This window comes from Aotus nancymaae, unplaced genomic scaffold (assembly GCF_030222135.1).
Source record: "Aotus nancymaae isolate 86718 unplaced genomic scaffold, 86718_ANA_hifiasm-v0.15.2.pri h1tg000011l, whole genome shotgun sequence".
Taxonomy (NCBI): Eukaryota; Metazoa; Chordata; class Mammalia; order Primates; family Aotidae; genus Aotus; species Aotus nancymaae.
In genome coordinates this window covers 66895169-66967257 of record NW_026988422.1, presented here as the reverse complement: position 1 = coordinate 66967257, position 72089 = coordinate 66895169, and the positions used below count along the sequence as shown (strand labels likewise).

Genomic DNA, 72089 nt, shown 5'->3' with positions numbered 1-72089 from the left:
GATAGTATGATTGTTTATATGAAACTGTTTTAAATCTACAGAAGAATTTTAAAATTATTAAAATAGTTAAGCAAAGTGCCTAAATAGAAATTATATGTTAAAATCTATTCCACTATTATCAACTACAGACAGAATGTGACACTTAAAATATATACCAATTACAGTAATAAACACATTGAGTACATATGTGCTTCCTCTCGGTCATATCTATCTATAGAAATATATACAGAACATGCATGCACCATATAACCTTTAAATTTTAAAGGTGTACTATATAATATCGATGCATATGTATAGCTAAGCCTAATAACATATTTGAGTTTAAAGAGAAAATTATAAATCTTTATTTAACAACATTAAAGATAATCTAAATTGAGTTAGGCATGGTGGCTCATGCCTGTAATCCCAGCACTTTAGGGGGCCAAGGAGGGTGGATCATTTGTGGTCAGAAGTTCAAGACCAGCATGGTCAACATGGTGAAACCCCGTCTCTACTAAAAATACAAAAATTCGCCAGGCTGTAGTGGCGTGTGCATTTGTAATCCTAGCTACTCAGGAGGCTGAAGCAGGAGAATCGCTTGAGCCTGAGAGGTGGAGGTTGCAATGAGCCAAGATTCCACACCTGCACTCTAGTCTGAGTGACAGAGTGAGATCCTGTCTCAAAAAAAAAAAAAATCTAAATTACTGTTGAGCCAGACAGGTGAAAAATAATAAATAAATAATTTTATCCACAATTATAAAGTGACCATTCTATCCCACATTTTCAACTTTTTGTTATATTTAAAATCTCTACATGATTTAGAGAAGAATATTTGAGAAAAATTTACTGTAATTGCTAGTTGGCTAAAACAGCCATTCCCAATCCTCTTCTCTTTTATTCATCTCACATTGTAGGCTAAGGTGAAGAACTGCCATTCTCTAATCCTACATGGCTAAGGAGGGCCACGTGACCACAGCCTACTCAATGAGGTAGAAAGAAGTCTGTTCTGCTGCTTGAGAGGACGGTTTTCTTTCTAGTTAAAGAGACAGAGCTTAGGAAGGAGAAAGCCTTTTTGACCTGTCTTTTGCTTCCTGCCTTCAGACCCAGTGAAAAAATGTGACACTAGAATTATAGTAGTCACTCTGTGAACACAGACCAAAAGATGAGGTGAACAACGAACACAGGCTGGTGATGCTGAAACTGGAGGAAGACAGTTGTCCTCAGTGGCATTTTCGAGCTGATGATCCAGCCTCGAACTATGTCCTTCCAGTGTTCCTAAGTAAGATCATAGATGTTGCTGCTTACTTTCATTGTGAATCTGGAAATCTCTTACTTACAGAAATGCACTATAAAATGAGCATATGTGAAACATTATAGAGAAAGAAATGAATCAACTAACAATAAAAATACTGAAAAACGAGAAAATTGTGATAAAGGTAAAAAAAAAAAACAGCTTCTTCACAGCTATGTATTCTTTTTCTTTTTAAAAAAAAAATTGGTACATATGTTACTGTGATAAATTTTACATTTGTTTTGTAGTAGAATATTTTCTTGAGACCAAATATTTCATAATAGTTAAATATATGAAATGGAAATAATGGTTTTGCTATTACCCAGCGTCCTAGAATTTCTAGAACTCAGAGAGGCACAATTAACCACTCCCGCCTCTGGCCTCCATTCAACATCACACACACACACAATGGATGAGGGATTTCAGAATAAAACAAGTAGAGGTTTGAATTCCAGCATTGGAATTTGATAGCCATTGATCATGAATAATATCACTTAATTCCACTCAGCTTCAATTTTATCATCTAAAAGTGGCATCATTCATCTAACCTTAGATATTTATTTTAGGGGTTAAATGAGATGATGTGTGTAGTGTACCAAGCATGTGCCAGACACGTTGGAAAAGCTTTCAAAGAAATTTCCTTTCACTGTCTCCCTTAATTTTAAAAATTTGATCATTTCTATCATTTAGCAATTTTCTAAATAGGAAAGAACAAACTAAATCACATCTTAAACTCCCTTGCCTCATGGGAAGGAAAGTAGAGATATAGATTCCTGATGAAATGTTCTATAAATGTAAACACCCAACCAGGAGTGTGTTACTATGGGTTAGCACATGCATTTTAGAAACTAGAAAAACTCTCTACAATGAATGTTCTCTGAGTGACTTTTCAATAGGATCTGCTTATATGTGAAGATGCAGAAGTGAAATTGTCACTGACACACAGAGACGCGCATCTTTGTTTGCAGCCTATTCCCCTGCCAAGTTTCAACAAAAGCCCCTGCAAAAATAAGAGCAAAGATATCCCTTGAGCTGTCACAAAATGGGGAGTTCTGTTTTGGGACCAGTAATAAAAAACAAACCCCTTCCCTAATTGCATGAATCCATCAATTTTCATTCAAGATGCTCTTATCAATGAACTGACTGATAATATTATACTTTACTCTCAAAGATGGAAAAAGTTAAGCAGAAATAAAAATAAATATTTAAGCCCAGGACACAGACACAAGAAAAGTGAGAGAAACATGTATTTTACTTAAAAGAGCTGACGGTATCCAAACACATATACATAGTTGCTTTTTTAAAACTTGCAAGTTACAGAGGATTCGAATGTCTCTTTAAAATCAAACTTCAAAATAGGCAATGGTGGTGCAGCTGTCCATAGCCTCACTCACTTAGCATACGTAGCATGGCACAGCACAGCACAGCACAGCCAGCACAGCACAGCACAGCACAGCACAGCACAGCATAGCTTAGCAGCGGTTTTCAGTTTTAAAACCTTTGAATTTTAAAATGTTTTTATTTTCCTGTACCCACATACTTATAGTTTAAAAAGGAAGCACGGGCTTAGGTAATTTTATTTTGCTATCTGCATCTTTTTTTGCTAAATTCTGACAAAGATTGATCAAACTTCAGTCAGACTGCTGAAGCTTGCCCTCTCCCTATCTGTGCATATCCTTGTGAAATACAGTTTTAGCAAAAACTGTGCTAAGTTCTTTTAGCCAGAATCTCCAATCTTCCATAAGTGATCATGCTAGATACTTAATCAAATTCCTCATTCTCCAGTATTCCCCAAGTGATATCTGGTCACCCTGGCCCATCTTCAGCAAAATCCTGTTAGTTTGATTAAGCCAGCGTAATCCTTTGCCTTGATGTTTCCTCTTAGTAATTTCCTGTGTACTGATCACCACTCTGTTCCTTGGCTACCAATTTCCACATGTCTATGCTGTATTTAGAGCTGGGGCCACTTCTGTACAGAGATCTCTTTTCCCCTTTTGCAATAGTTCTGAATAACATCTGTTTTTACCACTTTTACTACTATCCAGCTCTGAATTTCTTTGACAGTTATGTACTAATATTATCTGATATAGTAATATTAAATTGCTTCTTGATAACAAAATGTGATCCATTGAGAAAACAGTTTTATTAGGTTTGACAGAATTACTATAAGTAATTTTTCTTGTTGTTATAACAATGTATAATTTTATTAAATAATGATCATTTCAAATAGTTCCTAACTTCATTTTCATTTCATTGCACTTGGAGTAAACTGAGATTCATCCTCTACATACACACTCCCCTCCTCTCCTGCCTCAGTTGTGAACATGATTTGGAAACAATAGGCAATAGCTAATTTTTGGCAGAATGGGAGTCACAGCTGAATGGCTTAGGCATGCAAGGTGATTTTTAGGGCCACTGGGAAGAAAATGAGAGATGTATGAACTGAAAAGGGAGAACTTTGAGTTGCTTAATGAAGAATTTTCTGAGATTTCAGTCGAAATGGCAAGTTGTAAAACGTATGTCTCATCTCCTTACTAAAATGCTCATGATTTATTAACGAGTTAGAACACTTGATTGATTGTTGTGATTTGTGGAACAGCAGTATTCTGCTTTAAAATGGATTACTATTAAAACAACAATTGCCCTGAGAGTTTCTGCTACTCTTAGTTCAGCTCTTCAAAGTAACAAGCTATTTTCTTTCAAAGCTTAACTATGCCGTATGGATAATTTTTAAATTTTCATTAGTTGTTTTATGATTTTTTTTCTTTTTGTAGTCAGTCAGTAGAGGGGTTAGAGGAAGACTGAAATATTTTAAGTACAAATTACGTTACAGGATCCCTAGACCCTTAATGTATTATAAAAAGAGGAATGTTTCCCAGGAGCAAAAGAAAACAAACTAAAAACTAACCATGTCTTAAACAAGTAAAGGCTTTATTTTTCTCACCATGCAAGAATTCTAGAGGTAGTAACCGAAGGTTAGTTTAAATACCAAAAGATGTTTGTTAGAAAATAAATTATTTTCCTCATTTGAGCTCTACCATCCCTAGCACATGGCTTTTATTACCCTGATTTCAAGATGAATCTTTCATTTCTATATTTGGGGCAGGAAGAAGAGCAATAGGCCAAAGGTATACCCAATTCAACATATTTCATAAACAAAACATTCTCAGAAGCCTTCCCCAGACTTTGACATACATCTCACCAGCCAAAATCCAAAAACAGGTCCACAGCTAGATACAAGGGAATCTGGGAAGGAGAGTGGTTTGATTTAGTCAATAAAGAAGAGAAAGTAAGTTAATTCTTAATAAATTCCTATATGCATATAAATATCTCCTATTCTGTCCTTCTAGAGAACCCTGACTAATTCAGTTGTCATACATCAGTTACAGGTATAAAAATGCTGCATTAAAATATAAAGCATACTAAAAGAACAGGTGTTTTACGTTACATGTAAACAATAAAAACATGAATAACATGAGTGATTAGGAGAAAAAAACACACGAAAAATAAATAAAGCGTCACTTTCTACATTAATTGTATTATAAAATTGTTATTGAAAAATTGTATAGAGTGTTTAACTCAAGTTTTTCTTAAAGCTTTTCTCTATTATCCTTCTCAATTGGTCCACAGATGGTTCAAAATCTCACTATTATCATATCTACTTGATGTACCATAAAGTTTCAGAGAAGAGGGGTCATCAACTTCTGCTAATATGATTGAAGTCCTAAAAATACAGTTTACTTGTTTCCATATATTCCTACGATAGGACAGCTAATTCAGGTAATTCACTAACAAAGCTAATATAAAAGTTAAGTGTAATTTGAAAAAGAAAGGTTAAGCATGTTAGCAGATAACAGAGCTTTGTATCCTTAAATCCAGTCAAGTTGATGCACAGTATTTACCATCCCAAGTCCACCGTTTGTCAATTTGAACCCATACACATCTCCTGAGATCATACATTGTCTTCAATAAAGAAAATAATACGGTCAAAATTATGCCTAACATAATACAAGTATCCTTCATACAATCGGAAGTGCACCAATCCCCAACCCAAATACTATTACATAAAGTTAACAACACTTAAATGCTAATGTGAAGTCAATAAACCTTATGTCACATGATAAAGCAAAAGAGAATAAAATGAAGATATTTTCTTGGTGTATACAAGCACAAACATGTTTTTAAGAAAATCAGAAAATACTCATGATAGTTACAGTCTTTGTGTCTGCAGCTGTTCACATGGTCGTAGCTGGTATTGATGACTCCCTTCTTCTACTACCCATCTGTATTCCCTTTGCCTTCAGCAAGCATCTCGGAAGGTCATGCTTTCCTGGTGGAGTGACCCAAACCTTCATTCCTGAGGGGTCCGGACTACTTGTACTCCTGCCTGAATCAGGCTTTTGTAGTTTTCCATTGACCTTACCCACAGGCCATAGTGATAGTCTAATGGATACCCTAATGGATCTCCTGTATTCCATGCATACTCTTCCTTAGCTCCATTATGGAGTAGTAGACTGATTTCATCTTGATAGGCCGTCAATCACCCCAGCACACTGTAACTCTCTTCTTATTAGGAGGAGTCCAAAGTGTCTTTGTGGCAATCTTAAATTCCAGCTAATGGAATCAATGTAAATCTGCATTAGGGTTCTAGAGGGACAGAAGTAATTGTGTATGTGTGTGTGTGTGTGTGTATATATATCTCCATATATATAGTAATTGGATATATACAAATAGTAATTGGATATATATATATGGATATATATATAGTAATTGGATATATATGGATATATATGGATATAATTGGATATGTATATCCATATATATATCATGGTGTATATATATCCATATATATATATCATGGTGTGTATATATATATTTATATCATATGTGGATATAAATATATATATATACACCATATATATCCATATATATAAATATAAATATATATATCCATATATATATATCATGGTGTATATATATCCAATTACTATATATATCATTATATTAAATTATATATTAATATAATTATATATTAAATATATAAATAAATATATTTAATATATATTTAATATATGATTATATATATTTAATATATGTATTAAATATATAATACATATCATATATATCATATATATTATATATTTTAATATATAATTGTATTTTATACATAATTGTATTATGTATTTTATATATAATGTATTAAATATATACATATATATAAATAAATATATTATATATTTAATATGTAATGTATATATTAATATACATATTAATATATATTAAATGTATATATATACATTTATATTTATAAATATGTATAATGTATATATTAAAATACATATATATTTAATATATAATGTATATATAATATAAAATCATATTTATATATCAATATATAGAAATATCATGATATATATATTTTATATATATTATAATTTAATATATAATTACTATATCTATATCATGATATATATCCATATAGATATCCAATTATATCCATATATATATCCAATTACTATGTGTGTGTGTGTGTGTGTGTGTGTGTGTAAAGAGGAGTTTCTGAAGTATTAATTTACACCATTACAAGGTCCCACAATAGGCTGTCTGCAAGGCTGAGGAGCAAGGAGGGCCAGTCTGAGTCCCAGAATTGAAGAACTTGGAGTCCAATGTTTGAGGGTGGGAAGCATCCAGCATGGGAGAAAGATGTAGGCTGGGCAGCCTCCCTTTTCACGTTTTTCTGCCTGCTTTATATTCACTGGCAGCTGATTGGATTATGTCCATCAGATTAAAGGTGGGTCTGCCTTCCTCAGCCCACTGACTAATATGTTAATCTCTTTTGGCAACACCCTCACACATGTACCCAGGATTAATACTTTGTATCCTTCAATCCAGTCAAGTCAATGCTCAGTATTAACCATCACAACTCAGATTAATGTTTTCATTTTAACTTTACACTTAGGTTATCTAAATATCATTATTATTTGTTGTTTTTGCTTTAAGCACACAAAAAGACAGAAAGAGGGATGCAGAGAGAGAGAGAAAAACAGACATAGACAGGGAATTTTACAAATGTGATATAGGTGATAATATGTGATATATGATATCATATATTATTTTTGTAACATAAAGTAGGGATAAATTTTGGAACACACATAATCTAGAATACCTAATGGCAACAATGAAAGAAAGAGATGATGTGGTTTTATTTTCAATTTCATCAGATGATTAGCTTCTCACATTTGTCCTAATTTAGGTCTAGAGACAGATTAGTACAGAAAGAGTAATGCTCTAATTGAAAACTAATGCCCTAGTTTTACAATCCAGTTTCTCACTGATTTCGCCACCTAGACAAAGTGTCATCTCTGGCATATTATCTTTCTTTGTAAAGCTTCTCAAACCACTTAGACTCACTTTGCCAGTTGAAAACATTCCTCTTCTGCTTGAAAAAAATCATGATGAACTTCAAAACCAGAAATTTAATGCATCCAAAATGGCGTATAATTTGTAGCATGTATTTGAAATAAAAGCAGATTTTTCAAATTGATGTAATAGTTAAATAAATTATGATCATTTCCTTTTCTTAGGTTTTATTTTATAAAAAATAATGTATCAAAAATCATTGATTATACATAAAACATTTACATAAACTCATCTTAAACGCCTGCTGAGACAGTATGTCTCTCCAAAATATTCAACAAATGTATGAAAAAAATTATTGAATAAAAAATGCATTTCTTATTACCCTGTGAAATACTTTTCAAGTACATTGTTATGGCAATGTGGCAACTTTGCTACCAAGAATTATACAAGATGTTATTTATTCCATTTTTCCCCTTGCTTCTAGGATGGTATCCTAAAAATATGAATTGAGCAATATCAAAGAGAGAAATCACTCATAAGTTTCATTTTCCTCTAGGATAAAATTGTAAATCCTGCTCTTGGAACATATATATTGTCTGAGCTTACTTCTATCACACTCACCTGCTTCTTCTCAATGTTTATTTTGTGTAAACTTATAATAAAATAAACATTCACATCCAAATTTAAATTTATTTTCATGTCATCAAGTAGTTTTACTATGTTTACCATAATTTAGTTCTGAAAAGGTATTCCATATTCTAAAGTCAGGTCAAGAGTTCAAACATGCTCCCTTTCATCAGAGTCACATGTTTGGGACACATAAACAGTTGAAATCCCTAAATATATTTTTAGCAAGATTTATAGTCAAAATAGAAATCATCTTCAATTTTCCTACAAAGCCTATAATGGAACCATGTAATGTGTGTAAACAAATTTTTCTATATATGCATATGCAAATACACATGTACAAACATATGTATACATACTTTACAAAAAGTAGCGTCTATTTTCATTTTCCCTTCTATAAAATTTTGATGATAACCATGAGATAGATTTTACCATGTTTAAAAACATTTCTACTTCACTTCTCCCCATATTCTGCCCTTCTGAACTTTAAAGCAGGACTCTTTGAGGTCATCTACACTATTGCCTAATCCTGTCTTATTTCCTTCTCTTGAAATACCATTCACAATTAGTTTTTCTCCTTTTCTTTATCAGATAGGTTTTTTTTTTTACTGTAAGATAAAATTTATTTTCAAGACAAACTTTTGAAAGATTTAAAAATCTTTACTAGGCCATTATTTCTCTTTCTAAATAGATTCATAGTAGTTTATTTACTTATTCTACTGATAATCTGTAAATCATAAATATATTTCCTGATCCTTAATTCTATGTAGTTATCATTATTGAACTTCTTTCTACTCAAAAGTCTAACTAGATGAAAATATATGATTAGTATATGTTCTTTCAAGGACATTAAAACATTTCCACACAGATGGATAGGTAGATAGATAGATTTCAGATTTCTTCTGGACTAATCATCTAAAGGTCCTAAGTAAGTGAAATAAACCTTCTGGTTATATAATCATTAGCAAAACCACAGCACTTTAAATATATCATCTAAGAGGACAATTCTCTCCATTAAACTATGCTTTCAATACATTTTGTACTAATTTTTATGAGATATGCTATCTAATACCTCAATGTATAAATCCATTTAAGTATTCTATTTTCAAACTTCTTTAAAATATGTGGTAAGTGAAAAACACTATGCTGAATTTGAAATACTTCCCAAGCTTTAATATGCAGATTTCCTCACTTATTATTTTCTTAAAATTTCACATTAGATTAACGTTGCCTGTGGCAATGTTCATTCTATTAAAAACTAGCAAAGTAATAACTGGAAATCCAGAGACCCTGGTAACAAAGTTACTTAGAAACTATGGGAAAACTAAATCAAGTATCAAAGGAAAGAATAAAGATAATGTTAGCATTTAAAATTTCTTCAAAGATGTAATAAAATGTATTTTTTGTCTAAAAGCTCAGACTTCATTACTTCTAACAGAACTCCCATTCATATCACAGATCCAAGACTATGTGAGACCAACTCAAATCAATACTTTTTAAATTTAATTTTTAATGCCATTCAGATAGATCTCATTATGATGATATGAAGGAAGAGAGAGAGAGAGAGAGAGAGAAAGAAAGAGAAAGAGAGAAATTGGCCATCACTTTAAAACATTACTGACTTTGAAGAAAAGAGAAAATGCTTTTTATCATGTACAAGCATCCTGCTAATTATGTCAATTTTTGCTACCAAACTTATTCTTAGAACTGCCAAGTTTTAAATATTTCTCTTATGGTTTTTATCAAATTATCTTTCAGTGACCTAAAAATAAAAATTTCAAATGAGCTCATCTTTGTTTTAAATTCACCATGTTTGCAATGATTATATAATACAAATATTAATTATACAATGCCAATTACATAATACAAATATTGATTAAATTTTAAAATATATACTATGTATGAATCATAAGCAGGCACTAAAGCAAGATAAATGCAGCAAAAGATTCAAATATCTGTATGATAAACACCAAATAGTCTTTATCTCTTTAATGGATCTATATTCGATATTAGGAATTGGTCTTCTATTCTTGCCTAACTGCTAAGGTATAATCACTTGACTGGAACTATTCATTTTTTCTGATTTCTTTGTGACTTTGCTTAGTACAAAATAAAATCTCAATTTATTAAGAAGGAGATTTACAGTACTTTATCAGTTTAAAGATTCAATTTTCCCCTACATATTAACAACTCTGTTATTGGTATATGTCTTATAAGTAATGCTATTGCCATAATTTTACTGGCTAAGGTTTGGATTGTTTGCTTTTCTTTCTTTTTTTCATTCTTAGTGGTACATATAATAACGGTGCATCCTTTGACTGATTGGCAGAATCTTACATTTGATGAAACACAGTGCTGTCTTTAATTCAAACAACATAATGTTGGATCAAGAATACAATATATATCCCAGAAAGAAAATCATGTGTCGGCTAATAACATGGTTAAGATATTTCTTACCACATATTCTTTCTATCTCCAATACCATATCAGAACATACTAGCTCTAGGTGCTAGTATGGCCAGATATGGAAAATAAGTTACTGACATATATATGATTTGTAGAAGTACCCAACCCACCACCATACAGAAATGGTTCTTTTTAATGTTAACTACAACATCTTATCAGATCCAGTAGTCAATTATCTTCCTTTGATTTACTCAACTTCACATTACAGTTTGTTAGTTAACCACAAAATTCTTGAAATATTTTTCATATATGATCCAATATGCTCCTGGTTTTCTTCCCATGTCATCACTCTCTTTTTTCTCAGTCTCCTTTGAGGGATAGAGTTAAGTTTCACAGTGCCTAACTCAGTGCTCCTTCTTATCCCTCTTCTCTGCCACTTCTTCCTGCCTTACCAAGATGATCTTTAACCAAGACTCTAAACATACAGGTATAAATAAAGAACTAAATACAGATACAGATGTAGCGATAGATAATATAACTCTAGTCTTGGACATTTTTACTCAGATTCCTTTTGGACCCAAGAATTATTAACAGCATTACTTTAAAACTATATAGATGTTTATTATTTTTTTAACTGAATATTAATTTTATATTAAAATTTATAGTTATTTTCTTTTATCTTATACACTATACTTATTGTTATACTTAGCACAGTGGCTGCACTCATGAATTATAAACATGTGACCATTAACTTATCTATAAATTATACATTTAGAATAATTGAGATTAATTAATTCATTTTCCAAAGTCACCATATATTTTCCAAAAATAAGATTTTTTTTATCTTCCCTGCTTTTTAAAATTTTAATTCAGTTAATGTTTTCCCGATAAGGAAGTTCAAGATAATGGTGAATAGTGGTGGTCACTCAACGTGCAATTATTTAATCTGATGTATAGAGAGCCTATTTTCAAAGATTTATCATCAAGAGTGATGTTTGTTGTAGGTATTTGATAGATATCCTTTACTTGTTTAGGGAAATCTCCTTCTACTTCTTCATAGGTCAAAAAAGAAAAATTTTAGTGTGAGTGTCTTAAAACTTTTTAAATTCACTATCAGTTTTGATTCTGTGTTGAATTGTCTTAATATATTGTTTCATTCAAAAAGCAATGTAAACACTGCTAGAAAATTGTTTTTAACTTCTCAATTAATCTGTTTATATTTTACTTAGAATTCTCATGTCTTTTTTGTTTAGTAATATTGGTGTTTAATTTCCTTTCTGTATAGTATCTTTGCCTGGTTTTCATATCAGGGTTACATTTGGTTCTCGGACATATACAGATCAGAAACATCATCTTTTGCATCCTCTAGAAGTTCAAGTTTAGATACCAGAAATGCTAAAAGAACAAAATCATAATGATGTTTTTAAAATAAGGAAATAAAGAAGCAGTAGACCAGAAAATTTGAAGACAATCAAGAAAATATGATAAAAGAACCCCAAATCTACTGCAACAATCTCCAGAAGAAAAATTGATTATTTCCAAGATGGTTCAGAAGAAGGTACAAACTTAAAAGAAAAAAAAAACCCTCTTAGAGGCATTAGTAGATGGTGGGTTTCAGGTAATCAATGATCATACTGCAATTATAACAGGTAGGTGGTTAGCTTCTAAAAAAAAATTCATAACTCAACAGGAACCCTCATTTATTGCTAATTGGAAATAGAAGTTATACAGCCACTTTAAAGACAGTTTAGCAGTTTCTTAAAAACATAACATACTTTTAATATATAACCCATCAATAACATTCCTCTCTGTTATCCAACCACACAAAATCATGAATTCAAAGGTTTATTTATAATTGTCAAAGCTAGAAGCACAAAAATATCCTTCAGTAGGCCAGTGGTTTTATAAACTGTGATTCAGTATACAATAAAATATTATTTGACCATATAAATAAATGAGTTAAACTACCAATATGTAAAAACACATAAAGCAACCATAAATACATATTACTAAGTGAAAGAAGCCAGTCAAAAAATACTATATGTTGTATGATACCAATTATATGACTTAATGGATAATGTTGAACTGTATAGACAATAAAATGATTAGTGAATACTAGAGACTTAGGCAGCATGAAAAGGGTTGAATAGGTGAAGCACACAGAATTTTTTTTAGAATGATGAAACTGCTCTGTATGATACTGTAATTGCCAATACATGAAATAATGCATGTGGCCAATGCCAGTTGACCTTTAAAGCACAAACTTTAATGCATGCAAATTGAAAAAAAAATAATTTAGGAAGTTGAGGGAATTCAAAGATGGAATCTAGAATACAACAAATCAATCTAATTGTATTACAGATATATAAAAGAGCCTCACTGAACTGTGTCAGGTAAAATGTCAACGTTGACAATGAGTAGAGTCTTAAAATCTAATGGCAAAGCAAACGGTGCATAAGGACTATACTCTAGGTGAAACCTGGATACTGTATAGGTTGTTCATCTAATAGATTTTGAGAAAGGTCTTGGTTTACAAGCAATTGTAATGATGTGTGTCATTCATTTGTACTTTTGCTCCTTGTAGTTACCAAAGAGTGTCCAATGAACAAACTGAAAGTAGAGAATTGATTTACTAGAACATTAGTTTGAAAATAAAATTTGTAGAAAACAGCAAGAAAGTGTTTTAAATGTGATGGAATAAATTCATTATTTCCCATTACTAAGATGTTAACAAAATTCAAAATCACAATCAAGAAATTGAACAAATGTACATTTTAATGTGATTAACATCAAAAGCCAAAAGAACGAGAAAACAGGAATATTTAAAAATTTTAAATATTCCTCTTTGTTACATCTGATGAGTGGGACTAAGTGTAGGGTCAAGAAAGGATTGTTTTAATTTTGGCTTATTTATACCATATGTTTCAATAACTTTATTTGAAAACTATACTCATATGAGAAACAATAAGAAAAGTCTCTTGAGTAGTCATGCTAAAAAGGAAACCAAAAATTATATTTTGATTATTTCTAAAGCAGTATAAAGAGAATACATCTCAAATACGTGGGAAGTCACCAACACATAATTAAGTTTAGTTCATAGTATTGAAATATTTACCTGCAAACCAACAAACATTGAATATACTTAAAATTTATTCAACCCAAATATATTGCAAAAATATCAAAATCAACCACAAGAAACACAAGATGTTGGGAAGAATAATTATAAAAGAATGACTGTAGAATAAAACATTACTACTGTTAAATATGATACATGTATTCAAGAACTGGTTCAATGAAAGCATAAAAATAAATAAAATGTTGCAATGGTTTAAATGAAGACCATTTAGAATAATATATAAAATATATGATACACAGCTATAGAGAAATAAATAAAAACACATCAATAAAATCAACATTTGAGAAAATATAAATTATTAAATTTTATTCTAGAGATGACTACAAATAAAAAATTAAATGTTATGTTAAAATAACATAGAAATAAAAATATTACAATATTTTATTTATTTATTTTTTGGAGACAGAGCCTCACTCTATTGCCCAGGCTGGAATGCAGTGGCATGATCTTGGCTCACTTCAACCTCTCCCTCCTGGGTTCAAGCAATTTTCCTGCCTCAGCCTCCAGAGTAGGTGGGATTACAGGTGTGCGTTACCACGCCTGGTCAGTTTTTGAACTTTTAGTAGTGACAGGGTTTCACCATGTTGGCCAGGGTGGTCTCAGACTCCTGACCTCAGGTGATCTGCCTGCCACAGCCTTCCAAAGTGCTGGAATTAGTGGCATGAGCCACCACGTCCAGCCCCAAATGCATATTTTAAAAAGATATTTTTACTAATTATACCTATATTTTGACAAAAGAAAGTTAACAGATACTACATAATTGCATGATAATTTAGTTAAACACCTTACAAAAGGAAACTGTTGAACCCATTTGGAGTATTCTTCTGAATACTTGCATGTTATGGGAAAAATCATGAAAATATCTAACTCTACATATTTGTGCATTAATACAAGTAGAAAAATATAACATCTTACATAACAAAAATAAAAATTATTTTTCATCTCTCAAAGAGCAGTTTAAATGTATTTTATTTTTAGCAAATCATCAATACATTAATAAAGATGTTAATTAAAAGTAAGTGTTTAATTGAATCTGAATATTTTATGTTTATAGATTCATGGCTCTTTTTGTTCTTACTGATTTGTGGACTACAGGATTTTAAAGATGGTCAATATTTCAATAATTAAAATAATGTTCCATAAGTCACAGTCTCAAAGGGAATGGTTAGCTGTGATGTTACTTTTACTTAATGGGGCCCTTCTTGGATGGATTGAAGAGGAACACAATATTATGAAATTAGAAAACACTTTAAAGTCAAATGAATCTGGCTTTGACTTCCACCTCTGTTTCTTTATAGTTGAGGGACACTAAAACAAATCATTTAGTCTGTGAGCTTCAATTTCCTAAGCTGAAAATGCTGAAAATTTTCTTCTGACTCATGGATTTTAATCAAGTATATAATATGGGTTGTATAGTGCCTGACATGTATTATCATAAATGATAGCTGTTGACTATAATACACACATTAATCATTCATGGATTAATTCACTTAACACATATAATTGAAGCAAAATGCAGTTCAGCTTTTCTGCTATACCTATGCCCATAATAGTAAGTGAAAACTGACTTGAACTCTGTCCTGATGAAGTATATACGGTATATAAAATGATATTATTAACAATGTTTTAGAAAATATCCTAAATATTATTCTCACCATATCCCAAATGGTAGATAATATTATGATCTCTGCTTTATAAAATAGGCACTTGAAGCATAGAAGGTTAACTTAACCACAGTAACATGATCTAGTAAGTAGTAGTGTAAGTTTTTCATTGTCTGAGATAACATCTGGCGTTCTTTGTTCTAACTCCAAGAAAATTAAGGATCGTGACGGACCCAAAGATGAAATTGGAGCAAAAGTTTAATAAGCTAAAGAGGAAAAGTTGGCTGGGTGCACAGGCTCACGCCTGTAATCCCAGCACTGTGGGAGGCTGAGACGGGCAGATCACGAGGTCAAGGGATCGAGGCCATCCTGGCCAACGTGTTGAAACCCCGTCTCTACTAAAAATACAAAAATTAGCTGGGCATGGTGGTATGCGTCTGTAGTTCCAGCTATTCAGGAGGCTGAGGCAGGAAAATCGCTTGAACCCGGGAGGCAGAGATTGCAGTGAGGTGAGATCATGCCACTGCACTCCAGCCTGGCAACAGAGCAAGTCTCTGTCTCAAAAAAAAAGAGGGAGGAGGAGGTGGAGGAGAAGGAGGAGGAGGAGGAGGAGAAAGAAGAAGAAGGAGGAAGAAGAAGGAAGAAGAAGAAGAAAGAAGAAAGAAGAAAGAAAGAAGAAAGAAGAAAGAAGAAAGAAGAAAAAAGAAAGAAGAAAAAAGAAAAAGGCCGGGTGCAGTGGCTCACGCCTGTAATCCCAGCATTTTGGGAGGCCGAGGCGGGCGGATCACTTGAGGCCAGGAGTTTGAGACAAGCTTGGCCAACATGGTTAAACTCCGTCCTACTGAAAATACCAAACAAACAAAAAAAATAGCTGAGCATGGTGGCGGGCACCTGTAATCCCAGCTACTTGGGAGGCTGACACAGGAGAACTGATTGAACCCCGGAGGCAGAGGTTGCGATGAGCCAAGATTGTGCCACTGCACTCCAGTCTGGGTGACAAGCGAGACACTGTCTCCAAAATACAAAAAATTAGCTGGGCACGGTGGCACGTGCCTGTAATCCCAGCAACTCAGGAAGCTGAGGCAGGAGAATTGCCTGAACCCAGGAGGCGGAGGTTGCGGTGAGCCGAGATCGCACCATTGCACTCCAGCCTGGGTAACAAGAGTGAAACTCTGTCTCAAAAAAGAAGAAAATGAAAGCTCTCTGCCAGCAGAGAGGGTGTATCGAATGGGAGTACACACTATGGGGACTGTTTTATGTTTTATGGACTGGCAAGGGGAAAGAATGTGCTTAGTCTGCAGGCTGTCTTAGTCAACGCCTGACTTAGCTTGCCTGTGGATCTTGGCTCAGGACCAATTAGGAGCTGAAATAATGATTCACAGATGCTGCTTAGCTTGGCCTAGGCCCTAGCAGGAACTGAAGTGAAAGGCTGGCCTGGGATTTTGGCCTCAGACCCATCAGAAGCTGAAGTGATGATTCATAGAAGCTGGAGGTATAGTCCTAATAAAGGAAAGTACAGTGCCCACCAGAACCTACTAGAGCCCACCATGCCCATACTCACAAAAAAAGAAGAAACTTTTCCTGGAAACCTGCAGACTATGCAAAGGACAAAGGCATTTCTGTGCCAGTCCTTGTTCCCTTATCTGAGTGAGCTGAGGGTTTTGTGCAAGTTTTTTTCCAAATGAGCTGAAGGTATTTTTTTAATCTGTGCAGCCATGGGCATGTTTCTAGGCACAATACCCTGTGCTATTTCCCTTATCGGTGCCTGCAGCCTGAATTTTTTCCCAGGCTGCTATTTATGTTGTGTGGGAATTAGGCACTGACCCACGGGCCGAGGAGTATTCCATGACCCTCTTCCCTTGCTATCTACCTAAGGCAAGCTAATTCCTTTCAGTAGAGCCAAGATTCAAACATGGCGCCTTGTTCCAAGGCCCAAGATCCTAACTGCAATGATGTATCATTGATCGGAGAGGTACACAAATACACTCCAAATTATATCTGTAAGATTTCAGTAACTGCGTTTAGCATCTGATTAGGAAAACAGTATGGTCATGGAAAGTTGCCACAGGATATGAAGATTTGCTGAGATAGGAATGAAGATCACTAATTCTTCCATCATACATACATAAAAACCTTGCATCTACAAGGTAAATTAATTTTTGTTTTCTTCAGAAGGAGAATCTGAAGTCTAGCACATTTGGATATGGTGGGCTACCATGCTCTTATTTATCAAAATCTCCTGGGGATATTTAGACATCCTACTTTCATCAACTCAACTGATTCATAACTTAAACATATACAAAGAAGACAAGAGTTCCAAATTTTATCATCATTTAGAGACTATATATCTTGAGAACTAACATAGGGAAAGAACCTAACTTTAAAAAAACGAACAAATAATTCAAAATATAGAATCAGAATTGTGAACCATTAATGCCATATATTAGTTTAATGTCAGTTTTTTCATAATGTGCATCAACATTAAATTGTCCTAATGTCCTCCTTTATTCCATCTTATCCATGCGTGCACCCATTTTACCTCTTTTCCTCCTGCTTGTGAAGAAAAAATATAATTCTCACTGTTCAGGATAAATTTAACCTGCCAGCATTCATCTCATTTGACCCACTTCTTTTTAAACTAGATTTATATTTTATTCTTCTCTCTTCCTTGGGATCTTAAGTTCTCTTCCACTTCTTTCTAAACTATGATCAAGTAATGTTTTCTCTCCTTCTACTCAAAAATAAAACAAGATAAAAGTTTAGCATCTTATTTCCTTCTGTCTTCCTTTAAATTTAGTTTGTATGCTTTCCATTATCTTATTATGTCTATTTCTAACTCACTCTATATGAATGTGTTGTGTTTGTGTGTGTTTAATAATGATCATCTAAATGGGTTTAAGTGGCTTATTTGTATATCTTTGGAGAAATGTACATTCAAGTATTTTGCTCATATTTAAAGTTTTTAATTGTTTGTTGTTGCATTGTAGGAGTTCTTTATGTATAGTGGATATAAACCCCATATTAGACATACTTTAACCTATTTTCTCCTATTACATAAGTTGCCTTTTCACTGTCTTGATTTGTCCTTTGACAGTAAATATTTAATTTCGATGTGGTCCATTTTATTTCTCTTTGCTTGTTCTGTGCTGTTGATGTTATATTCAAAAAATCATTGCCGAATCCTATGTCATGAAACTTTCCCACTGTGTTTTCTTCTAAGAGTCTTATAGTTTTAGCTACTACATTTAAATCTTTGATCTATTTTGGAAAAATGTTTTTTAAATAATCAATTTGTTTTTCATTTTCCTTATTGTTTCTGGACTTTCAACTTAGTTAAGTTTTCCTAATTCCTAGGATTTAGTAGGATTCAGCCATATTTTTATATTATTATTATTATGATTTTCATTTTTTTGGCTTGAATATTTGATATTTGGTATTTCTGCTATTGTGTGTTGTGAGGAATCAATCCTATTCTATTATTTTCCAAGTGGCTATCTAGTTATCATAACACCAACTTTTAAATATTTATATTTTCTCACTGAATTAAGATAATGTCTTTAATAAATATAAAGCAGCCATATAATATTTGGTCTAGTTGTTGATGTCAGGAAATTGCATCCTTATATATTATGTCTCCCAAAACATAAACTAATAATTATTTTAATTGCATTATCCTCTTAATGTAGAAAACAAAAATTAACTTAAAATTAAGTTATAAACTATTGTTAGGATAATACTGTTTTATAATTGTCCATGTATTTATCTTTATTGGGACACGCATATCTTTATATGGTTTCCAATTATTATGTAGTGTCTTTTATTTCACCTTACACACTGCTTCCATTATTGCTTGCAGAGCTGGTCTAGTGATAACAAACTCTGCCCCCTTTTGTTTACCTTGTAGTGTCTTAATTTTTTTCTCATTTTTGAAGGACAGGTTAGGCAGATATAAGATTCCAGATTCTTGCTGTGTTTCTTTTAACAATTTGTACATATTGGCCCACTACCTTCTCATCATCAAAGTTTTTGATAAGACATCTGCTAATCATTTTATTAAAGATCCCTTGTTTGTGACAAATTGGTTCCTCCTTGCTGCTTTTAAGCCTCTTTGTTTTGGACTTTAAACAATTTGATTCTAATATGTCTTGATGTGAATCTTTTTTTAGGTTCTTTCTGCTTCGAGTTCTTTGATGTTCTTGCATGTGTACATGCATGTCTTTCATCAAATTTGTAAAGTTTTCAGCTATTGTTTCTTTAAATATTATATCTATTCCTGTATCTTTCATTTCTTTTACTGAGACTCTTATCATGCATATCTTGGTCACATGTTGATGGCCCACAGCTCGCTTAGGCTGTGATCATTTTTAAATAATACCTTTTCTTTCTATTAGTACAATTCGGTATTGCCCATTGTCCTATTTTCAAGCTTACTGATGTTTTCTTCTGTCTACTCAAATCTGTCTTTGAATCCCTCTAGAAATTTCTTATTTTAGGTATTTTATCTTTTAATATTGATTTTTTTGTAAGGTTTTCTACCTTTTAATTAATATTTCCATTTTGCTCATACATCATTTTCTTGACTTTCTCCACATTTTCCTTTTGTACTTTGAGGAATTGCTTTAAAGTCTTTGTCTAGTAGGTTTTTCATCTGGTACATTGTTTAGAAACTATCTCTTTTTTTTTCCTTTACTTGTGCCCAACATTCCTCTTTCTTCGTATGCTTTGTGAGTCTTTTTTGTAAACTGGACATCTGAAGCTGTGGTAACTGTGGAAATCAGATTCTTATCCTTCACCAAAGTTTTCTGCTTTATGTTATTATTTTAGGGTGAGGGATGGTTGTAGGTTATCTCTCTGCCAAGGATTAGCTTGAGATAAAAAGTTAACACCTTTTCAAATATTCTGTAAGCTTTTGCTTTCACCTGGGTATGTGTGGTTATTTTCTAATTTTACCCGTATATGTAGTTATTATTGAATTTTCTAATCTTTAACAACTGACTCCAAAAATGAAAAAAAAGGGAAAAAAATTAAAAAAGCAAAAATGAGGGTTCTGTCCCTTTATATTTTCTGGGAAATCCTTTCAGCTGAAGTTGGAGCAGCTTGCAATAAAAGGAGAAGTACAATTTCAATAGTTCCCAACTTATTTGTGTACACTTCAGTACTGAAAAGCAGCAATCAAAAATCAGAGCATAGATCCCCAATACTTGGTAAATAGGATTTTTTATATGTGTCCTGCCCCACAACAAAATTTCTACAGGATTTCCAGAAACATGTGTAGAGGGTCAGTGCTAAGAGCTGAAATGAACCTCACTTTATAGTTCGAGTCTTCTTTAGAAAATTGTAAGCCTACAATAAACTCAGATATTCTAAAATAGTTATATCAGACATATTCCAGTTGTGTAATTCTGTAAGTGTAGAGACAGACTTGTGGTGCTTTCTACTCTGCCATCTTCTGAGAATCTCTACCTCATGTAGGTTTTAAGGAAATTCTGTTTAGTGTGTAGCTCTGTATTTTGGTGATTTTGTTGTTATTTAATTTGCTGTTAAAAAGTGATCCTCTTTTCCACTATATGTTCATTCTAGTTTCTGTTACTACATATAACTTAATTGACTTTTCTATGCTGATTTTATTACCTGTTTTCAATGTTATGCTTAGTTCTATTATTTGCTAATTTCTGTGTAATAAATAGTCTCACTGTAGAAAATTTCAAATATTCAATAATTCATTCAGCGGTTCACAAAATTCCTGAACTTTTAACAATATACTCTTACAAACTAGTAAAAGCCAGCTCCAGCATTACTCTGCCTTTTAATTTAGTAAACTGTATTTGCAATAGTTTTTTTTTTTTACTATTACTAATTACCTCTATTGGATTTTCCAAATCTATAATTATACTCTTGGCAGTTTTACACTTTCTTTTTATTTTTACAATTTTAATCATTTTTATTGTTTAATTGTATTAGCTAATATTTTCTATAAATTGTTAGATGTTAGTGGAGATGTTGAACAGTCATACTTGTTGCTGAGTTTGTAGAGAAGCTTCCTGTATTTCCTACTGAATAAGCTTCTGGTCCTTAAACTCATGTAGATGTGTTGGTTTATGTGTGTGCCTGTGTGTATAATTATGCTAATAGTTTATCTACTAATTTCTATTTTACTAAGTGTTTTTAATATAATTAACTTTTATGTTGCTTTTTGTATGATGCTTATGTGCATCCATACTGGACCTATGAAAATAATAATCACAACAAAAATGAAAAAAAAAAAAAATTTAAAAAAGAAAATAACAATCACATTTTTTCTAAGTTCTTTTAATGTGATTATATTAATAAATTTATTAATTTATTAACATAATCAATGAGCCACTATTTTATTTCTTCATAAACTCTCTTTGGTCAAGTTTTGCTTAGTACTCTAGTTGACTGTGCTTCTGTGGTTTATGACATACTCTACTATTTAAATTTTTCCATCAGTATTCACAAATGTGATTGGTCTATATTTCTCTTTTTTGATATTAAGTTTTGCATGGCTTTGAAACAGTATAGAATTTTGAAAGAGTTATCAGTATGTCTTCAAATTGTCCAGCAAAATGGCCAATCTAATTTAAATTTATTCCTCTCTTAAAAGAATACTGATTGTTGAGGTCTACACTTAAACAAGAGTAATCCTTTATTTAGGAATAGTGTATCACAGATAATGTGAACTATGCAATTATATTCTACATTTATCTTTTGATATCAGTTACAGAGGATGTTATTTCCATTTTAAATGTGGGAAAATAAATGAATGAATTGGCATGTTCACTTAGATAACTAGAAAAAATAAATTCAAACCTATTCTCTTGGCATAAGATAAAAATCATCTACAATCTTTTGCTGCTTTCCCTTCCAGTGAAAATAATGGGGGAAACTAAGCCATTCACTTTCATGCTTATTGTCCTTCCTTTAGTGAAAAGTTTGAAAATAAAATCTGAAATTATGGAATGGAATTGTTTTATATGACTCAATAGCTAACTGGACAGCAAAGTTACAAAAACCTTTGCCCTACGATCCTGATATAATATAGCCAATAACTCTTAATGAATGAAAAAATCATCTGATTTTTGCCCTCCAAGAGTTATTTCATAGTTTTTTTTTTTTTTGTACCATGCTAATTTATAATTTGGCTTTGCTATTTGAATTTAGGAAGGAAAGAAAACAGTAGAAAGAAAAATAATATCTAGGATAACCTGAAAACAAATATTATTTCTCATTTGATGAAAAGTAAATCCTTTAAGGGAAAAATTGACAATTACTTCAGGAAATTATAATTAATCAATTTTTATTATCATGATGCAATAAAAACAGGTAATATTACAAGACTATATATATTAGCATGAATTAATAAAAATGGCAATAAGCTTTAAATACTAAGTCTTTAATTACAACTATTTATAATGGCAATAATACACCCTCTCAAATTTTATTTTTAAAATAAAGATGTTAACTTGCCTTAGCAACATTTAATGTAATTCAAAAACTACTGTGAACAGCTAAATAGCTGTAAAAAGACCATCATTATTTTAATAGAATTTTTTTTAAAGGACGAATTGGAAAGAAAAAAAATGCAATAGCTGTGGAAAATAAAAGCTCCTTCTTCTCTCTTCCTATGCATTTATTACCAAGGGCAAAATGGGAACACAGAACAATAATTGCTTTTATTTTAAATTTTGGTTAGGAAGAAAAATTTACTCTTCTCACTCTCATTAACAGGCAGAATATATTCAAGTGACAAGACAGTGAAGAATGTGATCATAGAAAATGGCAAAAGTTAATTCTTTGTGTCCCCAATCCAACCTTTTTTTGGATTACTTAGTAACTTCATGCTCTGTTTCCCGTCTCAATTGTGTCCTGATTCACTGTTTCTATTTACTTTCCCAGACATATTTTCTTTCTCACAAGTGGAAGCTGATTAGTTTTTGTTACAATTACATGACTTGATCTCTGTGGAGACTTTGGGGAAAGTAGAGAGGTGCATAATAAAATGATATGTTGCTTCTACTGGGATTACAAAATTAAATTTAATGCAAAACTTATGCAAAAAGAATGCAATCACTTGAATGATTTGAAGAAAAGATGAGGAATAACAGCATTGCGGATGGTTATGAAGTTAATCTAAATTAAAATATATACAAAAATTAATTTTGTCCGCTTAGATATCAGAACACTCTTTGCTATTTCCCCTGCTTGTTTTGTCTTAGAATTTTGAATAATGCCCTCACTTTCAAATGCATGTGTTACCAACCAAAGCAATCTCCTGGAGAAAATCTGTTAAGCAAATAGCTTTCCCAAATTGTCATAGTTTCCCATTGGGGTGAAAGAGTCAGTAAATTTTAGAGTATTCACCACTTTTTATGTGTATATAAATGAATGTTTGATAAGAATTTTAGAGTACATTCAATCTTTACTCCCATAGGCTTAAACTAATTTGATTAAGTTAAGCCTAAAAGAAATGTAATTCAAATGAAATGTTAATAGACAAGCTATGAAAATTGTATTAAAATATTTATAATTAGTTTTAATACAGCACCATATTAAGTACCGAGTACAAAATCTCCATTCAAATGTTGCCCTTTTCTGGACGCCCTTCTTAGCAAAGTCAACCTGGAAGACAATTTGTTTCATTTTAATTCTGACAATAATTGCTGTTATTGTACCCAACTTGAAAAGATATACCTTTTCTATTATTTATCCCATGTTGTTTTAAATATTGATTTCTTTTTCTCATGTCTCTAGTTATACTGTAATTTCTTTGAAGCCTGAGAGTTATCCTTACTTTTGTAAACTTCATATCTATCAAACTTCCTTATTGTACATACCAGGCACTTAATATATATTTTATATAACATCAGTTGAACTGATGAACTCTCCAAATTAAGGTTAACTTCAATGTGCCTAAAAGTAATCTGTACAATTTGTCTAAATTTTCATTGGTCAGGGGCCATCTTAACCTGATCTGGGTTCAAATTTACAATTCTACAGTTTTGATATGTGTATGTGGTCAAGGCAACACATATGAAGAAATACTGTATAAAGGGACTAATTTAATCCTCACAACAAACATAGGGATAGATATTATCATCTCATTCCTAATACTTAATATTAATTACCAATAATAAGGCAGATATTTGAATTTTGTACCAAGTATAAAAATGAATAAAGCATCCTTGAGAAGTTCAAATCCTAGTGCATTTGTTCTGTCCTAGAAAGAATAAGGAAAAATATAAATTTCTTGCTGAAATTGTTTCTTCCTTATCTCTTTTCTCTGCTATGGTAGCTTTATTCCTCTCTGCAGTACTTATTTGTATCTATATCATTTGTATGATTTTCCATAGAGAATATAGTTAGTTCTGTACTAAAATTTGGATAAGGAAATTGGACTACTTATTTTCCTTAGTTTATAATCTATGTTTCTAGTTTTTCTTATAGTTATTTAATGTGAGCCTTCAAGTAATATTTGTTCAAAGTTGTAAAATCAAAAAAATTAAAATTAAAAATAAAAAACCTAAATATATGCTGTGGTATATTTTAGGATCGTTCCCTTCTATCCATGCTTAATAATCTCATCAGTAGTGACAGAGCAGGAGCATTGCCATCTTGGACAAACACTACCATTTTAAGTTTCCCTTGATTAAAAACCGCCTAAATCCAACCCCTCAAAAATCAGCCTAATGGCTAATGTCAGTATGACCAAAAACCAGAAGTGACACCTCTGACCACACACCTGCCAACCCCAAGATAGCCTCTCCCTTACCAGAAACATGCCAACCCCCAGATAACCTCCCCTTTGACCAAAAACATTCCAACCCCACAACAAAACTCCTCCACACAGAAACATTCCAAGCCTGTGATAAGCTCTCCATCCAAAACCCTTAAATACCTTTAGTCTGTAAGAGAGAATGCTCCTGATCAAAATTAGTCAAAAGCCCCTCTCTGGTTTATTCTCCAGAATATATCTGTCTTTCACTGCTGAGCCATTTTTTGTGTTTCTTTCTTCTTTCTTTAACTCTTATAAGTAATAGCCATTTGGTTGGAAATAATTTTCAATGGAATCCTCATAAGCGAGTCTGAAGTGTCTTGTCAAAAGATAAACTAAATAAAATACTCCCATAACTATTATAAATCAATCTCTCCATAGAAAATAGATGACAGGAAGCAAAATAGGATTGATTATATCTTTGTATATTTACTTCTGTGGATCCCAGCTGTTGTTTTAAATTACCCCTCTTTTATTGCTTGGCTTTTCATTTACGTCTCTGCCCAGCTTCAACAGGAGCACACTTATCCAAAACCAAAAGATAAAAACTAATGTGTCAGTGGTTGACAAAATATACATTATCATTAAAAATAACAGCCATGGTAAACGCTTCTAAAGCTTGATTCACACAGAGAGCACAGCAATAAGAAAAACTGACTAAGTGTGAAAACTATGGATGCAATTTTGACTGTGTTTCAGAGACAATTTTTTTTTTAAATATAGGTTGATAGTCTTCCATATTCTAATTCTCTAATCAATTTTTTTACCTAGAAACAAATGATCTCTCCCTGCAATTCTTTTAATAACCATAGCTTGTATTTCATTATTCTACCCTAAAACAAATAAAGTCAAACTACTTTAAGTCAGTAAACTTTCTAAATGGAGATACAGATATAAAACCCAGTTTTTCTTTAATAATCAAAATCTTAAAATTCTGCAATCAAAACACTAAGAGCAGATTGGCTGTATTAAGCTTTGTTCCTGTCATTCACCATGTACAAGAGCTCTGTTGAAAATATTTACCAACATCATCATTCCCATAAATCAAAATATAAAAAGCATGTAAATTCAGAGAAATTGAATTACATAAAATGATACTAACTCTGCCATCTTCAATGGAGCATACAGCATACTTTCCATACCTATAGATACAAATCTCATGAAATCCTATACTGTCTTACTGTTAAATTTATCTAGTTGCCACAGAATCAAAGGCAGTTAAATAATGGTTAGTCTCATGCTGCATTTTAATATCTTGCAAGCCACGGCTTCAGAAATTTAGTGTCTATGACAAATTATTGACAGACTATAGAATTACATACTGACTTAACATACCCATCATATCTACTCTGTTCCCTTTATGTCTTATAATCTTCAAAGAGAATATAGAATCTATAGTTAATTTGTTTTCAAATAGTATTTTTCAGTCAAATTTAATCAGACGTGTTTTTTTTTTATTTTCCCTTTGAAATACTAAACTGCAGACAAACATATCCTGAATTAACAATCTATTTGAATGCAGAGATAATTAAACAAGTCTGTTCTCTGTACCACAGAATGGAGTTCAGGTTGGTCCACATAAAAGATGAAAACCTTCCGGCACATTTGGAATAGGAATATATAAGAATTTATGCACAAGAAACTAAATGGAGAGACAAAAATCAACTCTCACAAAGCTAAACCAGAGAAATGGATCAAGGTCTCTTAGTCATTGAAATATGAAGACTTCTTCCTCATCAATTAGAATTGATGGACTTTCTAATTATGGAAATAAAAACAAATGAACCCTGGCTTCTGGCTTCTAGTAATGGCAGAAAAAAATCAGGATAAAATATAGTTTTTAAGTCAACACTTTTAAAACAATGTTTTTAAAAACTTGAGGAATTATCACAAGCAAAACATGCAGAAGCCAGAAGAGAACTAATAGCTGAAAGATAAGAACTCTACTGGATAAATTGAAACATGTTGCAGAGGAAACTCTGAAACCCAAATGACCAAAGTAAGCAGAAAAATGCAGTTTACTAACTTGTTGGAAGGCAGAGTATTATGGTATAAAAGCTGCAAAATTAGGGAAAGAAATCTAGAAGAGAGAATATGCAGCAAGGGAGAGCTCCATCATATATATATGGACTCTGCCCAAATCTGTGAGTCACTGCCAATCTACGAAGGTGTGGGGACATCATTAAAGGGCCTGGCATAAAAAAACAGAGCTGGAAGCTGAAAGAACTGAGAAAGCGTCCCCCAGAGATTTCTCTTTTGATACATAGATTATCTGCAAGTAGATTTATTAATTTGCAAATATTATTTATTTCATTATTTAATTTTTATATTAATTAAATTACTATTACATAAATGTGAGTCTTTCTTCTTACTATTTGCTGTCATATACCTGGTTTCTTTCGTTATGCCTTTTAATTGATTATTTTTTACTTTAAAACGTTATCTTGTCCTCTGATAATCTGACAGTGTTACATTACTGTATTTTAGGGGTTCCTCTTGAGATTTCTAGCTAAATTCTTGACTTAACAAGTGTAATATAATTTCAAACATTTGCCTCTTTCTAGAGAACACATAATTATAGAACATTTAAAATCCATGTGCCTCCTTTTGATATTTGCTGTGGAGACAAAAGTGACTCCATCCTGGATACTAATCTGTCATGTTGACTTCTGATTAGCCCCAGTCCTGTAAATACCTCCTGTTTTCTGTTTTATTTAATGTCCTTAGTGTAACAAAAAAGCATCCTTGATGCTACTGCACACATTCTAGGCTGTGACACACACCGCATCCTTGCCTGTCTGGAGGGTTGCCTTTAATTGTCTTGCTAGAGCCCATGTACCCTTTCCTTGTGGTACATAAGCCTTGAGTCAGGAGATTAACCATGTGGAGATCTACCTGTATTGTAGCCACTCAAGACCATACCTCCATCTGTAAGTTCCCTCAATAAATCAACCAATACCAACAAACTGAATTTGTCTGCCTTCTTCTTTGGTTTCTCAGCTTCTTCTCCATTTGGGATTCCTTTGCATGTGTGACCTTTTCACAGAACATGTGCTATTGGAATTGTTGTTACATATTTATTAATACTACTGGGATTTGCTAGGATACCTTGTCCAATATAGCAAGCCCTGCTTGTTTAGATATTTTCCCTGAAATTGTTCATTGCTTTGGTAGTTTGTCATTGCTCTGCTCTGTATCAGGAACTCTTATCCATAGAAATTCCACAGATGGGCTTTAGAGGTTGTATGGACTGGGTATAAAAAGAAGATTTAACAATCTTTATCTTCAGTGCTTAGACTCTTGGTGAGAAACTGGCTTTACCACAAGTACATAAGGAATCCCACTTAATTTTGTATTTTATTTTTATTGCTAAAAATATTTTCATGAGATGTAACAGGCATGGTGATTTCTGAGTTGCAAGTTTCTTGACAAGGGAAGGATGAGGTTTACAGAGCTGAAGAAACAAATTTTCTCATTCAGTCATGACACTGGGCCATACATGTCAGCTTCGCCTGGTAGAGACTGATTTGCCCTTACTAAAACAGTCAGCCATACTTAAGACCACCGCTGGGGATTCAACAAAAGTAGACATTAAAATTTCAAATTTAAGTCACTCAGGTTAAATGACATTTGCATTTTGATTCCTATCAGGATGTGTTACAAAGTATTAATGTATGAATAAGATAAAAAGGTGCTCATGAAATAAAAGACCTAGAAGTATACGTCTTTTCTGGCTGTGAAAGCCACAAGCGGAACTATGCTCTGCACAGCACCAAAAGGGAAAGAATATCCATTCCTACATAACAAGACTTTTAGAAACTGAAGCATTTAATATGATAAATTTTACAACTAAACTTTTTTTCAGTAGGTACAGTATACTACTATTTTAATATAAAGGATATTGCAGGAAAAAGAATTATCTAGAAAACCCATACAACTATATTGGAGAAAATAAATGCAAGGAAGAACCAATTTTTATATGCCAGCCTTCGTTCCTCAAAGGATAATGTATATATCACAGAATTTTAGATTCTAATTGTCAACTTTCTCCCACAGAGAACCAAAAAATGTGATATTATATAGTCAGAATATTGTTCCTTATCCTGTATTCTATCCTCTTGGAATGAAATCTGTTTCTCTCTCCCAGTAATATATAACATAAATGATACTATCTTCTCACCAAAGACAATAATCTACTGTTACACATACATGGTACACTAGTTTTCTTTCAGGCATTACAGTCATTTTCTGTGTAAAATTATTACCGAAACACCAGGAGTTCTGTCTAGGTCTTGCTGCTCGCCAGACAGAAAGCCAATCACTGAGATGCATAATGTCAAGGAAGAAGGTTTTAATCAGGCACTGCAGCCAAGAAGATGGGAGCTCAGGGTCCAATCCATCCCCCTGAACCACGAAAACTAGAGGTTTATATAGTGGGGGGAAAACATAGCAACATGTAAGAAAACAGGAGCTGGGAGGGACAAGGAAGCAATCATGATACATGAGGGGTCCCCCATCTCATTGTCTGAATGTGGTAACCCGGTGAGTTTTAGTTCTTTGATACTGTTTTGAGAGGCCTAAGGGATCCTTTCCAGAGGAAGAAACTCAGATTAAACAAATATAACTTTCAAGCTTTACCACCAGAAGGATCAATTTCTATGTTTATTCAAAAAACTATCTATGGGATTTTTGGGGTTGGTTTTAAAACTCTGCTTATATTCACATATCCCTCAGAATATTTCCACATTGTCAAAAAAGCAGCTGCCCAGATTGTATCCCCTCTTCCTCAAGGAATGGATTTTAAGAGCTGAAGGATTTATTTTACAGCCACAGAATTTCACCTAAATTTTCTTTCCTTTGAAAAGTTCAATTGTTAATAGCTGCTGCAATGAAGGGCAATTTAGCGACTGCAGAATAGGGCTGAGGTGATAAAGATTGAGTCATAGAACTTTAATCATAACAGGATCAATAGCAAATATAATTTAAATAAAGTCCTTCATGATTTCCTAGCCTCCATATGAAAAAAAATATATTATAACTGAAGTGGTGAACATATGATACATCCAAATACAAAACATAGAAAGAGATAAAATAGAAGGAAACAGAGAAAGATATAAATGAGGAAGAATAATCACAAGAAAAACAGTATTTACTTCAGCTTTACTTTCTGCAAAGCACTAAGTCCTTGTATGCATAATTACATTCAAAATGTATAGCTTCATTCATACACACTTGGAGTTATTGTGAATGATTGTGAAGGATAATATTATCACCATTTTCCAGATGAGAAGTCTGTGGTTTAGACAAGATATGTGACTTGTTTAGTGTTGTATTTAGAAGAGAATTCAAAACCAGATCTGCCTGCAGAGTGCACAGGATTAACTACAATTTTAAACTCCCCTTCCTTTTAAAAATGCTAAGCCGAAAGGCTCACCTAACTCAGGTTCCAATGAAAATCTACACTTAATTTATAAAATTCATTTTTTACAATATATAATAAGAATATTAATTCTAATCCCTTCAGGTCAGAAATCAGGATGAACAAATTATAAGAGGAACCACGAATACATTTATTTAAGAAATGAGCTACTTATTTCTCCCACGCAGAAGACTCCTGGGTAAGCTCTCTTCTTCTACATGTGGTCTGCAGAGCAAACCAGAGTAAATTGGGAAGCAGATTAAATGGGAACACATTTAAAATAATCAATGTCTTATAGATATACTGCAGTCACTTTAAGGAGTGACTTTAGTAGAAAAGAGAATGAGAACTGAATATATAAGGCACGATCACCAGTTTTAAACAAAAACAAATCTCAAAATCAACAAAGCAGCCTGCTTTCTTTATTTGGCAAAATCCCCGCCTACAGACAAGAGCTAGCATTATCCCCATAGACAATCATAGCCCACAAAACACATCTAGAAAGAGGAAATTTCTGCTTTTTATATTTTTGTTTCTTAAGCATGTCTTATACGTATTATTACATTATGGCTTCTTCACTTCGCTGTCATAACTTTGAGATTTGGGATTCAGTTAACACAATAGTTGTAGGTAAAGAATGGGAGATTAGAACACACATTTTCTCTTTTAGAATAAATAAATCTTTACCTATCACATAAGAAATAAAGCTCCTTTAACCAGTAAAGAGTAAATAATGCTCCAAATCTCCCCAAAACCTGTCTTCCTTTTTTTCTTTCTCTTTAGGAACTATATTCTTTCCACTCCTACTCCATCCTAATCCTGCCAGACTCTGCCTTTCCCAAGAGCCTCCTTTGTCTGAATTTTTCTCTCTCAGGACACCTTTTATCAGCTCCAGCTGTGGAAGGTATGTTTTTTTCTTTATTTCACAAAGAGTTTTCAGAATAGAGAGGCTTTAATTACAACCCTTTAGAGGGTCACCTGGATTACTTAGAATTGTTGCCTTGATCCTGTAATTTCTATCCAACCCTGCCTTTGGGGCTAGTGAACTCAAGTGGAAAAAGCAGGTGCTTTTAAGCAAATTTATCTTTATAAAAATTCCTCCTATGCCATTAAAAGCTGGTGGTCGTGGGTGAGTTAAATCACCTATCTGCATTTTAAAAATGAAGGGAATGATTACTGTGAGATAGGACCACTGGGAGATAATGCAGGGGAAGCAGCTGGTATGGTCTTGGCACATATTGGAAAAAAACTGCGGGAACCCTTGGGAAGAAAGTAAGTTGAAACTTGGGGCTTTGACAGGGGTTTGGGAGTTGTGGAAAAGGTAGAAAAGAAGAGAGATTAAGAGTGAAGAAGATTTATTGGTTTTCACAAAAAGAAAATGCAATAATCAGTTATGAGGGTGAGATCAATTTAAGGATTAAAAAATATGTTGATTACTGAAGAAAATGTTTTTAAGGCCCTCTCCTCCCAAATAAATATTCTTTGTATCTAATCCCCAAACCGTAAATTGGCCTTCCTGCCTTAATCAGTCTGGGCTACTATAACAAATCACTATAGATTGAGGGGCTTATAAATAACTGAAATTTATCTCTCACAGTTCTGGAGGCCAGACATCTGAGATGAAGGTGCCAGCAGGTTCCAGTGAGGACCATCTTCTGGGTGGCAAATTGCTGCCTTCTTTTTGTATCCTGACATGATGGGAAGATGGTAAGAGAGCTCTCTTAAGTTCCTTTTATAAGGTCATTAATCCCATTCATGAGGACTTCACCCTCATGACTTACTTATTTCCCAAAGAGTAGGGCTAAGGTGATAAAGTTTGAGTCAATACATTAGGGGTTAAAATTTCAAGATTTGAATTTTAAAAGACAAGTATTAACTGCATGACATTTTCCTAATGCTTTTGCTACCTGCCTCAGCCTCTCAGGAAACTCCTGGGGTTAAGGACAAGCATGAGGACAGGCCAAGCAGACACCTCTACTTCGGTTCTCAGGATGCTCTGCTTTTTCTGCAGGAAACTCAAGCAGTCAGGTTCTATTTTTATAATATTTATAATTTTGTCCCCCATGAAGGGTAATTTAGTGGATGTTTTCTGCAGCTTATTTAGAAATAAAAGGTAGAGTTAGGGGTGCTGGGTGACCCAATATCACTTAACCATCTGGTGACATAGATTCTAGTCAGTGTCAATGCCAGGTTGGTCTCCTCAGATAGGTAGCCTGGATTCCTTAGCTAAACACCCTTTGTGAAAGGAGGGATTCACATTATATTGTCTTCCATTTGTATTATTTGAGAGAAGTATAAACCCAAGACATATCACAAATTAATGACAATGGAAGTGGTACTAGTAAAAATAACAATAATTATGATAATTTTAACAATAATCTAACAAATTATCACTAAGAAACTACTAGCTAACATCTCTGTGACAATTACTTTACATGCATTGTTTCATGTAATTCTCATAAAGCGTTTGTTTCAATATTCTTATTTTGCTAATGAGATAACCAAGGTTTGTATCATTAAGTGATAGTCTCAGGCTCAAGCAACTACTTGAGCTCCTTAATGTTACTGCTGAGATTCCAGAAAAGGAGTAATTTCTCCAATATGATTCCAGCAAATTGGGCAGAGACAAGATTTCTAGAACTAACACCCTAAAAACTTGAGCAGAGCAAAGGAGTGGAGAGTATTCTGATCCTTTTATCAATGGATTTAGGCATTTTCTTTGATGTATGTGTATGTGTTTGTGTGTATTTGCTATATTTTGGAGACTATGTGGTCTCATATTTAAATGACTTACAGTAATTCTGCAGTATTCACATTATCAGTTCCAAATTTGCTGATGTGCCATAAGAAGCTCACAGAAATTAAATAATTTCTCCAAGATGACTCTCATAATAAGCATATAAAATGAAATTCAAATTAAGTCCAGATTCCCTGTGCTCTTTCCATAGTTCATGTCTTCTATGGTTGATGGTAAATTTACTCTATAAATGTTGGCTCTAATTAAATACCTTTTATGTTACCTGGAAATTTGTATATATCAATTTTTTTCTTTGAGCATTTTATTTTATTGAATAATTAGTAATAGCCAACCAAAGTTGTGAATGTGAAGGAATTTTGTATTTATTAGATGGACACAGCATTATGCTGACAAAGTTATTACTGTCATTTTGGTGGAAATTTGAGAGGCTTCTGCAGTTCAACCTTTGAACACAGGTTAGTAGTATGCTGATAAATACTTAACAATTAGATCTCTGGAAGAGGAGAAGCCTTCATTTGCAGGATGTGCCAGTTTTCCTGGTGTATATAGCCACACTGTGACCAATTCCAAGCTACCAACATACTGTCACTTAACGTGGAGTCAGGAAGAAATGTATACAATCCACTCTGGAGCTGTGGCAAGCCATCTCAGCTTACCACTGACAGTCAGGCCAAGAAAGCCACACTTTAATGAATACAAAGTGGGTAGGTAATGGAATCATGAAGTGTTGCTATCTGATTTTACTCAATAGCAAGCTAATATTGCTTCAAAAGGAAAAAGTCAAATTTTATCCTGCAAGTCTCTTGGCATTGAACAGCATTGGCATTATGTTTCATTCAGTGTAGTTCAGATTTTGCATCATTCAACCTCAGTTTGTTCTCTCCATGGCCACATTTCTAAGACATTTTACAATTTCCTTCTCCATAAAATTCAAGAATTGGTACCAGTGCTAAATTGGACTTCTTACAGAAAGGTGAGTCACATTCATCAAAATGACGGGCTATATTGAGCAGGCAAACTTATTCCTTTCTTTCATTGCTCCAATAAATCATTCATTTATGGAAAAGGACTTTAAGGACACCCTAATAATTTCACTTCCACAACTCCACTAATATCAAATCCTCAACATTGAAGGTGCTAAGGGCAACTTCGTGATAAATAACATCTGCAAAGCAAGAAATGGTTTCCAAACCACCCATGAGAACACTTGATCAGGGCAAGTATCACTGAGCTTTAGACAGATTGTTCTGGCTCCACTTAGAAGCCTAATAATTCTGGATTGTCAAACAACTCCAGGAGAATAGTCTGATTGGGTTGGAAATGAGTTTCAGTGATATCATTCTGAGATTATGTTCCACATGTCTTTATTAGATTCAGGATTATGTAAGGCCCTGTAGATGATGTGAGAGAAATAAAATCACATTACATTAGCTTGACAAAATGTACACAAAAACATAACAGTACATACCGATCAGATGGTGACAACAGGTTATTCCAGGAGAAACATTTCTTAGGACCTAGAAGAGTACACAGAAATGACAAGATTTTGTGAACTACTATAATCTGAGGAGAATGTATGAAAATGTCAGATCTAAGTCTGGGTTGGAAATTGTACCTAGTCATAGAGAAGGGGAAGCATCCCCTAGTAAGGTGCTGAGGGAAGACAGATCTGATGATTACATCAAGGGAATACATTGGAACTAGTCTAAGAATTGACTCAGCCATCATGGATTGAAGGAGAGAACTTTTGGAAAAAGGGTATGGGAAAGAGGTCTCACACTGAGATGTATACAAGGGGCTACACAAATCAACAAAGTAGAGCCAGTGTAAGGGGAGAAAAGATATGAATTGTGCAGCAGTGCCATTTATTTAGTCCCAAATTTCATTGAACGTTTAGTTCTTTTTTAACTGAAAAGTTATCATTCACTTTATCAGTTATCCCAGTATGATTTATCTTTTTCTGAATAATAATATTTTCATAGGTATGATTTGTTATGAAAACTCTATAGAGGATATAGTCAGAAAAAGCTACCTACTCACATAGATAATCAATGCCAAAGTACATGCTATAGAGGATATCATCAAGAATTTTATAATAATTGGTTTTATAATAGTGTCTTAGCTTATTCATTGACACAAGAAATTCTCACAAAGAAATATACTCTCTCCCCACTTCCAGACGACCCTGGCCCTCATGTTCTACTTTTTGATATTCCAAAGTTGATAGATACTTAGGTAAAGAGTAATATGAGAAATATGTAAATATGAGACCTATAGAAGATTTATTCGTGAGCTTTATTGAGCTTGCTGACTATAAAATTGCCAACTTTTATGGAGTGTATTTAATAAATCAGTCATATGTCAATAAGTTCCTTCTCTCTGGAATGAATAAAACAGACACCTAAATTTTTTAAAAAAAATTAAAAGTTTATATGAGCTTAGTGATAAATATAGGGCAGAAAAGTACCTGAAAAAAATAAATATTGCCTGGTACTTGAAAATAGCATTTCTGGATATGTGTTTTGATGCTCAAAGAACTACTTTCACAATTAAACATGGTAAAATTATAACAAATATTGGTTGAGGTCATTGATAGATGATGAATTTGCCATAGATCATTCTATTTGTGATCTAGATATGATATACTATGAAAATTCTACAGAGGATATCATCAGGAAAAGCGACCTACTCACATAATTGGTGCCCAAGAACATGCTTCACATCCTACCAACATAAGAGAATTTTTACTCTATGTATTTATAGCCACTCGAGTGGTATGTCATTTTAGTCTTGATTTTGTAATTTTTTTTCAGTCATATGTACTGCAACATCCCACTCTATTGCTGCTCTTTTCACTTCTCTTAAAATTGTATTGTATATTTATGAACATAATATCTTCCATTGAAATAAATTGTCACTTTTTTAATAAATCAGAGATTTTGTGTCTGGTTTAATTAATACTATATACCATGTGTGGTGAAGACATTCTCTATATTATCCTCTCTTAGGATTTACTATTTTTTAATTTCACATAAAAAACTAAAAACCACCTGAAATTAACTATTATTGCTTATACTATGAATAGAAACAATTATCTCTCTGTCTCTAGGAATAGAAACAGTTATACATTATACTATGAATAGAAACAATCTCTTTCTTTTTCTCTGTCTCTATCTCTCATATACAATTGATGAAGTACAACTAACTAAAATGACTGTCTTTTTGCCACCCTCTTGTTATGCCACCTATACCATTGATCCATATAAGCCTGGGTCTGCTTCTAAACTCTCTGTTTTGTTATCTTGGGTGGTTTGTCTACTCTTGCACAATCAATCACTATCTTCATTACTGAAACACTCAAATAAGTCTTGATTCTCCAAAATTTTAGTTTTGTCTTCAATATTGCATTAGCTATGATTAGATCTTTATAGTTATGATAATTTATTATTGGCTTATCAATTTCAACAGAAAAAGCTTTTACTTGAATTTTTCTTGAGATTGTAGTAAATTTATAGATGAATTTGAAGATAATTTACTTCTTTACATACTGTCTTCCCCTTCATAGTTTTCTATTAATTTAGATTCATATTGATTCTCCCTCAAGAACGTTTTATAATATACTCTCTATAAATTTGTCTCTTCTTTTGTTACAGTTTTTCTTAGGTATTTGATTCATTTGGATTATTGGACCAGTTCAGATGTATTCAGGACTTAAATGTTTAAAGACATTTAAGAGTTTTGGAGAAAATTTAGATGAACATCTTTCTGACTAATGATTTAGAATGATTTCTTATACATAATAAATACTATAAAATATAAGTTTAAAATTGAATACTTGAAAACATTAAAATAAATTTAATTTATAAAATGACAACAGAAATTAATGTCTCACTCTAGATCAATTTTTCACTCAATTGATCTAGAGCAAGACTTCATTGACAATATTCATAACTCACAAATGTAATTCATGTATCAATCTGAAAGAAAGAAATGTCTCAATTTAAAAAGGGGTCAAAGTCATATACAGACATTTTTGCAGACAATGAAAAACAAGTGACCTATACACATATGACACTGCTAAACCTCATTAATAATAAGTAAAATGCAAATTACAACCAAATCAGATATAATTATGCAGTACTTAATTATCAAACAATAAATGTCTGACAAAACCAAATGTGGTAAAGACATATGGCAAGGGGAATATTCATGCATCGCTTGTAAAAAGGCAAATGATAAATAACTGACAAATCACTTTATAAAACCATTCACATTGTGTGTTAAGGAAGAATATAATTCTGCAATTACACTCTCAAATATATACTTAACATAGCAGTTCTTGTTTTTATTTGTTTGTTGTTTAAATTGAGGATTACTATATATTATTTTGTGAAATTATTTTGGTGAGTCATACACAAAATTAACGAAAATGAAATAGAACAGCAAATAAAAGATCCATATTCACCTAACATTTTAAAGGAAAGGGCTTCAGTCTTAAACATATTTTTAGGAAGAGGCAGTCCACTTTGGGCCCTGCTATCCCTGAGCACACTTGCTGGAATTGCCAGAATTTTAGAACTCTGACCATTCTTCTAGGCCATTATTCAAGACAGTGTTTACAGGGAACAGCCTTGAGTGATGAGGGAATGTCTTCCCCGAGACAAAGTGCAAGCTTAGTATATAAGCAGAGATCACTTCAGCTCAGTGTTACTCTCCTCCAGCACAGCCCACTGTATGTTCAGACATCTATCATGGACCCTTTTGTGTCATGACTCTGGGACTTGAGGGTATGAGAAATTGACACCAGCAAATGTGAAGCTCTGATTGCTCCTTTTGCCATAAGTATTGAAATTCTTTATCTCTGACTTGGAAGTTTTGTGTCTTCTACCGGCATCTATGAAATAATAACACGCTGGGTAATCAGCTTGTAAGTAGGACAATATGCTACATTCTGCACAGTTCTTCACGTTATTTTTCTGGTCACAATATGAAAGTTTTTCTAGTTGTGGGTCACAATCAAAAAGCTTGAAAGCTGTTTCACTAGAAAACTCTCTTGTACATAAGAACTATGAGACATATATAATACAATGTACAAGAATGTTCTTTGTAATAACCAAAATAAAACAAAACAAAATCTGAAAACAACACAAATGTTAATCATCAGGAGGACAGATAAATAAATTGCAATATACCCACCCAGTACAACACTATACAAAAAATAAACAAACTATCACCACATACAACAAACATTTGAATCATGAAACAGTATTGGGCAAAATCAAACCAATAACAGAAGGCTACCAACAGTATGATATCACTTTAAGAACTTTTAAAATATAAGCAATTAAGCAATATGTTGCTTAAGATGGCATGCATGTGAGCTAAAATTGTAATGTATAAAATAGCAAGAAAATTACATATATTCAGGATAGTGGTTAGTGCTAGAAAACGGTCAGAGTCATGTGATTGGAGTAAGTATTAATATTTAGGTAGCTTAAATGAAGAGTGGGTATACAGTTCATTAATTGTTCACAATGTAAAAATATAAAATACATACTTTCATATGTCAAACATTATTTCTTTGATCAAACATTATTTGATAAATTACACAAAATATGTTCCAAATCCTAAAATACTGAAATCCAGAATTGAAAAAATAATGAAGAAATTATGAATGCTAACAATAACAAAAGTTATTTTTTCAATCTTTAATATAATTGCCACCATTGGTGAGTAAAAAAAGTTTAATTTCAAACCACTTTTTCTACTATGAAGCACTGATGATGGAGTGTTAAAAGGCATTTTTAAGCAATTGGTTTTATGTTAAATTTCATTTTCTTTTGTGTAAGTGGAAAATTGAAAATCATATCAGTAAATTCAGATTCTAAAGCTGGTTTTTTTTTTAATAATTTGAGAATTAATATGAAACACCCCACCATCACTTTTTTTCATGGAAGAGAAGCTCAGGGAGCATTATATTTAAGCTTTAACTCACAATTTAAGAAAACAACCACAAGAAGATAGAGAAAATGTTTGAGAAGTTGAAAGTTAAATAAATAACTCTATATATACACCATACTGAATGAAATATAAAATAAAATTAAATTCACAGAGAAAACTCCAGTTTTCAAATGTTGCTAGTTGTCCTCGGCTTCCATACTACAAAGAGAGATTCAAAATTACATTGAGGTATGAAGACATTTACTTTCTTGACAATGAAGCAAAATTTCTAACTATAGTATTATATGACCAATGAACTGTCTAAAAGGAGAAACAAAGGAAACCTTAGAATCATTATTCAAGCATTACTGTTATTTTACTGCATGCATTTGTTCATAAGAGTTAAAGCAAATGCAAAGAATACTATTCATTGTTCCCTTTGTAAAAATAAACAGATAAAGAAAAGTAATAAAAGGTAAATGATCATGCTACTTTGTCCATACCATCATGTGGGATTTATTGCTAATTCTGTTTGTATGAGTGGTGAGAATGGAGTCTTATTAAATCTATTGCTTCTAGTCTCATGATTAGTTCTTCACAATGTATTCCATATGCCATATGGCATTTGTAATTTTTACTCCTTAAAACTCTTTATTTTTCTGGCTTTTCAATGGTTCCATCACTTTCCAGGAAAGCCAAGTCTATTTTGTTTGTAAAATGTCACCTCAGCTGAAGACCTCTCTCAACAAAGGTATTTGTGTGGCCAAAAACTTTATGGTCATGGCTGGATCCCTGCATCTGTAGGGTTGGCAGCAAACAACCTGCTTGCTCCCGGGGCTCTTTCCTGGACCTCTGCACTATAAATTTGGCTAGTCTTTCTTGCTATGGAGAAAGAAGCAACCCACAGTTACTTTACAACCAGCAATTACCCTCGGGGTTTCAGAAATGAACTTCCCCTTCTTTTTAGAAGCAAGACAACCTTACTCTCAATAAGATATGGGGAAAGCGTTAAAAAGGGAAGAATGTGAAGCCAGTGGGAATGTGCTATAGCCCTAAATTAATGCTGGAATTGGCTTCAATCTGCTGAAGGAATGTAAGACTTCTCAAGGCCTGGATACAATGTAGCAGAAATAGAGCAAAAGCCAAAATAGTAGGATTCCAGATGGTAATATTGAAATAGCTCCGAATAGAAAAGTCCACCATCTCTGAGCTTGCTCAATTCCTCTTACTAATAAGAGCATTGTACAAATGATTAACCATGTTATTTCTAGAGAAGAAAGAAGCATATGGCATTAAGTTGTTAACATAGTAGATGCAGACACACTTTCCTAGCTATCATAGTTAATAAAGTTTACAGCCCAGGATGCTCTCCTTTCAAGTAGCAGATCTGGTAATGATGTATGTACTAAGTTGAGCACAGCCTGCATTCTTCCAGTTCTGCCTGTACTCTTTCCCATGGAGAGTATTACTTGCATTTTTCTACCCAATTCTTTTGTCATTTTAATTCCCCCCAGGAGGGTACACAGGGAGATCGTAGTAAACACTGTCCTAAATCCCCATTATATTCTGTGTGGCCATAGCTTTCTATCTTCTGACAATGTCTATCACCACTTCTCCAAAACAGAACAACTGTCAGACTCAGACATCTTACTGTCCTACATTGAACTACTCCTCAATGGTGATTTTCCTCTCTATTCTCTTCCTTGAAAGAGTAGAGATTGAGAAAGTGGGCTATGGTCTGAACTAGGCTGAAGCTCTCAAAAAATTTCATTCCTCTCTATTCTCTTCCTTGAAAGAGTAGAGATTGAGAAAGTGGGCTATGGACTGAACTAGACTGAAGCTCTCAAAAACTGTCAGCCAAAATGTAAACTCAGGTCAGCTAGTGAATGTCTCTGAGATTTAACCTCCTCCTCAGAAAAATACTTGCCTCATCCTCTGATTGTAAAGATTAACTGAGCTGATATGGATGAAACATCAGCCAGTGACTGGTGCAGAGAACTAACTTGATTCATGGTATTGATGATGGTGAAAGTTGAGGAGGCAGAAGATAATAATAATAAATATAATAAGCATTATTATAAATCGAATGAATTTAAAGATTTCTCAATATCTTTAGATCAATATCAAAATGTTCTTGATAATCAAACAAAATGTTTTTAAGTATCAAAATGTTATAAACTCAAGCTCTCTGGATCTCTGCAGCCACACTCTTTGAATATCCAACTTCTCCAAGAGCATAAATGCTAGCGTGATGGAATGTCAAATGTGTTGCATTTTTAAGTGTGGAAGAGCTATGAGATCATATCAGAATGTGTCCTGACAGGCATGAGAATATCCAGATTATGACCCAGGAAAATAATATAATACAGATTTAACACTAGAAAATGGGAGGGATAAATTTTACAGTCAAGAAATTATTTTCAAGGACATTTTCTAATCATAACGTCTTTTTTAAAGTAAGTAGACTTGAGAAAAGAAACTACACATGTACTGATGTGAAGCTGCAGAAATGATTTGTATTTAAAATGTTTTAATTAACTAGATACATTGCACCTGCTTTTAGTATAATATGCCAGTAACTTTGAGAAAATATTTTGCTTTTATAAAATATTTTATATATTTATGTCAAAATATGCTCATAATTTTATCTCATCAGCTATGAATTATAAAATATTTTTGCTTAGATTTTGAAGAATTAGTGTTCACAGCTCCTCATGATCACATGGAGCATTTAAAGAATATGTTTTTATTTCCTTTTCTGATAGAAATATATGTTTTGATAATTTGGAGGATAGAAATGTACCTTTCCTCTTAGTTTTAAATTGTCCTGAAAACATGAAGGGGAACATGAAGAAAAAGTGTGACTGGAAAGTTTAGAAGTCAGGGGGGTGATATTTCACAGAATGAAGTTGATCAAGCCAAGTCACACCTATAACTTGGAGTACTACTGCCTTAACAAATGGATATTTGATTGAGTGAGACAGAAGACAACTCAAAGTAGATCGTCCAGAAAAAGAAAATTTAGCAGAGGAACACCTGGGTATCATAGAAAAGCCATTGCCGAAGGTGTATTTGGGCCTTGCTAGAGGCCAGAAGAAGGACATGAGCATCACTGAGAAGAGAAGCAGTTCCTCTTTCTTTTGACTCTGTGTGATGGAAATGAGCACTCATCTCTGATTCTCCTTGTCATCTTTTGACTTTCTCTCTCGTCATACCAATTTGCTCTGCCCTTCTTATACGTGGTCCATTAAAACTATCTCAAAACAGTGTTTCCAGTTTTCTTTCAGCTTTACTTACTGTCAGTGTCCAATTAGCCTCTGTACCAATTTGGGAGAGAGGATGCAATTTATTCCGTTTTGAAAATACAATAATTTGTGCAATCAGCTGTGACTTCACAGAAGAATAATGTGGAATATCGGTCTACAAAGTTTTATTCCTGTGAGATATGCAACATACAGCATACAAGGTGTCTCTTCTTTTACACATATAAAGTGAAACGGGTATGACTTCACTTTTGCTACAGAAAAATATTTCTAAAGAAGAATATTGATGTAAGCAAGGACATATTATATAAGCAATACTACATGATGTAACAGATAAGCCTTAACATCTCAGTGGCTTAATCAAATAGAATTATACTTCTGATTCATATAAAGTCCAATTTGTAGATATGCTGGATGTACAGAGAATTTTCTCTCCACATTAAACTATATTAGCTGTTGCAGGCTCTGCCCTCTTTCATATAGCTTGGGTTTTGTTATGCAGACAGCAGACAGAAGATCATGGAGACTCACATGTTGACATTTGTGATGGATCAGTTCTGTTAGGTGCATCATTATGATTCAAATTCCAATGACTGAAACTTAGTTACATACGCACACCTAACTTTAAGGACTCAAAGGCTGTCCTTAAAGTAGGCTGTCTTAGTCTACTTTTTGTTGCTATAACAGAAGAGCTGAAACTGGGTAATTTATAAAGAAGCGAGGCTTATTTAACTCAGGCTAGCAAATCCAAGGGCATGGCCCTTTCTTCTGTTGAGGACTTTTCTGCTATGTCATAGCATAGCAGAGAAGCTTAAAATAAAACTAGATACATGAAAAAAGCAAAACCTGAGGAAGGGCTCTCCTGGCTTTATAACAACCCACTCTTGCAGAAGCTAATTTATTCTCATGATAACTATTCTAGTCTTTCTGTGGCAAGAACTCACTCCCTACCCAAAGAATGACAGTAAGCCATTCCTGAGGATCCACCCTCATGACCCAAACACCTCCACTTGTCCCCAGTACTACCACACTGAGGATTAAATTTCAACATGAGTTTTGGTGGGGACCAGCATATCATATGCCAACCATGGCAACCGAAAAATGTAGGATAGTTTTCAGGAAGATGGAATTTGGGACTTTGATTACCAGTCTGAAGAGGTTGGGCATCATTCTTTTGCTAATGTGGACTTATTAAATATTTTTGGGTCAAGAAGGTACATTCATTTGAAGGGTAGTGATGGATGGAATCCATCAAGTGATGGAATATCTGTATGTAGAAAATTGGAAGTGGGAGACAAGTAATTTAAGTTTACAAACGTTAGGGCAGAAGGTTGCAATATAAAGTTTTTATTGAAGTAATTTCAAAAAATCTGAAAAATAATCTGACATGGAACTAATGTCTCCTTTATTCATCTAGGGATGATTTATTAAATATTTATTCTATGCCATTCCCTGAGCTAGATACTAGGGATAAAATAGTCCATTTTTTATGTACTGCATACAGCTATAGTCTAGTGGGATTGCGGGGTGGAGAGAGACAATAAATTATTAATGTTGTACCTAATTAAATTGTGATAAATATTGTAAAAACGATAGAAATCATTGAATGAGTATAGTAGACTAGCCAAGATCACACAGAGTAGGTGAAATTTAAGCTCTGTGTATTTGTGTGTTAACATGATTTGGAAAATACTCATGTCTTTACACATAGAGAATTGAGGAAAAAAAGCATACACAAGAAAGCCATGTGCGGTAGGAAATATGGTTAGTTTAGGGTTGGAGCCACCAATTAGGGACACCAACTAATATCCAGGTGCATTTATTGATTAGTTACCTATAAATGAGGGGCAGGATATGCAGGTACAAAGAAAGTTGAAATGGAGCCAGTCAACTGTGATACAATGCAGACTATTTTAGTGCTTCTTTTGATGAGATCCAAGCCTCACTTGGATACTACACAAAGATATTTCTTACAAAGATTTATAATGTACAGTTATCCTTTGCTTTTAAAATGTGTGCTTTTTTCTCTTAATTTTGGGATGTTTCTGTGTTGCAATTATATGTTTATATGGCTGAAGTTGTTTCTGGACTATTAGTTCCTTGAGATTAGAGTGTATTTATTTATTATTCTCCCTCCTTCTTCCTCATAGAATGAGAAACAGAGCAGGTGTTCAATAATTGCATGATGAAAAAGAAAGGATGCAGAAATGAACAATGAATGAGTACTTTTATGTGAACATGCGCAAGGTTTCTTGGAGCATACAAAAGTTCATGGTTTAATTCAGCTCAGGCTCAGAGACCTGAGAACCAGGGGACTGATGATGAAAATCTCAGTCCAACCTCAAAATAAGATAAAATGAAGTATCCCAGCTCATGTAGTGAGGCAGAATAAAAGGAGGTAAATTCCTCATTTCTATAATTTTTTTGTACCCTTCAGGCCCTCAATAGATTTTATGATGCTCCCCACACTGGGGAGCACCATCTTCTTTACTAAAACCACTGAGGCAGATGCTAATCTCATTAGAAAACATCCTCACTGACACACCTAGAAAAATGGTTTATTTTGGGCACCCTAGGGTGCGGTCAAGTTGACAAATAAAATTAATTATTACAGCAGTTTGTCTACTATTTAATTATTTGATGACTAAGGAAATGTCTTCAGGCTTCACCTTTTTGGTTTTCTATTTCCCCTTATATAATATCATTTCACTATGCTTCTTTTCACCTGGATTTTGCCTACTAAGACCCTCGACTCTGAAATCTCATATGAGATTTAAGTTTCACTCGATGATGGAATTTTTCCAGTGAACTTCTCCTTTGAATCTTTTATTTGAGGACTTTCCTTGCTCATCATGGGGCCCAGTTCAAGGTCCCAGACTTTCAGCTTGAACAAATACACGTGTTCTAGTTTCAGATATTTATACCAATGTATAGCATTCATTCAGGTAATAATTTATAATAATTATTTAGTAAACTATTATATTAGTTTATATATATAATTATTTAGTAAATATAATATATAATAATTATTTAGTAAATAATTTATATAGTAAACTATTATAATAGGATTATAACATTCTATTATTATTGCAATTGAATGTTTACTTTGTGTTCAGTATGTGTACATGGACCCTGTTTCCATTCTTTAAAAAAAATAGTCTTTTGGTTTGCTTTTCTCATTTGGTGCTTTTATTATTGTAGTCTTCACAATATGTATATATGCATAGGCACATGTACACAAACACATACTCATATGTTAATATGGTTTTATTCCAAAGCACTCCCTACTTAAGAAGGAAATCTCATCTTTCATATCTGGATTTATAAGGAAGCTAAGCTATTCACTAAGACATCTGGACTTCCTTCTTATGAATTCTGGAATTTTCTGAGAGTTCAGTCAAGGTCATATAATGCTTAATTTTTAATCAGTTATTTAGACCCAGGATTGATAGTTTTCAACATCAACAACAAACAGCTCTGGAAGTTTTGCCCGTGTTTTCTGCATCTCTTCTCCATCACTCTCTTTTATTATCCTGAAGAGCAAGTATTATTTTTTATTTTATGACAGCTCAGCTTCTTCTATCAAAGAACAATCTTTGTCATTTCTCACTACCTATCTTCTTCTTTGCTGATCTCTTGCTCCCTCTGAATCAAAAACATTCTTTAGATTTATGGACACTTCTTGTACAATGTTCTTTTTATTCTGTTGCTTGGATCTTTACTCATTTTGGCTCGAGTATCTTTAGCTTCATTTTGTTTTTTTTTTTTCCCCAGGCTCCCAGTCTTTGAAGTTTCAGTCTGTCCATTAGTCTTTTTTCACTCTATACTCTTTATTCACTGGTAGACTAGCCTAACCCATTCATTTTTCTTCCTAAGCAGAGAGAATTCTCCTTTGCAATAGATGATAGGTTATGTTCAGTTTATTTTTCTCATATAGTCTTCAAATACTAGATAATTAAAATTTTCACTTAATGAGGGCCTACTATGTGTCATTAGTATTTAAAAAAAAGGTTAATTCTCACAAGACCCATCAAATTGATATAATTTTTCAAATTAGTGAATAGATAATTTCAGATTATCTATTCTGGCTCAGATAAATTCAGAAGCCAATGTTGTATAACAGGTCCTGGATTAATTCTCAAAATATTTACTTCACTATTTCCATAGTCCAGGCACTGGTTCAGATGTTGGGAATATAGCAGAGAATAAGACTTTTGAAGTCTATGTTCTCGTGAGGAATTATGAAGGATGTAGTCAGTAAATAAGCAGGTGTGCAATGACATATAAAGTAATAGAAGCATTTAAGCATATAAATAAATACATAAATTGATATTCTCAATGAAGAAAACAAATGTGTATTTTGATAACTATAATTGGGTGTGGGGTAATTGGAATAGCCTTACTGAGGAGATGGCATTTTAGTAGATATCTAAAAGGACAGATAGAGTTAGTTATTAGAAATGAGTGGGAAGAGCATTCCAAGCCCAGGAATGTGCTGAAGGCAAGGATATATGGCAGGGAAAGTTGTAAGTGTAAGGAACAGCATATATCCAATATTGTTAGAGTATGAGTGGTATGAGATAAAATAGAGACATAGGAAAAGACCAAACTGTCATGATCCAAGGGGCATTTTCTTTTACTTCTTTCAAGTCCACGTTGTTTTCCTGACACAGCAATAAAATAGCACTAAACACTCCATTGCATTTACTGGTACTTGCTAGTATATCAACATGAAGTGTCTTGGGTCTCAGTCCTTATCTAAACACTTCACATCCTTGGTGAACTCGTTTTAAATGCTCTATTTATCCTGATGACTTTCCAGTGTTTTCTATAGCATGGACCTTTCCCTTGAACTCCAGAACGACACACCCAAGATGTACTAGACATCTTCACTTAAATGTTTAATAAACATCTCAAACACAACTTGACCAAAGTAAACACCAATTGCTGAGCTCCTAACAGGCCTGGGATTTGCTTTTACACCACTTAGACACAAAGAAATTAGCTTGTACTCTTTAATGGATGCAGTCAGAAGAAACAAAACTCTTGGGTCAGAGACAAAAGATTTTATTACCATGACACCACCAACAGTATTAGCATCAATATATTTGAGTGGTTTCACCTTGCCTTCCAGTCCTATAAAGTTAGGGGGCCAGGATGGATGCTAACTTGCAGTGGATTTTTCACTGCTGCTAGAAACACTAACTTTGAATAATCTACTCCTTTTATAGCTTCCAAGTAGGCAAGATTGCTTTTTGTCCTGAAAGGAAACAATACCTTATCATTTACAATTCTCTCTGCAAACTCATGAGAAATGGCTCAGACAAAGAGCAATTAAGGCTTTGTATTCTTGGCATACTGGCAAGATAGGGATTATCTAACCCAATACTTCCATAAAATATATATAAGGTGGCTGGTGTCATAGAGGAATGGGGACAAGGGCATAGATCTACAGGTTGCTGCCATAGCCCTTTACAATAGGGGTAGCTTCTGTGGCACTTAGGTGGAAAATGTCAGCAGTGAACTAGTCTAGATTCGGGTCCTCATCTCAACCTACTAGGTAGGCTACTAGGTAGGCTTCCACCTATAGGTGGAAAGGCCTGGGAATATAAGCTAAAGTGTAGATGCCTCCCAGTTTTCTTCTCCCATGCATATCCTATAATTGCTAGATTCCCTCTAATGTGCAGGTGTTCTTTTTCTTTTCTTTTTTTTTTTTTCCAAGTTCTTAATCTCACCAAAGAAAAAAAAATGGACACCATTAACTGGGCCACTGTCCCAAGAACCCAGACCTCCCTACCCACACACACCTTGTTTGGTCTTCAGGCAGCCTCTTGGGTGATCATTCATCTGTGAGCAAAATGATGATGATGGCTCCTCACTGCTGTTCCATTCCCATCAATTACAAAATCAGCTTCTGTACCCTCTCTTCTGGAAAATAAAGTTTTACAGGATCCTTATTTGCTGTCCTTCTTAAGATCATCTTGTGAAAAAATATATTTTTTGTGTTATTAATCCAGTAGAGGACTTCATACCCATCTCCACTGTCAAACCATGAGATACTGCCCAAGCAAGATATGGGTGCCAGTATGGGCTTATTCAACTGGGCTACAGGCTGACTTGGGGGGATTCCTAGCAATGCTGAAGTACATGGGTCCTGTGGTCAAAGCCTGGCTCAGTTTCTGCTTTCTGTAGCTCCCCCAAACTCAAGAGACTCTACGTAATTATTGCTCCTGATCCCAAATGGTGAAATGAGCCTGTTCATTTCCTTATGCCCCTGTTTTCTCACCATGCTACAGCTGGCCCACTAATATGCTTGTATTATTTATCTATGTAGTTTGTTTACAGACCATCTTTTTCCGCTAGAATCTAAGTCAGTGGTCCCCAATCCTTAGCTCATGGACCAGTACCAGTCCATGGCCTGTTAGGAACCCAGTAGCCCAGCAGGAGGTGAGTAAGCATTACCTCCTGAGCTCCATCCCCTGTCAGATCAGCAGCAGCATTAGATTTTCACAGAAGCATGAACCCTGTTGTGAAGTGCATAAGCAAAGGATCTAGGCTGCATGCTCCCTATGAGAATCTAATACTTGATGATCTGTCACTGTCTCCCAACCCCCTTAGATGGAACTGTCTAGTTGCAGCAAAACAAGCTCAGGATTCTCACTGATTCTACATTATGGTGAGTTACATAATTATTTCATTACATATTATAATGCAGTAATAATAGAAATAAGTGCAAAATACATGTAACGTGTTTGAATCATCCTGAAACAATCTCCCCACCCTAGTCTGTGGAAAAAATGTTTTCTGCAGAACTGGTCCCTGGTACTGAAAAGGTTGAGGACCACTGATTTAAGCTTTCTGAAGAAAAATATTCAATATTATTGAATGGATGAATATATGCAATTATTCATTTGTTCATCTGCTGCAGGTCCTGCTGAATTTAATCTCTGTTAAAATAGGTAGTTGGATGATTTTATTCACCACTTACCCCCATGCCTAAAACAATTAGCAAATCATAGTTATTCTATAAATATACACTGAATACATTTATTGAATGGCTGAATGAAGTTCTAACTCAATAATCTCTCTATAGAATGGTTAACTTTCATTCAGGCATTTTGCTAGTAACTTAAAAAATTGAGTTTATTTTGGAAGAGGTGATTTCATGTATTGATTCAACAAGATTTATTGAATACTTGTTATCTGCAGGACCTATATTAAGTGTTCCACTCTCACAGTTCTTAGTGGAGTATGCTGAAAAAGTAACTCAAAGAACTAAATTCTGGTACTTGGCAAAATCATATATTTCTTTCTTCTTGAGCTGGAAGACTCCACTCTCCAGTTCTCCAGCAATGATGTGCAGCACCAGAAGTGTTTTGTGACCAGAGGAAGGAAGCTGAGGTGTGGCACCGGAAGTGTTTTCTCACCAGTGGAAGGAGTTTGAGGTGTGGCACTGGAAGTGTTTTCTCAGCAGAGGAAGGTGAGCTAAGGGACTTGCACGTTGATAACCCTGGCCCACAGAATCTGCCATGTGCAACTACATGTCTTCTTTTTTTTCCCCCTTGCTTCCAGGAAAGCAGCAACCTCCAGGGCAATTTTGGGAGCTTCACCTAGATGATGAGAGAAACTCAGTACTATTTAGGACCTGAATGATAACATGAAGAAGAGATTCATGGCCAAACTCCTTTTCATAGACCTGTCCTTAGAAATTATTTTTGGTTTAAGCACTTAGATATTTTTGCAGCCATTTTGTAAACCAGTTAGTGTACTCTTTCACGGAAACTCTTCTCTAAAATTTTACTCAATTTTTTTTGTCTCTAGAGATTGTGTCCTTCATGCATGGAAAGATTTTATTGTCTCCATCAAGTACTGATCCTTACTTCCTCTCTCTCTTCCTCTGATAGCCTTAGATCATGTTTCTTGAAGAGGTTTCCACAGTACTCAAAATTGCAAAAGATTCTACACAGCACCTCTAGCACCTGCATTGAAAACTTCCCATCAGGAGTATCCAGGTGTTCTCAAAACTCTGGAAACAAATACATGAACATTCTCAGTATGTTCTGAGCCTCAGGGGAATACTCACAGAGTGGTTGGTGAATGTCAAAAGTCAGGAGAACGTATCTCATTCTCTTTCCCTTTCCTATTGTTTCTTACTTCAAAATCAAAACAATTTATGAATATTTTTCTAATGTTGTTTTCTTCCATTAATCCTGCCAGACCTGGTCTCACGTGGGATGCCCTTTTCTTTGGGGCATAGCTAGGAATAATTAAATATAACACTACTCCAAATTTCCTTTCACTCTGACAATCAAGGCTCTGGTTCTTGCCAAGCTTCTTTATATGCTCCTCTTTTTCCTTCAGATAATTTGCTCCTCAGTGCTTCTTACAAATACATTTTTGTCCAAACAGCCATACGAGTTTACCCCACTGCCCCGTGCTACACACACAAAACCCAGGGGAGTTTGACTCTCCAAACTAAACAGAGCTAAAGGCTCAAGCTTAATCTTGTTGTATAAATTAGCAATTGAACTATGGGCCAGCACTTTGCTTGTCACTAGATCATATGCCAGTAGAATACTATGGAAAGGAATTTATAGATAAGGGAACAAAGAGTAAAAGTTTTGAGTTTTCAATATTTGTTTAGGTATGTTGGTTTAGTCATGTGTGTGTGTCTGTGTCTGTGTTTCTTCCATCCTATTGGCAATAATACTATCTACTTCTATTTACTTTGCAGAATTTTTTTTAAAAGCTATTCACTTAATCATGACTATATAGAAATCTACTATTTACATTTTCACTTTAATAAGGAAGACATAGTAAAATAAAGTTTCTATTAGGCCCTTTTAGCTATAGATGTAATGTGATATATAGGGAGAGAATAAGCATTTTTGAATCCATTCTGTGGCATAAAGTAAAATTAGTAGATAAGGTTGTATAGAGTAGAAATATAATCATAAACATGTTTATGTAAATTTCCTGTTAATATATAGACTTTTTCAGAATTTATTTCTCTAATTCTTAAATTAGAACATTAGTTCATTTTGCATATTGTAAGGCTTAAACATAACACATGCAAAATAAAATCTTATTAAGAACTCCATAAATAAAAGTTTAGTAAATAGAGAACAAACTTGAACTCTGTGCTTTGGAGAGATGACTTAGTCCCTCCTAATTGCTATCTGACACCTCTTTAAACTGATAAGAACAATAATACCTCTCTCATAAAGTTGAGATAATGTATGCATTACAATATACCAGTTGAATAGTAAGTAATTAAATTAGATAATCATTATTATTACTGGAAATTAGATTATTTTTCCAGATATATGTTAAAAATCTGTCATTACCTTCAGCCTAAAGCATTTGTACTTTTTCCCTTTTCCCTTTTTAAAATAAGCACTAAATATTAAAGTGCCTGAATCCTTTAGTATTTTCATTATTTTTCTTTTTAAAATTTTATCTTTAAGTAATTTTAGATGTATACAAAAATTGCAAGATAACAGAGAGTTTCAGTATATCATTTGCCCAGATTCCCTTATAGTTAACAGCTTACAAAAACATGGTACATTATCAAAACCAGATAATTAACATTGATATAGTTTCATTAACTAAGGTAGAAACCTGATTTGAACTTCCTGTGTTGTCACACTAGTGTTCTTTTTCTGTATCAACCTGGATCACATATACCATTTAATAGTCATTTTTTTTTTTTTAGTTTCCTCCCCCACTCCCCCCTCCGACACACACAAGCCGGGGGAGTTTCTCTTTCATTTTCTTTAAGAGTTTCTCTATCATTTTCTTTGTCTTTCATAACCTTAGCACTTTTCATGATGGTCAGGTATTTTGTATAATGTCATTCATTCCTTTTGTGTTTGTGTGACGTTTTATCATGATTACACTGAGCGTTTTTTTGTTTTTTGGTTTTGTTTGTTTGTTTTGCAAAAATGCTACTGAAATAATGTTTTACCCTTCTTATTGGATTATATCAGGAGGATTGTCATGCCAATACATCTTAAAACTGGTGATGTTAACTCTAATGTTGGTCACTTTTGTGTCTGCTAAGGTTTCCCCACTGTAAAGCTATTGGTTTTCCTTTTGTAATTAATAGGAATCTTGCAGGGAGTTATATCTTGACTATGCAAATATCCTGTGCTCCATTATACTTTTGCTAAATACATTTCATTTCCATGGATGATTCTTGCCTGCAACTATTGTACCACAGTGCATGCCCAAGGGTAATTTTCTGTTTCTTTCATTTCTTCCATATAACTTAATTGTAATTGTATTGCAAGGAAGAGCTGTTGTTTATTCCCCATCATTTACTTATTTATTCAGTTATTTATTCCTATCAGCACAGACTTATAAGTATTTATTTTATGGGTCATATTTCAATCCCAATACTATCATGATTTACGCTGTTAATTCAAATCCTTCCAATTGAGGCTATTGAGATCTTAAGTTGGTTCCTGTGTCCCTATTACACGCCTCCACCATCCTTTGAACACTTCATTACATTCTTGCACCACAAGAGTTTCTGGCCTTATATTTTTCTTCCCAATCTATTTCACCATAAAAGATCCCATCCTTATTTAAAAATAGAAAACATGGAAAATAGCACTTAGAAATCAAGATCTGGTTATTAAGTGTGTTCATTGCTACTTGGGCAACAATATTGTAATATTGTTATATATAATATGCATCCATACGCACTTTATAGATATATAATATATGCATGTAAACATAAATATTTATTTATCTACCTTTTATCTATAGATATATTCAAAATCCACAACTTTATATGATATAAATTCCAATCCGGCACTATAGAGTTCATTCTAGCTTTTCTCCTTTCCACATTGTTACTTCTTTATCTAACATACAGAAACTTGGATCACATTATCCAGAAAATATTTGAGTATTTGTTCAATTCCAGTATACAAAAAGTATTTTCAAAATTTGTGATGCCTACATTAGCAAAAAGCAATGTTGCTAACTAGAATATATTTGGCTTTTCTTTTTAACCTTAACTTTTAAGTATGCATTGCAATACTGCCTTCTAAATTTACTTAAATAGATTCTTTACTTTTTCACCCTCCTAAGTGGAAGTATGTTACACATTTGTAATACAGTTAGGTTACCCTTTACTAATTGTATTCCATGTTGGATTTCCCTCATATCCTGGGGGTTCTAAATTTTCAATCTATATTTTGGGTAGGCGAAACAATACTACGAATTTAGTTTCAGGCCCATTCAAAAAGTATATTCCAAAAAGTGTCACTGTCTTCTCATCTGTCCCACTCCACTCCATTTCTATTCTTCCATCTTCTTCACTCTGTTTTCACCCTCTCCCTGTTAGTAACTCATCTTAATAGTTTCTGGTTATCATACCTGTATTTTTTTCTCCATAAATAAAAATATACATGCATATTTTCTTATATTTCATACTTTCCTACATGAAACATATTATAGAAAACTCTATCACAGTTTTTTTTTTTTACTTAGCAATTTATTCTGGGAATTATCCAACATTAGTTCATAGAAATCTACCTTTTTGATAGCTGTATTGCAGTTGGTTATGTGTATACCTATAGCGTGGGTATTTTGTTTGTATCCAATGTTTTAAAACAATGCAGAAATGAATAACCTTCTGCATATGTGTTTTCATAATAATGCATTGTGAACCTAAAATCGAAGTGCTAATTGACGGTTGAAATCACAAAATATAAATTCAATGAATTGTATTTTTTTAAAGAGTCTTATATTTTCTTCTATTTCCTTTGAGAAAAAGGAATATCCTTATGTGTACTTTTATGATTTGAACTAAAGACACCTGCAGAATACTGGCTGTTACTAACACACTTCAGAGAGGAATCAAAAGATCCATTGCTAGTCCTGGTTTCACTAATTACCAGCTATGTGACATTTGGAAATCCATTTACACTTTAGTAACTGTTAATTGGAGGCTGGTCTAGCACATGCACTTTTTTAGAGATACATAGTGAACTGAGAGACCCATAAAGAACAGTTGTTCAGACTGCAGTCAATTGCCTTTCAGGAATCTCCTGGAGGGATTTGGGGGGGTGGGGGGAGCGGGATCCATATGAGGATTAACCATTTCATCCTAAAGACATCTAAGGATATGGATTTAGCACTTTGATTTACATAATTTTTCTCACAGCATTTACCTCATCTTTGGCTTATTCTGAATATCTGCTTGGAGGAAAAAAAGTTGCTAAAATTAGGCTCTTTAATTTATTCCACTGCACACATATGCTCTCTTTCATCTGGCCAACTTGTAATAAATGGATGTCCTAATCTCATCGTTCATATCTTTTTCATGTTGGCAGAATTGAAAAAGAAAAAAAATAGAAAAGCAAAAAGAGGAATTTGTAGAGAAGAAAATAATAAAGTCCTCTGGTCCCCCCAGAAGGAACTTTTTTTTTGTTAACACGACCTTACATTGTCCCACTGAATAATGCAAAATTTGTTTGGTTGTACCCTGCAGGACTCCCAGGCCTGGAAGCCAGGGCAGCAGCGGTACTGAGTTGGCACAAAGTAGCAGAAATGTCATTTTTTAATTATGTGGTTCTGAGGGGAATCTATTATCCACCGCTGAGATGCTGAAATCAGACAATTTATCTCCAAGGCAGCTCTCTCTACAATCCAGAATATATATCTCTTGTCACTGCAGGAAATAGAACGAAAGGATGTTTTTATTTCTGGTGCCTTATGTTTATAAATTTATTCTTTTAAATTTTGCCAACAAAGGGGAATGACACCCTAACATATTTCTTGGATCCCCTCTGCCCACTTCTCCTTTGTAAAGGGTGTTCAAGTGACCCAGGCTCTTTTTTTCCCCAGTTGGTATCAAATCTTCTAGGTCTCAAGTTCAAGTCTTTGCACAGCGTCCAGATCATGTTCCAAATGGCCATTTCCAAGAAACATAGAAATAATTTGTTAAGAAGTCTCAAGAAAATTAGAGGTATCCACCTAAATTAATATAAATACAAATTACTCTTTTGCATTTCAAACAAGATGCTGGAAACTATTTGAATCATATCCATTCTCCCTTTCAATAAGCTATTTTCATTTAAATATAAACTAATACTTATACCTACCAGCTTGTTCATAATGATTCTGCATTATTTCTGGGGTTTTTTCCCCTTAAGGTATCAAAGCAAATGAAAAAAATTAGCTCATATTTGTCTTCTCCCCCAACCTCTCCCTTCTTTAAAAAAATCTGAGAAATTCATTATGTTCTCTACTTTGTGTGCGTGAGGGCTCCAAGCAATTCAGATCTATTAACTATCAGGTACAAGCTAAGTGCTTTTAAAACAAACGTGTTCAGTTTATTTTAAATGAATGTATGCTTTCTATATTCTGCAAAAGCATCAGGAAATTTGATCAAAACTTGGCATGGTGGAATGACAATAGCTGCACTGTCCTCTAGTGGAATATTTTGGGCATAGCAAAACAAATGCAGACGATCTTTTGGTCTTTATCTTGCATGTACACGTGAGTTTGTGTGTGTGTGAGTGTGTGTGGTGTGTAGCTTTCCAGAATCAAAGAGAAATGGTATGCCACCTGTTAGTCCTTTGAAGATTTTTTACTTTATTCTGGAATAAAAAATTTTCAAAGATTGTTGATTTCCTAACACCAAAAGCATATGTCATTAAGGTATTTTCAGCTCTATCTCTGGTAACACGAGCAAGGAAAAAATGTGATGATCTTTACTATAGACTTTATTGCTGTAAATATTAGAATGTAAACATTCCAGTTAGAATTTTAAGCCACTCCGAGTATTCTTTTATAAGCATATGTAACTCAGTTTAGAGAAGAAATATGTTTCAACACAGAGTCATTCATACTTACATGTTTGTAAAACAGTTCAAATCAAACAGAAAAAAAGTATATTTAGAAAGATTCACGAATGTGTAATACAGGGTTGCCTATCACTTACAAACAGCTATTTCTATTAGAAGAAATGTTAGATGTATTGAGGGATTTTATCCTGAATCCATTGAAGCAAGCATGTTCTGAAACCTCTTCCAGACTGACTTGTATTATTTGGAATTTCTAATATACAAGATAAACAAACACACTTGGGGATATGATGGGAAGGAAAGTGGAGTCAACTGGGTAACTGCAATTTATTTTTCAGTTTCCTCAGGAACATTGAATCATAATATGTATTCATATGTAAATATATAAACATCACAGAATCTCATCCCCAGACCTATCTTTAATGTATGCAGATCACACTGATTTGTAGCTACTTACACAATCCTTGCTATCCGGCTGAATCGATGATATCTCATTCTTTATCAGTCCCCATTTCCTAGACTCTCAGACAGAAAACCAGACACTCAATGTTTTTCTTACTAACTAGGCAGCAATAAGATCCAGGCCCAGAATGAGACCTCATATGTTCAAATCCTATATCTAGTACCAGTGCTGATATTTCTAGTTAGTTACATAACTCTCTGAGTTTCATTTCCCTGTCTATGAAAGGCAGATGATAATAATATCTACCTCTTAGAGCTGTGTGTAGATTAAATGAACTAGGACATATGTAAATCAGCATCATATAGGAAAATGCTACTGCAAAGAAGTTATGAACTATATAAATACCATTCAAACTTTGAAGCATAAGTCCAGATGACCATTTACCACTGTCAATAAGGATAAAGTCCCCAAAGCTGATAGGAAATGAAAGAAAGAGGAGGAAGGAATGGTTGTAGAAATTGAAGTCGCCTGTGTGACTAAGAAAAATTAAATTTCCCTGAAATGCTCTCAGTTTCAGTTATTAACAATAGCAAACAGAATATCACATGTAAGGCACATGGAGAGTGGCCAGAAGTCCTCTAGGAAAATTCTCTGTAATCTACTAATAGATAGGGAAAGAAGTCCATACCTAAGGGAATTGACTGGCTCTATCTGAAGCCCCACAATTTCTCTTCTTTGAGTCTTGGAACAAGCATCTGAATAGAAAGAGGCCTTTTCTTCTTGGTTTCCTCCAATACATCCAAAGCAAATTAAATATCTCAACTTATTAAGGCATTAACATTAAAAGACCATTTTACTGATGAGAAAAAGAATGAGATGCCAAGGCTTGCAGTACTGGCTCTGTCCTTAACTGGTTGGCTACTAGATCTTATGAAAAAAACTTAAATTCCTAGGCATTTGATGCCTAAGAAAACAAATTTTCTCCTTAAGATTCTATATATGATTCTATCAGTTGGTTATGTCTTAATTGATGGATATGGTTTGGCTCTTTGTTCCTAAACAAATTTCATCACAAATCATAAACCCTACGTGTTAAGGGAGAAATCTGGTTGGAGGTAACTGGATCATGGGTGAAGTTTCTTCCATGCTGCTCTCATGATAGTAAGGGAGTTCTCACAAGATCTGATGGCTTAATAAATGGTAGTTTTCTCTAGGCTTTTTGTTCTCTCTTACCTGCACCATATAAGACATGCCTGTTTCCCCTTCCACAATGATTGTAAGATTCCTGAGGTCTCCACAGCCATGTAGAACTGTGAGTCAATTAAACCTATTTATTTGTAAATTATCCAGTCTTGGGCAGTTCTTTATAGCGGTGTGAGAATAGACTAATACATTGATAAAATAAAACCTGATTCAGAAACCCGATTCCATCCAATAATCCAGATACACACACACACACGCACACGCGCGTGCACACACACACACTCTATATGGTTTGGCTGTGTCCCAAACCAAATCTCATCCTGAATTGTAGTTATCATAATCCCCATGTGTCAAGGGAGAAACCCAGTTGTAGGTAATTGAATCATGGGGGCGGTTACCTCAATGCTGCTGTTATTATGACAGTGAGTGGTGAGTCCTCACAAGATCTGATGGTTTTATAAGGGGCTTCCCCCTTCACTCAGTTCTCATTCTTCTCCTCCTGCCCTCATGTGAAGAACATGTTTGCTTCTTCTTCCACAATGATTGTAAGTTTTCAGAGGCCTCCCCAGCCACGCGGAACTGTGAGTCAGCTAAATCTCTTTCCTTTATAAATTACCCAGTCTCAGGCAGTCCTTTAGAGTAGCATGAGAACAGACTAATACAATATGTATGTATGTATATATGTATATAAAACACAACCTTCAAGGGGAAAATGAAGAAACTTAGTCCAATGAAAACAAATAGTGTAATACAAAAATATTCAGGCTATTGTGAATGTCATAAAAGTTAAGATACTAAATTATAAAGTTTTGAGAGATAATTAGTGTTAACAACAGAATTACTACCCTGAAATTAAGCTGTATATAACCCATTCCACTGAAGTTAGTACTAATAACAAAGCTATTTTCCTTCACCAAAATTTATATTAGGCAAGTCTCTTGTCTCTCAAAATATGTAAAAGTAAATAGAATATAATCAATTTAAGTGTTTCAGAGGTACTCAAATATTCATTGAGTTTCTCTACAATTGCATTATTTCTTTAAAATTCATATGCAAACTTCTTCATGTATTTTGTAGGGAAACGTGTTCCTAAGCATGCATACACATGCACAGAAACATATGCAACTGAATGTTTGTCAAGGTTTGATTGTTAGGCTAAGGGATAAGGTGCATTGTATTAAATTTTTACTTTGACTCATGTCCAGCAGGAATTGAGTATGTTTACCCTCTTCATTAATATTCTTATGGAGAGCCTGGTTTTCTATCTTCTATCTTGCTCAAAAGTCGTTAACAAAGGATCAAAAAATACAGCTTTTCTTAAAGAGTCTTGTAGTATTTTTCCTTTCTTTATTCTGTAAGGCAAAAGTCTCAACTTTATACAAATTTGTTTCTTGTATAATTTTTTTTATTATATAGAAAAATAAAAGAGGTGATGTTATAGCTCTTTACTGCCAAGTGTCAAGTTTCTGTTTTTCTCCACTTGATATAAATTACCTTCTCTCTTCACATTAAAAAAAAAAAAGGTTAGAATAAAAATATTCTTTTTTATTTCATTTAACAATCCACTCCCTTGCAATAACAAATCCTGCAGCATTGTTCAACATAGCTTGGTTTTATTTTATTACTTTTATTTTATTAAGAAAATACCTCTTTCCAGTCCAATGGTATAATCATTTAGCAACTGCAAAATTTCGCCTAAAATATGCCAGCCTGAACAGATCTTCCAAGATTTGTGTGAGAGGCAGCAGGTAGTAGATATTAGTTTTAAAAAACAGAACCATGAAATTAAATTAAAATCTGTCTAGTAAAGAAATATATGACAAACATTTTTTAAATGGCATATAAAAAACAAAACAATCAATGAAGCTCCAGCAATGTTTATATTTTCTCTAAAACATATATAGACGACTTCCTTTCTTCCTTCCTGCCTTCCTGCCTTCCTTCCTCCCTTCTCTCCCCTTTCTTTCTCTCTTTCTTCCTTCCTTTTTCCCTCTCTTCCTCCCGCCCAGGTTGGATGGAGTGCAGTGGCCCAATCTTGGCTCACTGAAACCTCTGCTCCTGGGCTCAAGTGATTCTCCCACCTCAGTACCCCCAAGTTGAGACTACGGGCACTCACTACCACACCCGGCTAAATTTTGTATTTTTTTGGTAGAGATGGGGTTTTTACCATGGTGTGCAGGCTGGTTTCGGACTCCTGAGCTCTAGCCATCCACCCACCTCAGCCTCCCTAAGCTCTAGAACTATAGGCCTGAGCCGTCGTGCCTGACCAGAAAAGTATATATGGACTTTCAATAAATAATTGTGAAAGTGAAAACTGATTAGCTATGTGGTTTGTAGACATGTTATGGAAGCTTCCGTTCCTCAACATTGTTGCCCGTTCCATTCTTATTAAAATTATTTAGGCTGATTTTAAATAGCATTAAAGAGCCATGAGTGGTAATTTATTCATGCTAAAATCTAGAAGAGAAAGAGAGAGGAATTGAGAGAGAGAGAGAGAGAACTGTTTATTGAAAACAGAAATATTGAATATTTACAATGTCATTTTAAAAGAAACAACAAAATAAGATTTCATAATATTTTTCTGCTGCTGTAACTATTTCAACTAAGTGTATGATTTCAATAGCATTATGCCAAAACATAATTGTGTTTAATTAATTAAACCCTTAATTAAAATATGTGTGTCAACATCATTCTTGATTTCTTTATTTAGCAATGTTTACTTAATCATGAACTGTATACTTGTTTGACTATTATGTTCCTAGATTGTATTTCGTTTTTGTGATTTTTTTCCATAATTCCACATATTTTCCCATTAAAATTAAAAAATTAAAAGTTAGTCACATAAGGTAATCTGCAATATATAGGGACAAAGAACAACAGGAAAATTTAAAAAGCAGAAGATAATATAATATAAGCAGCCGGTACTAGGCTATTTTCTTTTAAAGAAATATTGCTTTGTCTTCTTCACTACAATATCTTTGAGGGTGAGTGGTGTGTTAACTAGAATATGGAGAGAAGAAAAAGAAAAATTATAGGTCATTAAACTATAGAGAATATAGAGAAGCAAAATGAACATGATCCATACAAAATGCCTTTGTGAGAATTAAGGAACCACAAGCTCTCCCTGGGTTAGCTGCTCCCAGCTGCACATTCAGCCATTAAGTAATGACTGGAGATGCAATGAGAAAAGGAATTCTATCCTGAGGGTTTTACTGTAATGAGTGATTTTGGCTTTTGCGACCAAAATTCAAGAGGTTTGGTAAGGGATTGATCTTAGGTAAGCATTCTCTTTTTATCGTGCTTAATAAATACCAATTTTGGAATGCACTGAAAATTTTAAAAATGTTCAGCTCAAATCATGCAGCAAAACACATTTTGAGTAAGATCATCCATGACAAAGCTAATGCAAGTCCAGAAGAGGTTAAATTTGAAATACAGAATATAGTATTTCAAATCTCCAAAACTATGTCAGGTCATGTGTAGATTACTGTGCTCTCTCTCTTTTCTGTTAGTGAACTATTCACTCTCTGGGTAAAAAGAAACAGAAAGTCAGACTGTATTCCAGAATGTATTATAAATTCATAATATGTTGCTTAAGAGAAATTATAATAAATTAGAATATGAACCTGTACATGTTAGTCAATGAGGATGATTTTAAAAAGGCAGCACAGCAACACACTCCATTGAAGACTAAAGTAAATGAAAAATAGATGTGACCCAGTAGGGTAATTTTTATACATTCTGGCACTCTTAATAATAAACTGATTTATGTCATTCATCCAATCTTTTATTAAACAATTAGTTATGTAACCTCAACTGTGTGTCCTATGCACAGTAGATATAGTAAGGAAAAAGAAGACAAAGTGTATGTCTTCATAAATTCCTATTCCCTGGGAAAAGGTAGAAAGGTTACATGAATTTAAAAGTATGTATATTTTTATTTCCAGCTACAAAGAAATAAAATTTCACACAAATGAAATAGGAAGTGACCAGTGACTAGATGGGTAGAGGACTACATTAGTGTGATTATAAAAAATGTTCCTAAAGAAGTAAAACTTGAGCTGAGGTCTAATTGATGAAAAGAAAACATCCATGCCAAGATGCAAAATACATGGCTTCTTAGAGGTAAAAGAACCAGCAAGTTCAAAATCCCTTCAATAATAATACCTCTGCCCCATTCAAGGGAATAAAATAAAGAAAGAAAAGAAGGAAGGAAAGAAGGAAGGAAGGAAGGAAGGAAGGAAGGAAAAGAAAAGAGAAAAGAAAAAAGAAAAGAAAGAGAGAGAAAGGGAAAGAAGAAGAGGAGAGTGGAGAGGCAGGAAGAGGAAGGGAGGAAGGGGAGGGGAGAGGAGGAAGGAATGAACAAAAGAAGGGAGGGAGGGAGGGAGGGAGGGAATGAAGGAAGGCAGGCAGGCAGGCAGGCAAGAAGGCTTGCTGAGTTTCTAGAACCAAGACAATGTGAATGAATTGTACGAGCTCAGATCACAGACAGGAAGGGGCATAAGTTTTGTGGGTCATTGTAAAGATTCTGGGTTTAGTTAACAGTGTAACTGGAAGCCATTAGAAAGTTTTAAGCAAGGGAGAGCTAAGATTTGATTAGGATATGAAAAGATCATTTGGATGTAATTTTGAAAATTAATAGAAAATGCATGGCAAAAGAAGTAGGAGTGAAGTAAAGATAAAATTTGGGAGGTTGTTAGTCTATTTTTTGGGTTTTATCATTGAAGATGTTGAGAAGCTGTTGAGCTGAGATTTATATTGGAGTTAGAATTGACACAACTTCCTGATAGTTGGATATGGAATGTGATACTGCAAAAATAATCCCTCCTATTTAGTGTTCCGACTTTAGCAAATGGAAAAGTGGTGCTATTTACTGAGATAGGGGAGATGAGTGAAGAAAAGTTAAAGGAGGAAAAATGTGTTTTACTTTAGATATATTAAACTGGCATGTATACTAAATATTGAAGAGTGATATTGAAGAAACAGTTGGGTGCATGAGCCAGTCTGGAGGAGAGACAAGAGTTCAGTGTAGAATTGAATACGTATATGGTAGTACTTCACATGTAGAGGAGACATACAGCCATTTGACTGATTAGATCAGCTAAGAAAAGATTATATTTAGAGAAAAAGAACTCATGATACTAAGTACTTTACTACAGTGTGGACAAAGGACAAAAGCCAGCAAAGAAGGCATGTAAAGAATAGTCCATGAAGAAGAAGAAACACCATGAGAACATGGTATCAGTGCGTCTAGAGAATAAAGTTTCAAAAAGGGAATAATGCTTCCTTCTTCCAATTTTTCTGAAAAGTAAGACAAAGAGAGAAAGTCAACAATTGAATCTGGCAAAATGAAATCTTATTTAAATATTTTCAGTGGAGTTTGGTGGAATAACAATCGAAATTGGAGAAAGTCAAGAATGGAATGAGGAAGACTGATAACGGCAAATACTGACAATATTTTCAAGCAGTTATTTGTGAAGGAAAACAGAGAAGCAGGACAGTACCTAGAGAGTAAAAGTGGACAATGTTATTTTTTTCATGCTTTTAAGAAACCATAACCATAACCATAAAAACTCTAAGCAGTTTTCATATATATTCTGTTATATTCATGTCAGTGTATTTTATCTATAGAAGTATACATAACACATTGTCACCTTATTGCTTCAGCACTTCGGATCTTTTATTATGACAACACCTGCCCTGTTTGAATTCTCATTTAGACTCATGTTTCTCATGGTAAATGGAAATTTATTAGTCCCTATGCTTTAGTGTCTAGGTAGTTGCTGGCATAGTGCAACCACTAGGTTCTGGCTGAATGAGCAAATGAATAATTTATTAGTAAGATTCCTGAGTAATGCTCCCACTAACATTTAGAAACACCTCATGATGACTGGAAAATCTATGGTAACACCAATCCATATTAGTCAAAAGACCACTGAGGTGGAAAAGAAATGCTTCTGCTAAGAAGTGACAGTGAGTTCACTCTACATAGAAGGATAGAGAAGGATCGTGATGATAACTTTATCCGAAAAGCAGCACTGAGATCATCAACCCTAGTTACGTCTCACATTTGATGGTAGCATTAGAGCTGAAATTATAACCACAAATATGACTTGTATGGTGACGACTCTTATAGGAAGATCTTCAGCTCACTTTTTCTCTGACATTGCCAAAATCTCAAATGTAAAATAGCTATCTTCGCTAAATTGTAAAGTTTACATTAACATATTAAATAGTCCTTATTTTCATCTTCTCTGGGTACCCAGGCTTATTATTTATAAGTATATATGATAATTTCTATCTCCTGACCTAATTGAATGTTTTGTTCAATTAAGTTGGGCTTTTTCATCTAATATTGAATCCCTCACATCTTCATTCCAATGTCAACATATTTGTCAAGGCTTTTATTCTTATTCAAGTGGCATGTGATCTCAATAGAACCCTAATTCAGTGTATCTCTGTTTTTTGCATCTCTAAGTAGTTTTGTCCCTGAAATGTTTCTGTCATTAGATCCATTAGCAAATGAAGCCCCAAACCCGTGACTGACATTTACAATTCACTGCGATACACCTTTAGACTTTACCATCTAATACGAGGAGTTAACACTTACTCAAACAAGAAAAAAATACTAAAATTTCTTCCTAGCTTCCCCTGTCTTTCAATACAATAGAGCTTGTGAATGAAAATTATTTCATGAAATCCAGGGCAGTGTTTGCTAGAGAGCAAAAGTAGGGTTACCATGAGAATTAAGCTCCAGGAATCCCCATTTGCAAGGTTTCTTCTAAGATTCTGAGGATGCAGAAATTGTGTATTCACAACTTTGTGTTCTTATTTAATTCTATTTAAAAGGGATTAGGAAATTGGACAAGCTATGGGCTCATTGACTTGGATCAGCCTTAATGTTAGGCCTGCTATCCAAATCCAAGACATTTTTTGTCCCACAAAATTCTCATAATACACTTTACATCATATATTATAGACAATCTCTTTTTCATAGCTGGTTGTTTTCTAAATTGTCTCTTCAAGGATATGTGCTCCTTGAAATAATATTCCATGTATATTTTCTAATTTGTTGGCTCATACAGAGGCCTAACTCAAAGTGTGCCTATTTAAATGAATAAAAGATTATCAACTGAGGTGTATGGCTGAAACTTCTTTTCTTTACAATATAATGCAAATACATCTGAGAGGAATAAGAACCTTGACAACTTTTATGTAGGTAGAGAAATGTATTTAAATGCAAACGTCTAGGTTGAATAAAATCTAATTTACTTTTTAAAAGGTCCCTGAATCGTGTCATGAAAATTAATATCCCATGAAAATTAAAAGTTCCAAGCATCTCAGTGTTCTTCACTTGTTTGTGTTAATCTTGTTTTAATGGGAGGAGTGGTTTTTAGTTTTACTTCCTCTTCTCAGTATCAGCACTCATTTTTCATTTACTGTGTAACGTAAAACATTAAAACATGTCACTGAGATTCATATCAAATCTAGTGATCACAACAAGGATCTTAGCTTTTCCCTGTAATGTCCAGTTACCACTGATACTCTGTCATATCATGTCCTTTTTCAAGTGTAATGAATCATCCACCAGATCTTTATCCTGTTAGGAAAATTACTGCAAAGCACAGTACATGCTCTAGCTAGCACTAGAAGTACTTGAGTTCCTGATACAGAACAGAAAACATTATATAAACCCAAGCTTTTCTGCCCGTTTTTTTTTTGTTTGTTTTGTTTTGTTTTTTAACTAAAACCAGCTTTACCTACTCCAACCATCAATCTGAAAAGGCAGATGCTTTCTATTGAACCTCCACTGGGGAAGATAATTTTTTTTTAATAGAACGTTATCTCTACTGCTTAAACAAATAGCTAATTTTAACTTCTTTTAAAATGTCCATTACATCTATTTTTGTGGCATATTTTTTTCTTGGAATGTCATTCTTAGCCCTTCTCCTGAGGCAATTTTGCAAAGGACATAGCTCTGAAAAAAATCTAATGAATAAATAAAGTGCTGGAGGTTCACTAAAGATGACTGAGAAAAGTGAGAACTTGAAAAAGTTCCATTTCTATTCACAAAGTGCCTTATTCCTGTGGGACTAGTGGTTTTGTTTGACTCCAAAATAATTACCAGAGTGAAACTGTGTTAATTTTATTTCGAGAAGTAAGAACATAAAGTGACAACTAAATTAGAGCCAGCACATCTTCACTTACATAAAAAAGAAAAGCTTGATATTAATTTTGATAAAAGAAATATCTCATTGAAACTTAAGAGATGAGGAGATGACAGAATCTATGCAAACATGTGTCAAAAACATGTAATAAAAGGTGTGTTTTAAATATTTTCCTTTGACCATCAGAGGGAAGGTTTCTAATTTTTCTGGAGGAGTGGCAATCTTGTTATATAAGGCAATATATTACCTGATTGTGGACCTTCCAACTACAAGCACTTCTATGGAAACAATTTAGCTTTGTAAATGAAGACTTGAAATTAATAATCCATGACTCATCAATTTCAATTTCAACTTAAGATTTGGTGATTCATATATTTTACAAAGAATAACTCTCAAGAATACTTTTCTACTGAAGTCTTTTGGACAAAACTCTCTTTGACCAACCTCAGCTGATACCTGCCTACAATGGAGCATTTAAAACAGCCCTAGCCAGAGGGAAATTGCCCATTACAATGGGCTGAATTTGAGTGTGTGACAATCTCACCATGGAGGGCTACAGCACTCTGTCTCCAAGTAAAATGAAAGGCAGTCTAGGCCATAAAGACTGCAACTCTTAGGTGAATCTTAGTGCTGAACTAGGCCCAGAGACAGTGGACTCAGGGCGTGGAGAGCATATGACATACTGAGACACTATTTGGGATAAGCAAGAAAGTGCTGGCATCACCCCTACCCTAACTCTACAGTGCACAGCACACAACTCCAAAAGAGGCCCCTTCTTTCCACTTGAGGAGAGGATATGGAAAAGTGGTGAGGACTTTATCTTGCACTAGAATACTAGCTTAGCCATAGCAAGATTTTCCTTGCTGTGGTCACAGTCACAAGGTCCCCATTACAGATAATGCTTCGAACACACCCTAGGCCAGAAAGAAACCCACTGCCTTGAAGAAGAAGATCTAGTCCTGGCAAGACTCATCACCTGCTAACTGAACAGCCCTTGGGGCCTGAATAACCAGCAGTGATATCCAGGTACTACATTAAGGGCCTTGGGTGAGCCTCTGAGACTTGATGCTTCAGGTGAGATGCAACACATTACTGGCTATGGTGACTACATGGCAAAACTTGCTCTTGAGAAGAGCAGAAAAATAAAAAGAGCTTCTTTTTACACCTTAGGGACCACCATGACCACAGGTGGCTAGAGCACCAAGTGGGCTCTTCTGATTCCAGTACTTGACTCTTGGACAGCCATTTATGGACCTGCCTTGGGCCAGAGGGAAGCCCACGGTTCTCAACAGTGATTCCTGGGACAGGCAGCATTCATGTCAAGCTGACTTAAGAAACCTTGGGCTTTAAGGGAACATCAGCAGTAGTTTGGCAGTACTCTTTGTAGCCAGGGTGGAGGTGGCTATAGGGTGAGGTTCTACTGCCTTTGGAAGAGAGGGAAGAGTGGGACAGGCTGCATCTTATTGGTTGTGTGTCAACTCAGCTGCAATACGATAGAGCACCAGGTAGACTTAAAAGGTTTTGACACTAGTCCCTGACTACCAGATGGTACTTCTGGATCTACCTAGTCCTGAGGTACCCCTTAAAGCAGATGCAGCTTAGATCACATTACTAAAGTCCTTTCAAATATATGGAAATCATTCCCAAGAAGGCCAGCTATAAATAAGCACTCTAAGCCATAGGATTATAATAAATATCTAACTCTTCAATGACCAGACATTGAAGAACATCTACTAGTATCAATACCATCCATGAAAACATGACCTCAACAAACTAACCAAATAAGTCATGAAGGTAAAATACTCGAGAAACAGAGATATGTGACCTTTCAGATGAAGAATTCAAAATAGCTGTGTTGAGGAAACTCAAAGAAATTCAAGATAACACAGAGATGGAATTCAGAATTCTATCAGATAAATTTAACAAATAGATTGAAATAATTTAAAAGGATCAAGCAAAAATTATTGAGCTGAAATATGCAATAGGCATACTGAAGAAAGAATTAGTGAGCTTGAAGGCAGTCTATCTGAAAATACATAGTCAGGAGAGACAAAAGAATAAAAGACAATGAAGCATAGAAAATAGGCTTCAAAAGGGTAAATCTAAGAGTTATTTACTTAAAGAGGAGGTAGAGAAAGAGAGGAATAGAAAGTTTATTCAAAGTGATAATAACAGAGAACTTCCCATACCTAGAGGAAGATATCACTATCCAAACATAAGAAGACTGTAGACTATCAAGAAGATTTAACCCAAAGAAGACTACCTCAAGTCATTTAATAGTCAAACTCTCAAAGGTTGAGGATAAAGAAAGATTTCTAAAACTATATTAAAAGAAAAGAAACAACTAACACACAATGGAGCACCAATCATCTGGCAGCAGACTTTTCAGTAGCAACCTTACAGGCCAGGAGACAGTGGCATGGCATATTTAAAGCACTGAAAGAATAAAAGCTTTTACCTTACAATAGTGTACCCAGACAAACCAAACCTGAGGGATATTATCAATACCAGACTTGTCCTACAAGAAATGCTAAAGAGAGTACTTCATTCAGAAAGAAAAGGACATTAATAAAGAATCACCTGAAGTATAAAACTCACTGGTAATAGTAAGTACACAGAAAACCACAAAATATAGCATTGTAACTTAGGTATAGAAACTACTTTAATCCTAAGTAGAAAGAGTTAAACAATGAACCAATCTAAAATAATAACTACAATAGCTTTTCAAGAAATGGTCAGTACAATATAATGTAAATAGAAACAACAAAATGTTAAAAAGAGAGGGGGACAATGTTAAGGCATAGAGTTTTTATTAGTTTACATTTGCCTGCTTGTTTTTTTATGCGAATAGTGTTGTTATCAGGTTAAAATAATGGTTTATAAGATAGTATTTGCAAACTGCATGATAACTTCAGAACAAACAACATACAATGAATACAAAAAAAAAAAAAAAAAGCAAGAAACTAAATAATATCACCAGAGAATATCACCTTTACTAGTGGGAGAAAGAAAAGGAAGAAAGAAGGAAGGGAAGACTATGAAACAACCAGATAACGAATAATAAAATGGCAAGAGTAAGTTCTTACTTATCAATAATAATATTGAATGTAAGTGGACTAAACTCTCCATCAAAAGACAAAGATTGGCTAAATGGATGAAAAAATCAAGACCAATTGAGCTGTTGACAACAAGAAACACACATTGCCTATAAAGACACACATACACTGAAAATAAAGAAATGAAGAAAGATATTCTATGACAATGGAAACAAATAAGAATAGAAGTTGCTATATTTATATTAGACAAATAGAATTCAACACAAATACTATAAGAAGAGACAAAGAATATCACTATAAAATGATAAAGGGATGAATTCAGCAAGAGGATATAACCATTTTAAATATATATGCAGCCAACATTGGAACAACCAGAGATTTAAAGGAAATGTTGTAAGAGCTAAAGAGAGAGATGGGCTTGAATACAATAATACCTGGAGACTTCAATACCCCTCTTTCAACATTAGATAGCTCTTCAAGACAGAAAACAACAAAGAAATATCACACTTCATCAGCACTACACACCAAATGGATTTAATAGATATATACTGAACATTTCATCCAAGAGCTACAGAATACACATTATTTTCCTTAGCACATGGATCATTCTCAAGGGAAGATCATAGGTTAGGTCACAAAACAAGTATTAAAACACGAAAAAAAACTTGAGACAACATAAGCATCTTTTTACACCACAGTGGGATAAAATTATAAACTAATAATGAAGAATTTTTGAAACTATAAAAATACATGGAAATTAAGCAATATGCTCCTGAATGACCAGTGAGTCAATGAAGAAATTAAGAAGGAAATTGAAAAAATTCTTGAAAGAAATAATAATGGAAACAAAACATACCTAAATCTATGGGATATAGCAAAAGCAGTACTAAGAGGAAAGTTTATAAGTGCATACATCAAAAAAGAAGAGACATTTCAAATAAAAAACCTAATGATGCTTCTTAAAGAATTAGAAAAGTAAGAGAAAACAAAACCCAAAATAAGTAGAAAGTAAATAATAAAAATCAGAGGAAAAATAAATTGAGACTAAGAAAGCAATACAAAAGATCAATGAAACAGAAGTTAGTTTTTTAAAAAGTTCAACAAAATTGACAAACCTTTTGTCAGACTTAGAAAAAAGATAGAAGATACAAATAAAATCAGAAATGAAAAAGGAGACATTACAATTAATACTGCAGTAATTCAAATAATCATTAGTGGCTAGTATGAGCAACTAAATGCTAATAAATTGGAAAATCTAGAGGAAATGGATGAATTCCTAGATATATACAACCTACCAAAATTGAGCCATGAAGAAATCCAAAACCTGAATATATCAATAACAAGTCACAAGATGGAAACCATAATTTGAAAAAAAAAGTCTCCCAGTAAAGTGCTCAGGACCTGGTGGCTTCCCTGTAAAAGTCTCCCTGTAAAAGTCCAGGAACTGGAGGCTTCCCTGCTGAATTCTACCAAACATACAAAGAACTAATACTAATCCTATTGAAACTATTCCAAAAAACAGAGAAGGGACTACTTCTAAACTCGTTTTATGAGGCCAGTATTACCCAGATATCAAAATCAAACAAATACACATCAAAAAAAAGAAAACTATAGGCCAATATATTTGTTAAATAGTGATGCACCAAAATGATGGGAGCCATTAGAAAGGGTTTTCTGTTTCTCTGCAAAAAGCCTTTTCTAGCACTGTTATCATCATTATCACCACCCTTTATATATGAATGAAAATTTGTGATTGGTTGCACGTTTCAGCAGTAAATTAAGTAATTTGTTTCTCAACAAATCTGTAATGTAGAGATAACTTCTCTTTTAGTCACTGAAGTCTACTTTCGGAAAACTGGTGATGAAATCTTCAATAAATTAGCATACAAAGTCTGGCTCTGGGCCGGGCCAGTGGCTCATGCCTATAATCCCAGCACTTTGGGAGGCCAAAGCTGGAGGATTGCTTGAGGCCAGGAGTTAAAGTATGGCTCTCTGAAATGAATAAAGAGCTTACCCAATTGGCTAGTTACTATCTTCTGTTACTATAGTAACCAATGGTCTCCTTTGAATCAGAGAAAATCGATTATAATAGCGATCAATGCCTGAAGCTAGTTATTCCTAGAAGGGCTAACCCTTAGCTGTTGCAGCCTGGTGGGCCCCTGGGCCTGTTAATTAATAGCTAGTCATTAACTACACTGTGTTTTGCCATTAAAGAGTTTCATGCTTTCCTTTCTGACATATTTTGAACATAAATACCACTTGCCTTGTAACAAACACTACTTGAAAACATTGTCACATGGGGTTTATTTCTTTACATAAGAATTTTTAAAAACTAAGGCAAAACCTTACACATTTAAATCACAGGTATAAATGGAAGCAAATACAATTTCCAAAATCAAGATAAAAGAAAATAAACCCACAGTGATCTGGTTGTTTTGCTAATGCATATCATGATGCTACCATGTCACACTGACCTTTCCAGCTCTGATCTGCAGTTGTTCCATGAAAAGGTCAAATCATGCCCTTGTTATAAACCAATTGCACACCACTGGAAACATAAGGCAGGGATTGACAATCTAAACGTACAAGATGCACTCCCTGACATGTTTTAGCTCAGCAAGGGTAGAAATTCCACCTACTTAATAAAGTTAAATTTTCCTCCTTAGCTATTGTCCCTCTTGGGAAAACGTAACATTGATTGGCAGTTGAGAAGGATTGTGATTTTATGCATTATACGTAATACTGGAGATTAAACAGGCAGACAACCTCCCTGGGCTCCTAAAGAAGGCTAGACTGTGTGCTTATTAGTATTTCATAGGTAGTTTCATGTTGACTTTGGGAAAAAAAATGGCTATTTCAG

The 72089-nt window shown here is 33.8% G+C and overlaps 1 long non-coding RNA gene across 1 annotated transcript; it reads right to left on the bottom strand.

The window, feature by feature from the left end:
* Nucleotides 1-31035: 31035 nt before the first annotated feature.
* LOC105734116 (uncharacterized) lies at nucleotides 31036-48497 on the bottom strand. Its single transcript, XR_001111424.2, has 3 exons — nucleotides 48384-48497; nucleotides 34842-34890; nucleotides 31036-32303 (listed from the first exon to the last, which is right to left on the bottom strand). It is a non-coding gene; the product is annotated as an uncharacterized LOC105734116 (long non-coding RNA).
* Between the last annotated feature and the right edge of the window lie 23592 nt (nucleotides 48498-72089).